The following is a 72089-nucleotide window of genomic DNA, read 5'->3' on the forward strand; positions in this document are numbered from 1 at the left end:
ATTCTCACTGATCAATTTTTCGGATGAAAATTGCAAAGGCAGCCGATGACGGAAAGCTCAACGGATTTATAGAAACTAAATAGTTAAAGAATAGTTTATGGCTTGTATAGTAAAATTATTCGCCTTTTTTTTCAACACTAGCATATTGCTGTATGTGAGTCCACGCTCTATTACAGAGAAGTGAGGTGTAAGTAAGATGTAAATGTCCGAGCCGGACATTTGTATCTCACTTGCAAATGTTACAATGACATATCTGCATCTTACAATCAGATGCCGTTGTTAACACCAAAGGCATCTCATTGTTAGTTGTCTAGGAGAGATATTTCTGTAGTTAACTAAAAAGTATGTACATTTTCTTTTTCAGGAAATCAGAAGAAACTGTGTCGTCTGATGTAGGAGTCCTCACCTGACGCAAGAATTCTCGCCCCGGAGATGAGAGAATTTTGTTAACACAGAAAGGAGGAAATCTTATCGAGACAAAACATGATGAATTCTACTGAAATTGGAAAATGCACCACAATTCAAGAGCTCTGTTGCTTGGCAAGCCTTAAGGAGCCACATCGAACGATTACTTCAGCATTAAATATTCTCCTTTCCACCATTGCTTTAATGGGGAATGTTCTGATTTTTGTTGCCCTTCAAAAGGTCTCTTCCCTTCATCCGCCATCAAAACTTCTGTTAGGTTGCCTGGCGACCACTGATCTCTGCGTGGGCCTAATTTCACAGCCTCTCTTTGTAACCTTTATTTTGGCACCAGAACATTCCAAACTTTGCTACTATACTAGCATATCTTCAAATACATTAGGGTACATTTTCTGTGGGGTGTCATTTCTAATAATAACGGCAATAAGTGTAGATAGGCTTCTCGCCCTGATGTTGGGGTTAAGATACAGGCAAGTGGTAACTTTGAGGCGAGTATGGGTCCTAGTATTCTTATTTTGGATTTTTACCACTGTCTTTTCAGTCACAGTGCTCTACGAGCGTCGCATGGCTGAAATGATTCTTTCCGTAATAATGCCATCATGTCTATTAACCTCCATATTTTGCTACTCGAAGATTTATCTTACCCTTCACCGTCGCCAAGCTCAGGTCAAGATTAGTACGTCCCAAGGACAACCAAATGAAGCACGAATTCCACTGAATATAGTACGATACAGAAAGACCGTCTCCAGTGCTTTGTGGATACAAATGACTCTACTTGCCTGTTATCTGCCTCTTGGTATTGTAACAGGTTTACGTGGCGTGCTTGGATCACACTCGCCATCTTTTCACCAAGCTCATGCTGTAGCGATTACCCTTCTTTTGTTGAACTCCACTTTGAATCCATTCCTGTACTGTTGGAAAATAAGAGACGTGAGGCGAGGAGTGAAGGACACCATCAAGAAGTTGAACTGTTTCACGGGTTAGCTTTCTTGATCGCTGATTACCATCAAGACTCATTTATCTGTCAAGCAAACACTTCTTACGGGTCGGAACAAGCATTTTTCTGACTGACACCAAAAATGCTCTAAATACAGCTATCAGTTACAGGTTAACCCTGGAGGTAGAAATCGAGACAAAAGAGAAAAGTCAATAAACACTTTCAGAATAGCATAACTTAACCAGAAAAGGGTGGGAGGGGGGTAATCTAACCCGTCTAACTGCGGTCCGGGTGTAGGGTATGAGTTAGCATGTACCTACGAGAGTAAACCCCTTGCCTGCGCTTATTTTAAACTTTTCTGACTCAAAGAACATTCAAGATATAGTGGTTAAGCTTTTCTTACTCTTTTTAAAAAGTAGCGAAAAACGTTCTACGAGATCTTGGAATTGCCCAGAAATTGTACCATGTAAATGTTAAGTTTATTATATGCAACTAAAATACAGTTATCATCGGTGCTTTTTCTCCAAACATTTATTTAGAATTCCGGCTTTATATATTTATACATGAACAAGCACTTATCCTTGAAAATTGTTCTCTTTCGCTATTAATTAAAACGTGGGTTAATTTCTTTTTTGCATCGATGTTTTGAATATATTCCATTATTCAGCCACTTTAAAATGAGGACTCTATAATCTATAAATGACTGTTGTAAGCTTTGTTTTCCATTTTAATCTCATTTTTTATCCCACAAACAGTGCATTGTGCCTGATCACGGGTGTTTCTTCTGTGGGTCTCTTGTTTCTTCTGATTGAACAAATAGAGCATATTTTATATGACTTTACCGAACCCATAGGGCTACAATGGTCAACCGATAGATAAGCAAAAGCACCCACATAATTACTTTAATCTGCCAATTATTATAATTTTTCTATTGTTTCTAAAGAAAATGTAAACATTTTACGATGCACTACGTTTAAATGATTATAAATTCGTTCACTCGAAACGATTATACGAAAGTTCTTTTCCATTGGTCAACTCATCCTCTCTGTAAAGGGAGAATTAACAGGAGATTTGATGAGCGAACTCAATGTTAGCTAATGTTTCTTATGCAGTCACAATGGCGGTACGAGAATGGAAACAATAATCTCCCCAAAGATGCAAAACATCCAATAACCTTCATATTTTAATTTTGAAGAGCTTTTTTTTTTTATTTCGCGGTTGACCATAAGATCTCGCAATAGTTGTTTGTTCATCTTGGCAAAAGTTACCCACTCATTCATACATGTCCGTGATAAACAGAGAATTTTCCATGGCAACTTCACGTCCCGATATGGGATAATAAACAAAAGTAGTATAGGGGGAGTCACACAAAAACCGTTTCGCAGAGGGAGCTTTATTTAACCTTATCGCAGCCCCCACCGTCAAGTCCGGCCCTCACATGCTCGGGCCGGTTGAACCTGAGGGCTGCGAAACGGTGAAATTCAGCTCCCTCTTTGAAACAGTATTTGTGTGACTCCCCCTATACTACTTACAACAAAGGAGGGCCCCATATTGTGAAAAGGACTCCTTTGTGAAAAGGTCGGGGATGCTCATTACCTCCCTTAGGAATGTAAATTACGGATTTTGCTCTCACCTTATAAGATGTTCAAGTCGAACCCCAACTATTTTTAGCCGTCAAGGTTATCTTTTAAGGTTGCACTCGAAGATATGATAAAATAAAAACGCTGTCTGCCCACAGAGATAATATGAATTATCTAACTCCTTGCCTTGAAGGAGAGCATTAGTCCAAAAGTAACGCATGGTTTTTCTTTTGCATCCATTCCGCTGAACAAAATAAGCATGTTTTGGTACTTCGTAGATTGAATAGTGTTTGTCAGTCGATGGTGTTATAAGTCTGGTCAGTTGAAAGTGATTGGTTAGTTTAGCCGCGATGGTATTGACTGAAAGACTCGCATAAAGTTTATTAACAGTATTGGTCGGTTTTTTTGAGTTTCGATCCGTCTTTTGTTTAGTCAATCAAGTCGGGTTTTTTTTTGGCCTTTCCCGAACCCATTCCGCTACAGAAGTCTACAAAGGCAAGTCAAAGCATACACAGATATAATTACTTTTTGTTGTCAATTCTATTTGTTTTTCATTCTTTCTAAGGGAATTTGAAACTTTTTTTTTTCATTTACTGATTTCAATTAACTTGTTATACGAAAAGATTATACGAAAGCTCTTTCTCATTGGTGAACTCTTCGGTAGTTCTTCTTTTGTACGGCTCGTTTAAGTGTGTTAATATTCTTGTCACTTATCTGATTCTTTGAGCATTCCTCTGCGTCGCATTATGATGACATTTAGTAAGTGACAGGATAGAGTTTTCATTCAGACAGCTTGATCGCAGGATTTTACATCTACATCTACATCTACATTTATTAAGTTGATAAAATCTTGGAAGATATCACATCACATTTACCACCGATATGACGCCGAGATCTTCCAAGCTCCGTGGTGTTTCTCTGTAATTCAGTTTTGCGATGAATGGATTTCCCTCCTGAGGCATTTTCAATCTAAACTGTTACAATTTAATTGTAACAGTTCAGATTGAAAACGCCCCAGGAGAATTAGTTGGTTGTGCTGTTGTGTGAATATCTTGTCACTTGGTACCTTCGATGGAGCTGACAAGGGTCTTTCCTTCATTGTCTCAATCCGCCTCTGCCTAAAAGTGTCTAAACAAATCATAGCGCCGAGAGATTCTGATCTAAATAGTTGTGCGCTTCGTTGCTTGTTTTGAAGTTTTTCGACATCTAGCGATGCCAAGGAATAGCGACGTTGCCTAATGTGACGCGCACTGCGAGCTGCTGGCCTATTTCTGCACTTTAACAGCTCCATTGTAGCTTTCCTTAAGCGGCGGTTTCTATACCAGTACAATAATGGGTTGAACAGAGAGTTCAACTGAAGTACTGTTTCCGGCTATCGTATAATGGAAATCTGGCGGAGAAATGGTAAAGCTCCTTGAAAGATAAGGACGTCGACGGTAGGATCACTCGAGACACCAACGAGAACTATTAACCAAAAAGTCGTGTAAGCAACCTTGCTTTCAAGCTCCCTTTTGACCAGAACTTTTACTGAGCGGATTCCCGTTCGGTTCCATTTTCGCAAAGCGAAATTAAATAACCCTTGGCATAAAAAATATGCTATAAACGAAACAGACAACGCAGAAAATGCTCAAAATGACATTTACGACTGTTATAATTTCATAACGAACGCTCATAGCAACCATGATGACCAATGGAACAACCAATGTTACTGCCGACAGCCATGCAACTCTCGAGCTCGTGTTTTTGGTTACACGACCTCCTCAGTAACAAAAGCCTTGTACTACATCCACTTCGCTACTGCCACATATCTCTCCCAAGCAATTAGAAGCAGATGACAAAATGACGAACTGCAAACAGTGTACAGTACAGAGACACTTCTGGAAAACATCATACAGATCCCATCGTTAAGAAAACCTCTCTGGATAACTAACGCGTCTAATGTGATACACAGCGGTATAGATACAGCGCCCACCAAAAGATCAGTTAAGGCCACGCTAGACAGCAGAATGTTTGAAATATTTTTCAGTTCTCTTCTCTTCCTCGTCGCTATTATAACCAAGAGGTTTAACAGAATGGTAAAGGTACAAGCAATGGTCGTGATGGCAGCAATAATCTTAAAGAAGTTGTGTGATGTAAATCCCAGATGAATTGTTGCGACTCCGGGCCCAAACACTGGAGGAATTGCAGAGTGATTCTGTATTCTTCACTGTCATGATAAATAAACCTCCTTAAAATGGATGATTGCAGAGAATATGTTTCCTGACTGCTCGGTCCTCTTTTGATTCTGTGTTTCTGTCTTCTTGTCAAAACTCCACTGGTCTTGAGAATTGCTCGACCGAGTGGAAAATAAGGTCGCTTATGGCGTAATGTTGTTTTCAATCTGCATGTCGAGTGTTACAACTGGAGTGACGCTAGAGGATTCATTCACTGAGGGCTTCCTTTAAATGGTGAATATAGCTTTTAGCACTTTTTTTGTTCAAATTTTATAGTTTGTATTGAGTGAAACAGTAGCTTATTCGCCTGGCTTACTCTTTTTATTTGTATATAATGACGCCAGCTGATAATATTCTTACTGGAATCGGTTAAGTTCCCTCGTTAAATTTCTCTTTCAGTGACGTAAGTGTCACAAAGTGTCACAAGAAATTTATTTGATTGTTAAGAGAAGAGCAGATTTAATTCATAGCCTGAATGTCAGAGACTCCACCAATTTCTATTTTCTTTGCTTTTTGCTCACCGTCGCAGAGCTCTTCGCGTTTCTCTTCGAATGTTTATTGACCGTCAAGCTAATTCACAAATTTAACATAACAATATGTAAAACCCGAAAAAGGTATCAGCAGTAAAGTATCGTATACAGAGAGTCATTTGCTAACATCAAACTTGAATATCAATTGTTTTCACAACAATGACACACGGCATTAAATTGTACCTACTTTTTCTTTTGCCGTTTTCAAGAACAGTCTAAAGTTAAATACCTTTTGACATTTTTTACATGAATTTCCGAAAAAAATGATTAGAAAGTCTTTTTACAGCTATCTAGTACACGAAGAATTAGCCAAAATTACTTTTATTTGTGGCTTCAGTTTCCTCATGTGATCATATTCCCACGCTTTTGAAGCGAGATTTTCAAGTGAAGTGGCCAATTTTCTTTCTTCAATAAAATAACCTGCTCCTCACATTTTAAATTACCAAGCACAAACCGAAGCAATTAACCGCAGTATATCGTATAGAGAAAATTGACCGGAAATTTGTCGAGAGAACTTATTGCCTCAAAATGGAGGTAAATCTCCTCATTAGTTAAAGGAAAAGAAAAGAAAAGAAAAGACATATATTTACCTTCATATTTCAATATGTCAGTTTTTATTTTGCAGATAATCATGCGATCGATGCTATTTAAACAGTGGTTCGATCAGTTCGTCTTATTAGTAAACGTTACCCGCTCATATATATAAACAATAACCTCCATTTGGCGCGAAAATATGCTAGGATATTTGACCGCGGACATTATCTGTTCCGAGAAGCCAACAGCTTTCCGACAGCGTAGCTCGAGGAAAACTGTGAGCTTTGAGGAACAGATAATGTCCAGGGACAAATATCAGAGCATATTTTCGCGCCAAATGGAGGCTATTGAGTTTATTATCCTTTAACTCTTTTTCGCAACACACGTAGTTTTGAAAATTGGGGAATGTTCTAGGATATTTAGCGGTTATGTGCGTCTCGCAGTCTCGACTTTTCGCAAGGCTAAAGGGTTTCAAAGTCCCGATTCGTTCGTTTATCTCAGTTTTTATAAATGACGTCTTCTCTTCACTTGACATTGAATTTCAATAAAACAACTTACAAATTTCAGAGAAAAAGTTAATCTTAACTTCTCCTAAATTGTCTGAATTCCACAAAAAGCTACAAAACCTGCCGCAACGTCCGTTTTGGCTCCAGCAAAACAGTTATTTTGTTCTACGATATCATAACGTTAGTGTGTTATAATCGAATTTCCGGTTCCAGCCAGTTTGAAGAAGCTGGCTAAAAGGCTGCACAAGCTCGATCTAGTTCTCAACTAAATCTGGGGCCCGAATTTAAGAGTCTGAACGTCTTGTGCTCGCACGTCAAACCCTTTGAAGTCTCGGTCTCGCAATTTAAAATGTCAAAATGTCTCGGGCTCGCAGAGGAAAACGCTTGCCTCGCCGTCTCGCGCAGTCTCGCATTTACCATTCGCCACCCCTAAAGATCTTGGAGGTTCGGTGACCTCTACTTTTCTTTCCAGAAACAGATTTTATTTACAATTATCTCCACATTGTCTAAAAATGAACAAAAAATCATCGCGGGAAGAAAAAAAAAATGAAGATTTCTGTCCACGGGACATCGAATCCTGCCACCTTGCGGCTGCCGGGCGCGTGAATCTGTGTTTGCTAAATGCGAACTTGTTCTTTAAGGAGCCCCACCAGTTGACTAAATTCACTTAATAGGTCAACTTAGTTAAATGTTCCACAGAGAACATTTCAGTTCAAATATCTAATTGCAGTGTTTTCGCGTTTACAGACATTGTGGCCTTATTCGCTAACGAAGCCCGATTTTTTTCAGATTCAGGGTGATCTTCCGAGCATGTTCTCTCCAAAACGAAGTCGGTGACCCCCTCCCCCTTCCCCCCATTTTGCATTTCTGACAAAACTAACTTATCATCTTAGAGTGGTAAAAGTCTCAGAAAAAAATCAATGTTGTAAAATTTTCGCGCGAACGTCCTTGAGCCGAAAGACGCGTACTTTTTTCCCTTAAGCCTGGGAGAGAGCTCTCTGCTCACAGCTGTTTGGCGGAAAATAACGGCATTTAAAAATATCCGCCAATTATATTTTATTTTAGTTTATTCCATATGTAACAACTATTCCTCTTTTTATATTTATAATGCTAACTAATGTAAACACTGTAAATAGTGCACAATAAAGAAGTTGAGTTGGGTTCCGCTAGCGGCCGCTCTTCCATGTCTAAGGCTATTATATTACACTCTACTAATTGCCACCAGAGGCAGCATGAAAAGCTGACTTGGAATGTAATGCCGCCTTCGCGGTCTTTCACACCTCGGTTAGCCGGGTAATACGGTATGAACCGTTTATAAGGAAAAAAGGAAAAGTCGCCTAAAAGGGTGCCTTGGGCAAGTAGACAGGGTGCCCAGGGAATATGGGCTACCCTGTCTAGCAAGTTAACGGTCCAATGCCTGGGAAAGCTCGCTCATTTCACAGCTGTTTGACGGATAATAGCGGGAATTAAGTAAATATGCTTATTATATTTGATTTGAGTTTATTCCATTTTCATCCTATTTTATCTAGAGCTTGCAACTTTTGCAAGGAAAAAAACTAATTAGAAGACAACCTACCGATACAGTTTTAACATTGCACCATTGTTAACTCAAAACTGCAGAGAGAACAGACGAGGGAATTTCCGTGTAACTGTTGGCAAAATTAGTCACAAAACACACAAAACGTCTCTTCAGTAATGCTTTTAAAACTGCAATTTGAATATGTATATGTTATTAAATTTTCTTTCGGTTTAAACTATTGTTTGAATTTTATCACTGGAATCATTTTTTCTTGACCAAACGTAGCAACTAAAAATGGCTGGAAATTGACCCTGTTTTCTGACTGACTGCGTCTCGGCCGCCTAAGCCATACACGCAAAAATATACAGGACAAATCAATTCTGAAACTAACGGCAAAAAATAGCGGAACTATGTTCTAGAAAATAAAATTTACAACCAATTCATTGCAAGCTGTTAAGATGACTGCAACAGAAACAACAATCATCTCTCGCGAAAATAAGCAACTTTACTGAACACATACAGTAGCATCAAACAAGTTCTGTATATCATGATCAGATGAACGCAAAGGTAAAACAGATTCTTAACATTACAAGAAAATGATAGGAAACAACAAGAATATTTTCTATTTGGAAAACAACGACACTTGTGGCGGCGAGACGTCAGATGGAATTTTAATTACAAACTCTTGCACTTTAAACGCATGAATATTTCAGATATTTTATTGCCAAACTTAAACTCTTAGTACAGAAACCGGGGTATCAATAATGCTTAACGTGTTAAGAACAACAAGGGTACCACCAAATATTGCAAATCACCGCTTGCTCAATGCACTTAGCGGTTCAAAATTCTCCAGTGTTATATATCTACTGAATACTTTCTGTTAAAGATCTTTTTTTCCCAGTGCATCATAAATTTTGCTTACGTGTACTGAATATTAAAAATTACCCAACACTTAACTGTAGTTTGCTAATAAAATGATGCAAATTAGTTCATTAAAATGTAAACAGGTGATTAAAGTAATTTTTTTAAAACTAAGGGAAATGATACAATCAAAAGCAATTCCACTTTTATGAGAATAATCAAGGAAACTAGCAAGCAAAGTGCAAAACTCAAGCAAACTATCTCAACAACGCAAAGCGGTGAAGAAGCCTTGACGAGTCAGGATCGAGCAAAGATGAATCACATTACGATCAACAATACTTTCTCGAGTTCTACTTTCTGCCTTTATCTTCGAAATCTCGTAAACATTTCTCCTGATGTACGCGCTGTATTCGTTGCCAGAATGGTCGTGAATGCTCTCACCTTTCCTCTCACCACTGTGCTCAACATCCTGGTAATGGTTGCGTTGAAAACCAAACCACAGCTTCGCACCAAATCTAACATAGCACTCGCCTGCTTATCAACAACTGACCTTGCAGTTGGACTCGTTGTTCAACCTCTACATATTGCAAGCGAAAGTTTACTTCTCAGAGGTGACATCATGTTTTGTACTATAAAAGAGCTATCAAACACTGTCACATATACATGTTTACTGGCTTCATTTAACCACTTAATTTTGATGAGTGCCGAGCGTTATGTTGCGATAAAACACCCCTTCACACACGAGACCCAGGTCACTGAAGTTCGCATCATCATTGTCTCTGCACTGGCGTGGGCTGCAGCCATCATCCTTGTCAGCACAGACCTTTCGCGCACAGCAACTCTAATAGTTTCTGTAACGCTACTCATCATTCTCCCCATTTACTTCAATGTTTCTGCATACAAAGAAGTCCGTCGCAATAGAAATCAAATTGTTGTTAACCAAGTTTCTTTAGAAGCCAGGGAGAAGTTACTCAAGAAAAGGAAAGCTTTTTACACGACTGTTGTTGTACTACTTGTTATTTCCCTGTGTTATATTCCAACAAATATCTCTGCTTTTATTCTGACCTGTTTCAATGAAAGAATCCCTCCCAATATAAAAGTTATTGCGTCTTATTTGATTACTTTATTGCCAGTTTTGAATTCGTTGTTTAATCCGTTGATTTATGCTATTAGATTAAGAAACTTTCGCGTAGCCGTGATTCAGTTGGTTTCACGAAAAACTATTGCAAAAGCTGAGGAGCTTAAAAGCAAAGTCGGACCAAGGCAGATTGGAGTCAGCGGTAATGTTAATGCAGGACATAGAACCCAGCCATTGAGCGATGAGCACGAGCCGAAATGGCAGGCAGAGCCGCATGGTGGATGTCAAGAAACACCTCTATGATAAAAACAGAACATATACGAAAAAATGGATTAGACCATGCAGACACCCATATATATGTGAAAAATAAATGAAACTTGCCTTCCCAATGTTTGAAAATTTAATATTGAACTTTGAATGTTTTAAATTTGTTGTCCTTGTTTAGTTCTGATGAGGTGGGACCTTTTGTTTTTTTTCTTTTTTTTTTTTTTTGATTTCTACGGGGAAGAAAAAAAAATAGAAAAATATTATACAAAAGCAAACTGTAAGAAGAATTAAATAGCCAGATATCCCACTTTAGGAGGATGTGAATAGTGTCAGTTTAATCCCATAATTTACTATTCCTCTATCGTGGACAACACGATTATCATTTTACTGAACAAAAAGTAATTATTTCAAATCAAATAGATGTGAATTTATCATCACGGAGCAACATGGGAGAAGGCGTGAATCTATTCTTTACATCCAAAAAAATTAAATAAGAATACTTTCAAAAATAATTTTGTAAGTTTACCCCGTTTTCTCAAACTGCAGGATTTTGTTGGAAAGTTCAGAATTTCTCTGTTTTGTTTTCTTTTTCTCTATTTGTTACACCACAACAATTGCATTTCTCAGTACAAAAGTATAATTATTTCAAAATCAAAATAGGGAAATCCCATACTCGAACGGCATAGGGAAAAGAAAAAAAAAAACAATATTAAGCAGTGATTACGACAAACTTCGTTAGCTGTTTATTTTCTGCGCTAAAAGGTGTAAGAAATAAATATATTTTTTCTCAACAGCTGGTGTACACAGTCTCACAACTGGATAACGTTAACGGAAAATAGCCGGAATAAAAAAAGATACCCACATATTTACTTTATAGCTTGCAATTTTCTTTGCCAAAAAAGCAAATTACTAACACTATTAAATTAAAACTACAGAACGAGTAAACTAGAGTAAACAAATAATACATCGTGTAACTGCTGATGTAAATAGTATTCTGTCAAAACTCACCAGAAACTCAGAAAGTCATTTCAGTAAAGCTTTTAAAATTGCTACTTGAATATTTATTTACCATTAACTTTTCGTTCCGTGGAACCGCTTTCTTGAATCTTATTACCTTGACACAATCTCACAGCTGTTTAACGGAAACAAGCGAATTAAAAAAGATAATCTCGTTATATTTTATGTGAGCTGATTCCATTTTCGTGTATCTGTAGCTTGTAATTTTTTCCTCCAAAAGAAAAAAATTACTAAAACTGCAGACAGAGCATACGAGGGCTAAGAAATATTATTTCGTGTAAGTGCCGATGTAATTAGTATTCCGTAAAAGCTCAGTCGGCACTCAAAAAGTATTTTAAGTAAAGCTTTTTATTGACCAAGCCTAGCCGCTACAGATCGCTGGAAATTGATCTCGTTCACTTCGAAGAAAATGGCGGACACTTTAATTCTAAAACTAAAGGCAGAAGGAACCAAGTCCTGGAGAAGAACATTTTTCTCAGCCAGTTTCTCTCAAGCTGTCTGGATGGCGGCAACAGAAACGGCAATCATCTCTCGCCAACAAAAGCAACATGAATCAGTGAACATAGCATTAAATCAACTAGGTTTTTTTTTTTTTCAGTTATATCGGATGGACCCAAAACTTCACGGTATCACGGATTTTTAAATGCAACAAAATAAAAGAAAGCATCGTTGTTTCCTATTTGGAAAACAACGATACCTGTTGTGGGTAGATGTCACACAGAAATTCAAATCACTAAATTTTGGTAAATGCACCGAATGCACGCTTTTCCGTTTGTTTTATTCAGACAACAAAGAAACCGCACCGCTTGATCTATGATGCCAAATTTAGCAATTATGTGAAGTTTTATTACAGTGTAGAATCCGTTGCAAACTCGTAAAAAAAAGTGAGACCCCTAACTTACCAATTTTTACAAAAAAATGTATGCCAGGGGGGAAAACGCGCTTGCACCCTGGAATACATTTGTTTGTAAATCAACCAACGCCCGAAGAACACCTTATGTTAGCCCCCTTTCCATCCGATCCATAGGAATGGATTGCAACCGATCTGTTGGAGTTGTAAGGAAAAGACTACCTCGTTGTCTTAGACTATTACTCCAGGTGGTTTGAAATAAAGGAACTTCGCCATGAAACATCCAGAGTTGTTTTTCAAGCACTCAAAGAACTCTTTGCCATCCACAGAATTCCAGACCTGATAATATTTGACAGTTGGCACCAGTAAATTAAAGGGCAGATTCCTTTCGCGAGTTTGCAACCAAATAAACTAATGGAACGTCGCCTGCGAACACAACTGCCTACCCACCCAAACAATTTGTACCCTAATAACATAGAGGGCAAAATTACTGAATGCTGGTTGGTCAATGAAGAGGGTAGTTCGAGCAATAGTCAATGTTACAATTGTGTGCTTAGTTTAGTTACCTAGGCTATAAATGCAAGCGAAGCTGGAGGTAACCGTGCAGATCTCTCTGCTCTTCTCATTTAAATGCCAACCAGTTAACATAAAAAACAGCTTGATTTACACAACAAAAGCATGGAGGTTTTTGTCAAAACAAGATCATCTGCAGCCTCGCAGTCATTTAAAGGCCAGGTCACTGAGCAGACATCTGTAAAATGGTCTATTTAGCAAATTGACGTCAGTTCTTTATGCGTCTGACCTGTTATTGATCATGAACTTCGTCATAACATTGTCAAAGTAGCTGTGGATGTGCTGTACATGAAGAGTGAGTTATTACAAGAGACTGTCATCCTTATGATTGTAGTTGGCCGCCATGTTTTCTGTTAGTAGGAGATTAGGTGATTAAAGCATAACAGGCAGATATCGTCTATTATCCACAACAATTTAATCACCAAATTTCTAAACCAACAGAAATCAATGTAACTTGCACGCAATCTCTTTATAGCGCTTAGGCCGTAAAATTCCCTCAACTTTTGTTAAACTCCATCTTGAATCCATTTCTTGTTGCTGGAACATACGGGAAAAACAAGCTAAAAAGCAGTTAAGGACACCATCACTCACTCGTGGTCTTTTTGGAATTAACAGCTTGTCAATTGCAGAGTACTGCAGTTTTAATCCAGCCATTTATTACGTAACCAAGCAACCAAGAAAATACAGTCTGGATGGGGTTTCAGTGATAGCAGAGAATTGTTGAACATTGCAATTGTGAATATTTGTCAGCAGAAAAATGACATATTTTGAAAAAAAAAAATATCCTGATAGCTGAGAAATAGGATGAAACTTTATCTGATAATAATTTGAATAATGGTATTCAATGCCGGTTTCCGTAACTACTGGGTCTGACAGAACACAATAAGAAATTATATGCATACGTCGAGGTAAAAGCATTTCATTTCGCTGTGGTTTTCCGAGTACAGTTTGTTTGGCTAAAAAATATTAATGCAAGGTTCATTTCCCCCCACGGCGGCAGGTGCGTTACTGCTGTTATAAAGGATTATAGTTTGTGTATCGGTTTCGCCTTGATAAAAGAAGATCAAGTTGGTGAGTAAAATTGAATCTGAATTTCCCTCTAAATAATGAAATAAATACTAAAAAAGTGCTTAGGGGAAGAATTAAAAAAAAATTCAATGAAAACTGCCATTTTCTCCTTTCGAATTCTGAATTTCCAAAAAAAAGGTAAAGATTGTTTTCGATCTTTACCGGAAGCTAATATCATCTAATTGAGTAAAAATTTACACGAAAATAGAAACGTGACATGGAGGCTAAACCGCGTTGGCATAACAGCAGGGTATCGCTTATAGCATGTTCAATTAAAAGAACGAACTTGGTGTGAATAAATAATGCACAGTAGTTTGGGCGTTCAATGTCTTAAAGCTGATATTGCCAAGTTTAAAATCGATTTCTTACATTAATGACACTGGAGGTCATCGCTAAACCGGGAGTTTCAACCCAAGCCTGGGAAGAACAGTTTACGCTTGATAGCTTGGACTATTTTAAAGGAAACTACACTTGCCAAAATGAGTTCATTCAAGCCAAAGTGGTTTTAAATGGCGCAGCTGACTTGTTATTTTCTGTGCGGTATAGCTAAAGCTATAATTTCCGTCATTGGATTACTGCCAGACAAATACAATGTCTTGGCCTTGCTTGAGAGGTATCATTGCCGTCCCGTTACTAAATTCCGACTGTGAATAAGCGAAACGTTTGATATTTCGTACTCATCGATGCACGCCTTTAATTTGTCAACCACAACTTGCCAATGATCGCACAAAAAAACTTATTAAGGTTTACGCTAGGCACATAAATATCCGAGTAGTAATTAAAAGTTTCATAAAGCCTCGAGAAAAACATCACTATCAGGCTTTCTGCAGTTTACTTTTCATTCGTATCATCATAAAAAGCATCTAACCAACTCAGTATAACAATAGATCAAGGGTGGAAACATGTGCTCAAAGATAAAAGGTCACTAATTCTTGCGAAAGCTACCTAGAAGCAACTTTTAAGGACGAAAATAGCGAAATTAATAGAAGATGGGAAAAATATGCTGCAGCTTATTATTATTATTTTTTTTTTTTTTCAGCGAAAAACAAAACCCTAAAATGGTGTCACGAGACTTATACGACTAAGGAGTATCAATATCAAGAATATCAAGAAGCAAAAGTTATATTTGGACGGAGGATTTTCACTACACTTTTGGTTAAACCAACAAAAGGACACTATAACAATCGTTGTCAAGAATAAAACGTCAAACTTAACTGAAATTATTAACCAAACTACAATTGAAGAGTTTTATTGCTTCACGTCTCTTACCGAACCAAAGCAAAAGATCATTTTTTCAGCAGTTAATATTCTTCTTTCCATCACCGCGTTTTTGGGAAATGTTCTGATCATCGCTGTTCTGCTAGAAGTGTCATCTCTTCATCCGCCATCAAAACTGCTGTTAGCTTGCCTTGCGATCACCGATCTCTGGGTGGGTCTGGTTGTACAGCCTCTTTACGTTAACGATTTATTGTCCGCTGAGTATTCCAAACATTGTTATTATTCTACACTCCTTTTCAATACGACAAGTCTTTTTTTCTGTGGAGTATCCTTAATGACTCTGACTGCAATAAGTGTGGACAGATTTCTCGCCCTTAAGTTGGGGATTCGGTACAGACAGGTGGTTACTTTGAGGAAAGTATGGGTCCTTGCGGTTATAATTTTGCTTTCAAACACTGCAACTGCTGTAATAGCTCTTTACATCTCTTATAGTTCTGCCATCTTTTCTATAGACGTAATCCTGTGTATAATAGTCTCACGCAGCTGTTACATGAAAATCTACCGAATACTTCGCCATCAACAAGCTCAAGTACAACAGCATGTTCATCAAGGATAACAGAATGGAGGAGAAACTCCATTGAATATTGTACGATACAGAAAAACAGTATCCAGTGCATTGCGAGTGCAAATAACACTAGTGGCTTGTTATCTTCCATTTGGTGTAGTGATGGCGATATTAGTTATTTACAAACCTCTTATTCTTGCACAGCATGCCACATTAACTCTTCTTTTACTAAACTCCACTTTTAATCCATTCCTGTACTGTTGGAAGATGAAAGAAGTGAAACAGGCAGTGATGAACACGATCAGGCAGTTGAATTGTTTCTCCTGTTAACTCTTTCATGGATACGAAGCCCTAGCTCTTCTTGACATCAACTCAATGATCATCCGTCAAAATAAACCTACAAAGCATGTGGCTCTCCACTTTAGAGTGTGTCCATGAGAAAACCACGCAGGAAGTGATACAGCTCAAATCACCGAATTCGCTCAAACTTGGCCCAAATGTTGACCTTGGTTATTAAATGATTGTGGCAAAAAATAGATCAAAATGTTTCATTTTGTTCAAGTAAGGGAGAGCCCCGGCAAAATTGGCCGTGTGATACTAATTTATGCATATATGATTAGCCATCTTTGGTTTAGTATTTCTACAACTAAAAAAGCCATGTAAAAATGAAATTTACAGGATAACGTTCTACAACTATCAGTCTAAACGCACAGATGTTTATTTGAACTAGGCAATTTGATTTCTCTCGGTGGCCTCATCTTAAGTAAGGTGCATACTTCGTGATGTTGTGAATAGCCTTTAAGTAATGGCAAATATCTGCAATGGGCAAAACCAAATACACATTATTCTGACATGGGTAGTGTGAGCATCAACAAAGTTCTCAAAAAAGCTGGGGACTTCAGTATGTTTTTCTGTGCTGGGGCAGAGGCGGATCCAGACCTTGAGCTAAGGAAGGGGAAGGGGGCGGGGAGGGGAGGGAATCCTTACCCTGCCGGCGTTTCTTCCTTCTGCTATTTTTTTTTTTTTTTTTTTTTTTTTTTTTACCGAAAATAAGGGGGAGGGGTGGAGGGCCCCAGGGCCCTTCCCCTAGATCCGCCAGTGTGGGGTACTGTTTACATACAACTTTACGATTAAGGGCCATTTCATGAACATTCACTAAAACACAAAAGCTGGTTTTTTGTCTTACGTAACTCCAAATCAAGAAGAAATACCTAGCTAAGCATTTTCCTATCGATTACGAGTACAACTTCGGCGAAAAGAAGCACTAGAGAAACTTCTTCCAAATATTTTCGGAGCTATATCTTGAGGCATTCTCACTTTGTCGATATAAATACTGCAGCAGAAGATTCAACTTACAAGCTCGCTCAGCTTATTTTTTTTTAGGCGTAAAATAGAATGGAAGCACGGAATAACTACTACATACATGTCACTTACACGCAATTTTGCGCCCCTGCCTGGTCCTGCCTGGTCCTGCCTGGTTTTCTCATGGACACGCTCTTAAGTAATATAATGGCAAGATTACCAAGATTTAATAATTCAAAATTCTTTCTAATATCTTGGCACTACATGTGTCATTGCTTTGCAAACAGGAGAAAATCATATTGTTTTGATGCATTTGCTTTTCTTTTTTTTTTTTCTTTTTTTTTTTTAAAATCTGTGCCACCTTTGAAGTTTTATGTTCATCCGACGAACAAAATTTGTCTAATATTATATTCAATAATGTTGCTTACATTTGCGCGAAACTGTTGGTCGTTTCTGTTCAGCTTGAAGGAAACTGGTGGTAAAATTTTCTTTTCTTTCAATAAGTTCCAACAGTAGCAATTTTCCTGTCTTTAGTTTAAGAATTAAAGTGTCCGCTAATCCTACTTTGTCGGCGCCAAAACCAACACGTAGTCTTCAAAGAGAACAAGATCAATTTCCGGCTATCTTCAGCGGCTACGCTTAGTCAATAAAAAGCTTTACTGAAAATAGTCTTTGAGCGTCGGCTGAGTTTTTATGGAATACTAATTACATCGGCAGTTACACGAAATATTATTTCTTTGCCCTCGTCTGCTCTGTCTGCAGTTTTAGTAGTTTGCTTCTTTTGGAAAAAACAAAAAAAAATTGCAAGCTATAGATAAAATGAAAATGGAATCAGCTCAAATAAAATCTAATGAGAGTATCTTCTATATTCTGATTTTTCCGTTAAACAGCTGTGAGTGTGTCAATTAGCTAAAGGATGGTTTAAGTAAATATATGTTATATACCTTTTAGTGAAGAAAATAAACACGATTTTAGTTTATTCCATATGTAAAAACTACTCCTCTTCTTATATTTATAATACTGACTAATGTAAACACTGTAAATAGAGAACAATGAAGAAGTTGAGTTGGGTTCCGCTAGCGGCCGCTCTTCAATGTCTAAGGCTATTATTTCGCACTCCGCTAATTGCCACCAAAACTGCCTCGGAATATAACGCTGCTTTCACGGTCTTTTAAACCTCGGTTAGCCTGGCAATACGGCACGAACCGTTTATAAGGAGAAAAGGAAAGGTCGCCTAGAGGGATGCCTCGGGCAAGTAGACAGGGTGCCCAGGGAAGATGCATTACCCTCTCTAGCATGTAAAAGCTCCAATGCCTGGGAGAGAGTGCTCATCTCACAGCTGCTTGACGGATAATAACACTAATTAAAAAATAAGTAAATATGCTGATTATATTTGATTTGAGTTGGTTCCACTTTCATTCTACTTTATCTACAGCTTGTAACTTTTTCAAGAAAAACAACTAATAAAAAAACAACCTACCAATACAGTTTTGGCATTGCACTACTGTTAGCTGAGAACTGCAGAGAGAACAGACGAGAAAATTTCCGTGTAACTTTTGGCAAAATTAGTGTTCAGTTAAAAGTCACCGGACACTTAAAAAAGTCTCTTCAGTAAAGCTTTAAAACTGCACCTTGAATATGTATAAGCCACTAAATTTCTTTTTGGTTTAAACTTTTGTTTGAATTTTATCACTAGAATCATTCTTTATTTACCAAACGTAGCCACTAAACATGGCTGGAAATTAACCCTGTTTTCTTACCGACTGCGTCCCGGCCTAAACGATACACGCGTATGGAGGACACATTAATTCTAAAACTAACGCCCAAAAAAATAGCTAACGCTAGAACTAAGTTCTGGAAAATAAAATTTTATAAACAGTTTCTTGCACCCTGTTAGGATGACTCCAACAGATACGACAATCACCTCTCGATACGACCATCACCTCTCGCGAAAAGAAGCAACATGATTGAACGTAACATATAGTAATATTAAACAAGTTCTGTGTATCGTAGGAACTGCAAAGGTAACACAGATTTTTAACATTACAAGAAAATGAAACAAAACAAGAAGAATATTTTCTATTTGGAAAGCAGCGACACTTGTGGCGGCGAGATGTCAGACAATTTTAAATCACAAAATTTTGCATGGTAAACGCATGAATATTTCAGATATTTTATTGCCATTACTTAAACTCTTAGTACAGAAACCGAGGTAGGAAAAATGCTTAACGTGTTAAGACCAACAAGGGAACGACCAAACATTGCAAATCACCGCTTGCTCAATGCACGTAGCGGTTCAAAATTCTGCAATGTTATATATCTACTGATTACTTTTTATTGAAGATCTTTTTAACAGTGCCTCATAAATTTAGCTTACGTGTACTGAAGATTAAAAATTGCCAAGCACTTAACTATGGTTTGCTAATGAAATGATGCAAATTAGTTCATTAAATTGTAGACAGGTGATTAAAGTAATTTGTTTTCAAACTAAGGGAAATGATACAATCAAAAGCGTGCAATTCCACTTTTATACGAATCTTCAAGGAAACTAGCGAACAAAGCGCAAAACGCAAGAAAACCATCTCAGCAACGCAAAGTGAAGAAGCCTTGACGAGTCAGGATCGGAGCAAAGATGAATAGCACTACGAGCAACACTGCTTTCTCTAGTTCTACTTTCTGCCTTTATCTTCGAAATCTCGCAAACATTTCTCCTGATGTACGCGCTGTATTCATCACCAGAATGGTCGCCAACGCTCTCACTTGTCCTTTCATAATTTTGCTCAACATCCTGGTGATAGTTGCAGTGAAAACCAACCCACAGCTTCGCACCAAATCTAACATAGCACTCGCCTGCTTATCAACAACTGACCTCGGAGTTGGACTAGTTCTTCAACCGCTGTCTATTGCAAACGAATTAAGTTTACTTCTCAGAGGTGACATCATGTTTTGTACCATAAACGGGTTATCAAACAGCGTCACATTAATATGTTTACGGTCTTCATTTAACCACTTAATTTTGATGAGCGCCGAGCGTTATGTTGCGATAAAACACCCCTTCACACACGAGACCCAGGTCACTGAAGTTCGCATCATCATGGCGTCTGCTCTGGCGTGGGCTGCAGCAATCATCCTTTTCAGCCCAGACCTTTTGCAAACAGCAATTCCAATGGTTTCTGAAACGCTACTAATCATTCTTCACATTTACTTCAATGTCTCTGTATACAAAGAAGTCCGTCGCAACAAAAAACAAATTGTTGCTAACCAAGTTTCTTTAGAAGCCAGGGAAAAGTTACTCAAGAAAAGGAAAGCTTTTTACACGACTGTGATTGTACTTCTTGTTATTTCCCTGTGCTATATTCCATCACATGTCTCTGCTGTTATTCTGGTCTCTTTCAAGGAAAGAATCCCTTCCAATATAAAGGTTACTGCCTCTTATGTTATTACTTTATTGCCAGTTTTGAATTCGTTGTTTAATACTTTAATTTACGCTGTTAGATTAAGAGATTTTCGCGTAGCCTTGATTCAGTTGTTGTCACGAAAAACTGTTGCAGAAGCTGAGGAACTTGAAAGCAAAATCGTTGGACCAAGGCAGATTGGAGTCAACGGTAATGTTAATGCAGAACAAAGAACTCAGCCGTTCAACGATGAGCACGAGCCGAGAAGGCAGGCAGAGCCGCATGGTGGATGTAAAGAAATACCTCTATGATAAAAACAAAACATTTACGCAAAGTGGATTAGAAAATGCAGACACCCCTTTATTTGTGCAAAACAAACAGCAGCCTGCTATTCCAGTGTTTGAAAATTTATTGAACTTTGAATGTTTTAAATTTGTTGTCCTTGTTTAATTCTGATGAGGCAGTTTTGTTTTTCGCAATTTGTTACACTACAACAGTTACATTTCTCAGTACAAAGGTATAATTATTTCAAAATCGAAATCGGGAAATCCCACACCCGAAAGGCATAGGAAAAAGCAGCAGAACAAAAAGAAAAACGAATATTATTCAGTGATCACGACAAACTTCGTTCGCTGTTTATTTTCTGCGCTAAAGGGCGTAAGTAATGTTCATATTTTTTCGCAACAGCTCATGTACACAGTCTCACAGCTGGTTAACGGAAAATAACCGGAATAAAAAAGATACCCTCATATTTAGCTTGCAATTATCTTCGCTAAAAAAAAGAGGATTACTAACACTATTAAAGAAAAACTGCAGAAAGAGCAAATTAGAGTGGTTAAGAAATAATTTCTCGTGTAACTGCCGATGTAAATAGTATTTCGTCAAAACTCACCGGACACTCAGAAAGTCTTTTCAGTAAAGCTTTCCAAATTGCAACTTGAATATTTATTTACCATTAACTTTTCGTTCCGTGGAACCTCTTGTTTGAATCTTATTATCTGAACCATCCTTTAGCTAATTGACACAATCTCACTGCTGTTTAGCGGAAACAACCGAAATAAAAAAGATAATCTCGTATTTTACTTGAGCTGATTCCATTTTCGTGTTATCTTCAGCTTGGAATTTTTTTTCCAAAAGAAGAAAATTACTAAAACTGCAGACAGAGCAGACGAGGGCTAAGAAGTAATATTTCGTGTAAGTGTCGATGTAATTAGCATTCCGTAAAAATTCAATCGGCACTCAAAAAGCATTTTTAGTTAAGCTTTTTACTGAAGAAGCGTAGGCGCTAAAGTTGGCTGGAAGTTGATCTCGTTCACCTTGAAGAAAATGGCCGACACTTTAATTTTAAAACTAAAGGCAGAAGGAACCAAGTCCTGGAGAAGAACATTTTTCAACCAGTTTCCTGCAAGCTGTCTGGATGGCGGCAACAGAAACGGCAATCATTTCTTACCAACGTAAGCGACATGATCAGTGAACATAGCATTAAATTTAAACAAGACGCATGGCTGCGTGAACTCCTGCTTTCAATGTCGCACATCTGGAGTTATCTTTATGGGACTGCCATATTGCGATTGTCACTGTTGTCACGCAATTTCGTTATTGCTAGTCATGAATAATTCTACTTGTGTTTAATTTTGTCTGCTGAGTGTAATGAATGTTGTTATGGTACTAGAAAACAATCAAAATAATATATTACCATACAGGAGTACGTTCCTACAAATGCCAAAGGTTGAAATTCAAGGACTTTGCAATTACTTTGAAGGCCAAGTTTTAGATAATTGAAGGACCGCTTTTGGAATGGTTTGCATAAGCAATTTTATAATTATTTAATATTATTTCTCAGCTTTTCCATGAAAGTACTGTAATTTTCAACTTGAAAATTGCTTAAGGAAAAGCATTGCTAAAATCAAGCCCTAGTCCTCAAATTGAAGTACTTTCAAGGCCTTGAATTTTTTTATTTTCAAATTCAAGCATCTTCAAGGACTTTCAAGGTTTTTACAAACCCTGAGTAGGTAATGTATTTGCCTTAAATTGCAAGGAGAAGGCAATTTTTTATCTATTATTGGTTTTGAGTCATAGTTTGTTGCTAAATGTTGACCCAAGAGGAGTTGTCAGAAATCAGTAGATTAAAACAATAGTACTGTTCAATAGGTCATAAACAATGTAATTCATGATGTTTTACTGTTATATGTGAATACATGCGTGGGGAATGACAATTGAAGTTCGTTTATAGCCTCTTTGTAAAGTTACCTCACAAAATTGCCACACATGCGTTTTCGCGTCGATCCTGATCTTACCTGAAATTTCCTTTCCTAATCATCTGAGTTTATGCCCCACTGACCTATGTCGTATAGTTACAAGTAAAATTTATTTTGTAGCTGTGAAAGATTGAGAAAAATTCATGCAGCTGTCAAAAACATCTGTCGTGTGTAAAACAAAAGTAAACATCATGCTCGAGATCAATAAATGTAAACATGGTGAAATCAAAATTAAAAAAATGCAAACAGTTTGTCTCAAAACTGAGCATTGTCTAGCAGTCCTGTATGTTGATTCAAATAACATAAAAGAAGATTAAATGCCTTGACTGTGAGTAAAAGGTTTGAATAAAGCGTCAAACATGCAGTTATTCATTCGATGCTAAAATTCGATTAACCCTATATTTTGTTCAATAAGTCTTTGAAATCAACTGTGACAGATCCAAGTCTTTTTGAATTCTGAACTTAGATTTTAATTAAATTTGATTGTTCTGGAAATTGACGTTCAATAAAAAAACTAGTTTTGCTATACAATTTCAACGTAATATGAAATATGAATTTGTCAAACGATATTTTGGTGGTGACAACATGAGTGAACGACGATAACATTGATATCAAGCATCTTCTGTATTTTCCGTCTGTCTCCTGAGAATACTATGACAAAATTTATGACTCATGCGTTAAGTAGAACACACGAACTGAAATGAACACGAACACTCTGTTTTGTTTGATTTTTCCCTCACTCCCGAGAATAACAACCTCTTGAAATTTTCACTGGGTTCGTGCAATAATTCAGATAAAATTCTGGAAGGAGAATTTCCGTAATATCGACTCCGAATCCAGGAAAGTCCGCTAAAAGTCCGCGATCTGCTCTGTTGATAAGTAATAAGAGTCCACCAGAAAGATTTAAACTGAATGAAAATCATCACTCTACAGTTCATTCGAAATCTTGGTCTACTTATGTAATATCAATTTTGAAAACAAATGTAAAATTTTGCTAGAGTAAAATTCCTATTTGACTAATGTCGATAATGAAATGAGTGTAGCAGAAGTTGGTTAAAACCGAGACCTTATTTCAATACCAGCATCTCTAAAACAAGTTTTAAAAAAATCGAAAACCTTGTTCTACCTTGGTCTTTCCCTGCTCGTTCTTTCATGTCCTAGTAGAATGAAATGGATTTGACCAATTTTAGTTACTGTAGTTTCGGTGCGTTATTAATATTTGAAAGCAAGAACCTCAAGCATCAATCGCTCTTCGTTGTCTCGCGCTTCTATCGCTTCTCTGAAGCGGACCTATTTCCGAGATGGCGACAAACTGATCTTCCATTTTGCAGATGGAAGAGGATCACTAACCTGGTCACGAAGCAAGAGACTACTACACAGCTACCGCAGTTAACGTTTTTGAACTGGAAGAAGAACGCCCAACACATGAGATGTCACGCTAAAATCGCTTTAATCAAACCGACAGAAATCGCCGCCAAAGTGTACCGCCAGCTTGTGATTGTGTTTTTTTCTCCTGGACAGTATTCAATTGCCAAGAGCTAAAGCAAAGAAATTTCAATAGAAGCTTGTTACGTCAAGTCTCTTCTTTGTTACGTATTACGTTCAAAGAAGTCTTTCCGTTTGAGAAAACAAACTATAGGCCGTTGTGTGGGCATTGCAGTTAATACTTATTTAGGGCAGCCTTTTGGAAAACACGTAAAGCTCATTACGATGTGCATAGGGAGTGTTGGAAAATCAAAGAGGAAGCTGAGCATCTGAAACATGAGACAAAGACACTTACAGTGTGATCTATGGTCTCAGGCGTGCGGTTTGTAGTGAGGTTTGTAGCCGGCGCGAAGAACGAATGGATAAAAAGGCGAGGCGATTTCGTTCGACCCCACAAACCGAGAGCTAAGACCAGGCTAGATCATAAGATGGGAAAAAAAAATCATTAAAATTAAGCGTACTTTTCTGTCGCAGTTAAGCGGCTGAGAGGTCATTGCAAGGGATTTGGTTCATTTTAATTGCCCATTAGAGCAGTTGATTTATCGAATTGTCAACATTTAAGACTCTTTGAAAAGTATTCTATAAAATAAGAACCTGTGTCAAATGTTAGACTTAAAAGGGGGGTCTGAATGGAAATCGTAGACTGACAGGTCCTTAAAAACGAGGGGTTGTAACATGCGAGTTTTACTGTATCAGGAAAGAATTACAAGTCCGCACCACTTGAAAAAAAAACTGGGAATAAACTACACCAAATAACTTAACATGATCACCCACAGTAAACCAAGCTTAAGTTACACAAAATGACTGCTTTCGATTGCAATATTTGGTAATTTCCAAGATCTAATTACTTGGGAAGCACCAACACTTCCTCGTCAAGTTTTTCACTGATTGTCTCACTTCCCGCATCTTCCAGCAGTACAAAAGTGGTTAAACACACTCCAGTGAAAAGAGATTGACTGTTTATATACCATATGGAAGATAACAAACGAATAACCTCGGTTGCACCCACAATGCATTGGACACTGTCTTTCTGTAGCGTGCTACATTGATTGGAATTCCTTCCCTGGCTAATTGCTTCTGCTGATTCTGTACATGTCCAGCAGTGCGGTGATTGCGAAGCTTGAGGTAAATTTTCGTGTAACAGACTGTCGAGGTAATCACACAGTTAAGTTAAAGTACAGCTGAAAGAAATAGTAACACGTAACCTGTAGAAGTATGATGACAATCCAGTGGCTTTAGCGAAAAGCCAAGAGGTACCAATAAAAACGCGTACGCGTACCAATAAAAACGCAAAGTCACGACATTTGTGAATCTTATTCCCACAGTCAGAGCAAGTAACCTGTCTACACTTATTGCAGTTTGCAGAGACCGGCACTTAGCAAAAACCTGCACCTGTTACACGAAGCAGGAACCCTGAATTACTAAGGGTGTAATAACGTACAATGTAAAGAGTCTGCTGGCCATGGAGGCATTAAGGTGGAATAAATGTAGAGAGGTCTCACACATAGGTCGGTGTTCCTGAGAGATTGAATCAGACGTTTTGACGGCGAATGAAGAGACGACACCTTTTGAAGAGCAACAATCACAACACAATCGAAACATTTCCCAGAAATACAGTTATTGATGTAAGAATATTAAATGCTAAACGAGATATCTGTCGATGAAATTCATTTATTCCCTGTCTGCAGAGTGACTCTTCAATCCTGGTGTGGGTTTCGTCTTCACCTATCATATGTTGGTCATTTTCGTCGTAAGAATTGTCCGCTTGTCGAGATCTATCAGAAAGGTAAAATCTGTCTAGAATCTAATTGGTTTAATTATGAGGGCTACAGTATTTAAATTAGCTGAGAATAGCCTTCAAATTCGCATAACATTGCATTGCAATGTAAGCCAGCATAGATGCGAGGCAATTTTGGGTAATTTTGTTGTTTCTGCTCAAAATTGCCTCGCATCCACAAGCACGTTGGATTACATTGCATCGCAAATGAGAAAGCAGAAAGTTGATCATGAAAAGGGCTATTTTACAGAGTAATTACTTCAATTAAGTTTTTCCAGTTAAGATTAAGGCGTGTTTAAGCACATCACTCTACTCCAAAAAAAGTAAAAGGTAAAGTCTGCATACAAGCCAAGTGGCCCATCACGCCGGCGCCTATTTCCTGTTTCCATCATAGCATGAAACGACCAAAAGTATTTCGTTATATAGGCTGCAAAAGACAAGATCCTTCGTGTACCAGCAACATTTTCGTTTGCGGTCTCTTGCATCATTATATTTTATATAACAATACCTTTTCTTTCGCATATCATGTTGTAAAACGTTCCATCTCCTTGAAAAATGAACTTTGCTTTAAAGCATGCTGCCCACGTCAAGGTGTCAGGTGCGGGAAAATTAGTACAAAACAATTTGTGGAACTAATGGCTTTAGGCTGTACTTATCGGAAGAAAATTCATATTGTTTAAACGGTATGGTCTTTGAACATTCCTTCTTTTAGCTGGGTTTAATTCGATTCATTCAAGTCAATAAAGTTTGAAATTAGAAGCAGATATATCTATTTACAATTTTCGTTTATTCTTTTTTTGCGTTCTAGTTATGGTCATTAAGAGCAGAATTCCAATTTCCATCAAATTTAAGGCACACTATACTTTCTGCCTTGATAGGTTTTCCTCCCTATTTTCCTGTCCACTAGGCATTCGGCACTTCATGTTATATTTACTAGACCACTAATGTATACATCTCTTATACTCATCTCAATCTTCTTTGAAATGGGTGGAACTGATTCATTTGAAACAAAACCTTTGCCAATTTTCTTCATATTGGGACCATTTTAACAAATTCAAGAAAGGCAATTACAAACAAACGATAACGGACCTCTTAGAATCTATCACTATTATGGCCTGTTTAGTCATGCAGAGTCATGATTATAGACTGAACAGTAAACGACGATACCGACAACCAGTTCCTTTTTCAACAAAATAATGCACTGGGGGGAATATATTTAAACAGAAGATAAACGACCACTTAGTGTCTATTTACGCTGAAGAGACAAACAGCTGAAGCGTATCGTTTTATCATCGGGATCTCAATATTTGCTATTGAGTCTCTGTTGAGTCTTCTCCCGGGATTCTTATTTTTGAGATCGGCACAAATGATTCCCCGAGGTAGTTGCTGGGAAGGTGCAACACTTCATGGATTACCTGCAGTCTTTTGAACCTTCGATAGCTGTGGGTGTTTGCAAAGTCATTCCATGGCATGCCTTACGGGTGTACCATAGCAAAAAATTAAAGCGAGGGCTGGCACTTTTAATAAGATGACTGATGGTCTCATTTGTTTGACACTGTAATATATATGCATCATATTTAAAACTCTAACAATACCTTCACATGAATTCAATTCTTATTTCACCCCTGATTGTAATGTGTTAATAGAATATAACTTAAAAATAAAAATAAAACATGTTTTGGCAATTGAAATTATATCACTAACTATAAACGGTCATTGCAACCTTAAGCTTGCCAAAAATTAAACAAGGAATATAACATGACATTTGTAAGAAGTTGCTTTCATCTGAAGTTGAAACACCTTTTCGATACAACACGATATTGCTTATGTACTTCTCTCGTACAGCTTTTTTTGTTAGGTTCACGGTAAGTTTTATTTCGCCTAAAAATTCTCGAACACGCATTTTATGTCGATTACAAGGGCACGGTATTCAAAGAGTATTTAGTTTACTGGAAAAGCTAAAAAGTGACACGGAAATGCCAGAGAATAGGAGGCAACGTATTCCTCTGATCGCATCTTTTGATCATAGGAATCGAACCCCAAAGACGATGAGTCGGAATGTCACCGAAAGCGTGGATTAATTTTACTTCTCTTTTCTTTTATTCCCACGCGTACGGAAATGGCTTCCCGTTCAAATGGCCTTGGCTTGTTATATCCAAATACATTGGGTTCTTAGCCACAGATTATCTCTAGATCTAGAGCTCGACCTGTTGATTTCGCTTTGTCTCCAGCATGTTTTTGCTTTTTGTTAAATCAAATTTTGAAATCACTGGTTATCCTTGCAATCTGATTGGCTCTCGGCGGTGCGATTTATTCGCGAATCACTATTTTTCTGCAAATCGCATCTTTTTCTCAGCCAATGACAAAGGGACAGATTTCAAGGTTAGTTTAAGTTTAAAGTAACCAATAAAATTTCTGGAAAACGAAAGACAAAAAGCCATTGTGTGGCGAATTTTTCAACTATTATTGCCAAAACTTTAAACTTAATGTTGTTGTTGTGGTTTTCAAATTTACAGTTTCTGAATGACGATTATGAGCTGGTTCAGGCTGCCGACGTACTTGAAGGGAAGTTCCCAACTTTCAGTGTCCATTTTGATGATTTTTTCCGAGTCAACACCTTCTCAAAATCCGTATGATACCGAGTCCAACAAGATATAAACAAGTGAAAACCACACAGCAACAAATGCAGAGCCATCTCAAGAAGATAGATGTTTCCAGGTCTTCGGTAGGTTCAACCGAAATAATACAAGCGCTCAAATCTGTCGCTGTGAATAAACATGTATAGTCAAAATACGCTTTGCTCCACAAAACAGTGAATGAACGAACGTCTTCCGAAGCTGGTGCCAGTCCCGCAATCTTGAAAATATCTTGAAACAAATGGCACCGCAAGAGCTTGACAAGGTGGTGAGTATTAAGTTCTATGCTGAGGTCACAAAAAGAAACGGAGATTTTAACGAGCTCGAATCCCTTAAAATCATGCAGAGTGCCACTGAACAGTATTTAAAAGAGAAGAACTTTCCACTGGGAACCGTGCACTCGAGGGAGTTTCACAACTCAAAAGAAATCCATCGCAGAACTACACAGGTTGCAAAGTCAACGAGAAGCCTCAGCCTCAACCACAGAAGGAAGGGAGGCCTTCCATCATTGATTCAGGCGACGAGAATTGAATTTTATGAATTAAGTAGACTGTTTTCGTCCTGAGAACTGCTTGTTCCCTTGTTATGCTCGAATCAGTTTTCAGTCACATGACATCGTTTTGCATAATAAATGAGATGTAAAGGCGTTTCCGGCTCCGCTATTTTTAACAAACCGGTTACTGGAACAATACACCAAAAATCTAAAACTTAAGGCAATAGCATTTTGCGATTTCAACTGAAATGGATCTAATAAAGTGGCAATTGAACTGAGTGGAGTGCAATTTTGGTCTGAAATCGTACTTGTGATTTCAAATCGAACTCGCGCTGCGCGCTCGTTCGATTTTGAAATCAAGCGTATGATTTTAGATCAAATTGCACTCAATCCACTCAGCTCAATTACCATTATTTATCAAACTTATCGCTGACCACGATTATTTACTGCTGTAGTATCAATTAAGAATGTAAGAAAAACAGTGTACGATACGATCAGGCAGCTTGGGTGTTTGACGAGTAACATGTGTCTTGGAAAGTAAAACACTTTGTTAACAACATGTAATTAATTCTGAAGAGCGGCATTATTCGATAGAATAGGGAATAACCTTGGTACACGTCTAACAACATAGTGACTACAAGTAAAGTATATAGAGTTCTGCTAAAGAAAAGATATGAAGCTACTTTCCCGCAATATAGTACATTACTGTCTTTTTTTGTAATAAGTATTTCTTTACACTTCTTCTAAGAACAATTTTTGTAATGTCGTATTGAACTGTGGGATTCAAAAGAAAGATAACAATTAAGGAACACGCTACTAACCTGTACTTTACTTTACTGAATAGACACATCGCTTCCTAGCCTGATAATTTAACCTGGGATCCCATTTAGCATACGTCGAAAAGAGAAAACAACCTATGCTTTGTTTCAGAAACAAAGAGCAACTTAGTTGAGCTGGGTTTACTGTTTCTAGTTTGGATCTCCACTCTCGGTCTACAATCGCACAGTCACAAAGTTTTGCTTTACTCTGCCTCTGAACACCTGCTGTGTCACTTGATCATAAGTGTACCGCCAGTTTTGGGTGAATTATGGGTTTGTGCGTCACACCAACGCAAATAAACCTTTATCTTCAGCTTGTTACGTACAATAAGTTGTGAATTTTCTAAGAAAAGCCCAGCTGAGATGTGTATTGTTCATATTTCAGTCTACGATGATTAGTCATTTAATCAGATATAATGATGGATGATAATGTGTCTCTAAGTGGCCCATTATCTTCTGTTGGAATATATTCCTCTTACATGAACAAGGTATCTATATCGTCGATTACTGGTCAGTGTGTGATCATGACTCTGCATGGCTTTGCATGAATAATCGATATCAGTAGTCACGATAGATTCTCAGAGGTCCATCAGAGTCGTTCTTGTGCTATCGCTTTTCTTGAATTTGTTAAAACGACCAAAAGGATTCGTTAAGGATATTGAGATGAGCAAGTGAATTATGCATTTGTGGTCCTGCAATTAAGTGTGGAATGCACTAGGGCCGAAACATGTCAAAGCAGAAGGTACTAGGTGCCTTGATTTTGATGCAAATTGCAATTCTGCTCTTAATGGCCTTAGCTAGAAGACAAATGAGGGGAAAAAATGAAAAAAAATTCAATTTAGCTAAAGCTTGTAATTGAACTTAACTTTGGAGGGCTTATCAAACAAAGAAAGTTTTCTTTTTATCACCACATCTTGAGTTATGAAATTATAATGAATTATTTTTCCTCAGCTTTGCTGCAAAACAAAGTACAACGACAACAAAACGCATTTATACTTGAGGTAGCTTGATCAAGGAGGAAAAAGTTTGTAGTGCCTGAAGTTTGAGCTTGAATGAAATTATGTATCCGAATGGAAGTAGCGTTCTTCATATGTTTTTCTGATTCAATTAAATTTGAAATGTCTATTGACTTGAATGAATGACTGAGGTAAAAGAGGAAAAAAAGTTTATAAAGAATAGTTCGGACGCCAATGACCGACTGGAAATAACTGTTGATGTTTATTTTTTTAATCCTTTTTTTCTTTCTTTCTTTTTTTTTTTTCTTTTCATGTTATTAAATTCGAAATATCTATTCACTTAAATGAATGGGGTAAAAGTGGAAAGATCTCAAACGAAAATACCAATGACAAATAAACATAGAAAGAACTAATTAGTCTCCTCACAACAACACATTAAAAGAACAAAACAAAGGATTATAGTTAAATAACACTGCTTTGAAGCAAATTCTGTAAAGTCATATCACCATTTACTGCATGATAAATAGAAAAAAGGATGCATTGACGCTTCTTAACAGAAATGAATTATCAACCTGACAATGATGATATTGATCTAAAATCGCACCAGATAGATCCACGGAAATGTCGAACATTTCAACCTAAAGTAATCAGGTCCAGCAAGGGCCGGGAGTTGGATTTCCTGTTTTGGAAGCTTAAACGCTCTTTGTTCGTAGCTTTTATCAGAAACTCGGGACCTTGACACTGAAGACATCTTTTAAGTAATCAAAATAGACATAGGGGAAATGTTTTCCGTTCTTAAGAAATGCCGAGGAAAACTGGACTGCCTTATTCAAGAAATGCTATTTATTCGTGAACGGAAACCGAAGTAAAAAACGTAGTCAGACTCAATACGTGCAAGAGCATTTATTTAAACATATACCGCACGCACTGTCACGTCAAACATCATTGACAACGAAACACTTATTGTTGTAATGTACTCTATCCATTCACCTTTATTTGTATTTAATCTCGAAACTACAGCTTACACCTGTACTTGATAATGGAGTCACGGAAAGATGACTTCGAAACGACGTAGTTTTAGTCCTTTAATATTCATTATCAAATGTATTTCGAAATGTTCTGTTATCAAAATAGAGATATTGGTCAACATATTTGTTCAATTTTTTTGTTCACGGAAATAGAATTTCAAATTTGGCAATTAATCACACTTTAAGGTGACCGGAATCAACGTGTATAAATTGCAAGGCTTTCACGAACTGAAGCGTAGTCATAAGCAGCAGTTGTGAAGAGTTCATCAAAGTTGAGAAGACTGCATTTGCAGTGCTGAAAGCGGCCTCCAGAAGATCAGATAACTTTATCTAATTCGATCGCTTACATGTAGGTATGTAATTGAAAGAAAAGCAAATGAAAATGTAGGAAATTATAGACTGTTATTGTGGCCTACATCCTGAATCTGTTGGTAAGACTTATATATCAATGTTTCAGTTCTTCTACATGATTTTTTTTTTGAAAAACATATTTAGTATGCTTTATTCTTCCTATTCTTAAAATTATTCCACAGCAGCTTGCAAGCTCAGTTAAAAAGCTTTGTTACATAACTGGATCAAGAAGAAAAGGTAAATACAGCTCATGAATAATGCATGGCAACTCACTAAAAGATTACATCTTCTGATATAATATAATACTGGACGACCTAGAGTCACTGAAAACGTGTAGCAGAAGCAAAATTATTTAGGCAAACATGAAGTTTGGGAAGAGAATGTTTTGCATCTTAATCCTAAGGTTACCGTAGACCTTCAGGAGAGTCTCTGACGAAATCTTTCGTACTCGCGTCGCTTTTGAAAAGAAGTGTGAAAAGAATATATCACTGTAAAGCCAATCAGATGTAGAATGACAAAAAAAAGAAAAAAAGATTTTTGAAGATTTCATTTATTGATTAGCGCACGCAAGAGTTACCTGGATACGATGTACAAGCTGCGTCATGCCAATCTGCGGATGACCGACTACAAAAAGTGCGTGAGGCTTTTTCGATTTTCCTTTTGGTTAATGAAAAATATCTATATTGGATTAGATGAATATAATATTAGTTAACCGATCTTCGTGACATGAGAAGGCCTTAGAGAGGCCTGAAAAATCAAAAAACCCACACACTTTGGTGCATTGATAATCGAAGAACATTTTGGCCAACCTTGTTAAAAATCTACCCGAGTCTACATAAACCTAATTGAAAGGATGACCGGACGGCTGAAAAGGGTAAATTTAATGCCCAATATTTCGGTTAGACAGGACTAACCTTCTTCAGGGCCGGGGCTACACTGAAGCTAAGTAGATATGGATAAAACAGTTACAAAAGTTGAGATGATACTACAGGAAATATGTGACATGGTTCGTTGACAAAAAATAGGGAAAAAGGAAACGTGCACTAAAGCGAATGCATAAAAAATAAATAGATTAAATTTCGTCCGACCTGTTTAACCCAGAAGGTTTAAGGGTCTTGCTCTTGGAGATAAAAATACTTCTCTTGCCTCGCGAATAGCGTCAGTTTCATTTTTTTTTTTTTAGTCCCTATTTGAGTTGATGATTTCGAAAGGAACGAATTCTATGTTGTGCATACAGTGGGCAGGAAGGGTAAAGTGATCTGTAACGGCGGTGGGTTGGTCAATGTGTCGTTGTGTGATGGCTTTTTCGAGTGCGCGTCTGTGCTCACCAAATCTGTCGCTGAAACGACGTTTAGTCTCGCCTACCCTTACCAAACCAAACACTATTTTAAATGTATTTAAATACTATTTTTAAGAACTGTTTTTAACCTATTTTATGAAATAGATTAAAAACAGGGCGAAAAGTGTATTTTTAACGTAGTTTTCGACTGCTTTTAATGGTGTTTAAACCTGTTTAAAACACTATTGAAACAAAATTTGAAATGTATTTTGTAAAGCTTTTAAAAATATAGTTAAAATTCCAAAACTCGAAATCCTTTGCTAAGTTTAAAAATATAATTAAAATAGTCTGTAACTACTTTAAAAATCTCTCGAGGAACACAGCATTCGGAATAAAAACAGGACACAAATCGTTTTAAAAACAGCTTTTAATCTGCGAGACTATTTTAAAACTAGTTTAAATGACAATTTTAAAAGTATTCTATACAAAATAGGTTTAAAATAGGTGCAAAATTATATTTTTAACATATTTTTCGACTGATTTTAAAGGCGTTGAAACCTGTTTAAAACACTATTGAAATCCACTGTCTCAAAATATATTTCAATCGTACTGTACTTTAAACAGTTTAAAAATTAAAGTGGATCATATATGAAAAAAATATGTCAAATACAATATAACTATATGAAAATAGCTTTAAAATAGTCTTGAAATGGCATACAGTAATATAGTATAAAACAGCGTAAAAATAGCACAAAATAGCATAAAAACAGTATGAAAATACAGTAAAAATAGTATAAAAATAGTACTAAAATAGCATCAACTAATGTGAAAATAGTTTAAAAATAGTGTCAAAACAGCATAACAATAGTGCTAAATAATCTTGAACTTACATGTAACTTTGCTCTAGCTGTGAACAACACATGACATGTTAGAAGTCAGTGTAGGGCAAACTCAAGCTTGATGGGGGTGCTTGGCTCTACTTCTTTCTTTACTTGTATAATAAATGCAGCTCTACGCTTACTGTATCTGTATATGAAAAGCTGTAATAACAGTTGAGGCTGCAATAATATATATTTTTTGTCTATAAAAGGCTAAAAGTTACTAAAATTTTAAAAACCAAAACATTTTTGAGTGCACGGTCATCATCAGTGCTACATATTTTCTTTGTTAAGAAGAATTGCAAACAATGTAAAGGAGTCAAAGGAACATGCATGTATCAATGCCAATTGAGAACTTGACGCTAAGGGTCAATTACTTAGTATAAAACATCTTCTATATCACTCATTTTAAGGCTAAATACAGGCTATTGACTTGTACCGGTATGCTATGTCTGCAGGGCTGTCATTAAGGGCTGTTAACCATAACACCTGTTACGGCTGAGTATGCTTGATTTTCCCTTGATGCTATGGGTGAAATTCCCTGCTGTTTAGAGAATTCACCCACAAAGTAACAAATTTGCTATGGGTGTGGAGAATAAGGCTACAGGTGACTAACAAATTAATGACAACCCTGGTCTGTACATGGGAAATATATACATTGTAATTAAACGTACATGCAGGACATGAAGTACATGCATCAATCACTTCTAATCAAGGGAACCCTTTGGCCAATTTAGAGGGTACAACTCATTATGTGTGACTTTTGTACATTTAGTAGGTGATGATCACGTCGTGCAAAGGTTTTGTTCATCTTTCGTCATTGAGCAATGTCTGAGGCTACAATTAAACCCTGCATCATTTATGTGGTCCATGTTACAGTTGCAAGCAAGTTGTAGGTTTGATTTTGAGTCATGGACTTGTCTTATGTACATGTACATGTACATGTACATGTGCATATAGCAATTAAAACTGTACTATCTTTTTGGGCCTACAGATATTCAGACTATGAGTAGTCCCGGCCTCTTTCGCGTAGTCTATTGTGTGTGATGCAAATGAAAACCGCAAGAAAAAATGTTGATTTTCTTTTGCATCATGCATGATGCATGGACTAAGGGCCTCTTCATATGAGCCCGGTAACTGGACACTGTGTTGCAAAAGCAAAGCTATTTTGCCTAAAAAGTTTCAGCCTGGTTACCCGGGCTGGAGTGTTCATATGGGAAAATTCTCATCCTGGTTACCGAGATCTTGGACGCAAAAATCGAGATCTCAGTTACCCGGCCAGCCTGGCTTCTCATACATATATGAACACATCAAAATTTTTATGAAAGAAAGAGTGGCGAGGCGAGATCTCAGAAACCGAGCTAGGCCGGTTGACCGGGCTCATATGAAGAGGCCCTAAGCCAAAGAGGGAATACTCGTAGTCTTAGCAAGCAGGGCAGGGAAAAACAAACATCCCATTGCCTGGGGCAAGTAAATTTTGCTCTTGGGCAAGTGAAAACAGAAGTTTGGAGGTCTGGTAAGGTGGGCAAGTGAAATTAGCCTCAGTACATGTAATCTTGTGAATAATAATTTCCAATCAAAACCTATTTCAAAACTTAAGACTACAAGATGAGCAAAACAGTGAGTTGAAAGCATGGATTAATTTAAAATCCAAGCATACTTTGTATCTGACACAACAATATTATTGTGCCACTGTTAGTAGTAGTTTCTTTCACCTAGTTTCATAGTACCAGTAAACTCATCTTGTTATAGTCTATCACTTACTATAGACAGCAACTAGTAAATGATGCAGTTGATAAGGCATGAACCTTGCGTGCCCATTGGGCATTAGTAATATTTTAGTGGAGCCAACTGAAAACTGAAATAGACTGGCCCACTGTGCAACTAGATTTCATTTTTTTTTTCCCTGCCCTGGCAAGATGAAGCTTAAAAAACCAAAACCACTTGCAGTAAGTTATAGGGAACCCAAGCTGTCACAAGTCAAGGTCTTGTGCAATTTGAGGTAAAGTTTTACAAAAACTACAGTATTCCAACATGAAAGAATTAATTAATGCATACCATGTTCCTCTTAAAATAAACTTTGTAGCCGCAGTGTATGTAATATATAATCAATAATATTATTATTTACAAGTTAACAAAAATTATCTCATCAAGTTGTAAGGTTCATTCATTTCCAACAAGAAACAACTGTACTTTCACTGATGTGGCATGACTGTAGTAGCTACGTATAGCTTCCTTTCTAACCCTAACTTTAGTTATTTCCTCCTTTAAAAATTTACCAACGATTGCAGAATTGCAGCAATAACTTCGTAACCAGAAGGCAGTTGAAAGACCCCATCAGACTTGCAGAGACTTTGGCCCTAACAGGGCAGCACCACTCTCCATCTCCTGTTTCTCAAAGCTGAAAATAAAAACAAAATTATTTATTGCATTGTTTAATTATTGCAGGATTTAATATTTTTGCCTCCATGTATGTTTTGTTATCATGTTAAGTCTATAAAGTTGCCTTTCCACTTGAACAAAAACAAACTGTTTGATTCAACTTCCACAGTTCGCACTTTAATTTCCCTACGAAGAGATCGATCAGTTTATGCCATGTCAAGATAGTAAAATGATCACAATGGATGAGTAATTTACGGCTGCACAAAAATGGCATACACAGTTGTACATTGTAAACATGTAACTGCCATATAACTGATCATACATGTATATAAAACAGTACCTATAATTATGTAGCCTGGACGAAGAACAATTCAAAATTCAGATCTATGTTTCATAGGCAATCATCTAATTCGATAAAACAGCTGATGTGGTTACAAATATGTTACATGTACTTATATGAACATGCATCTCTTCGAATGAAAGACACACCAAGACAGAAGATGGTCGGCTTACCTCCACGGCATTTCCTTGAGACATTACCAAGTTGAAGTCCATCGCAAAGGCAAATCATGGTCGCTGCACCCACGAGTCATATGATTCGGTTCGGTCCCTTAACTTTTCGTCCAGTAAAAGGTAAAAAACAACAACAAATGAACTGTTGCACTGGTTTTAAACGGCTGGAACGAAACCTTCGTTTTACACAACAATTTTGAAATGGAAACAAGTCACGTGGTCACTCGCATGATCTTTCACGCAATCACAGCTGACCAAAATGCTCGCATCAGAGTATTGCACCGGCGGGTCAGCGGAAAATCGACCGGAAAATCCGTTTGCGCCAAAAGTTACGACCGCCAACACGAAGCAAGAGGAGTGCTACATTGGATATAGTTATTAGCCCAGGATTTTTAACGGTACGTTATCTGTTTATTTTATCTGCTTAAACTCCATTTTTTTTGTTTACAACCCTCGAAACGTTTTCAAGCGTATTTTCAGGTATTTTACATTGAGACATACGCCAGTTAAGTTTCGCGGGTAATTCTTGGCGATTTCTTGTTTGAAAGATGCGCCAAATGTTCATTCATAAAAGAAGCTTTCTCTTAGATGTATGGCTTTGCTCCAGACGTCACTAATCGCGTACCAAATCGAAGGCTTGATTAAAGGAACTTTATCGAAATCAATCGAACTTAATCGAACGATTGGGTTCGAACTCTCGAAGAACAAAATTGGGGCATTCGAATGAATCGAATCGCACTTTGTTGTCGTGCGAGAATGTGTTGTATACATGTTCATGTATTAACTAATTGCATGCTATAACACATGAAATCCAAGCTTGAATCAAGCCTACCATGAACAGAATCCTTGCATTTTGGCTGCGACGTTAGGTGTCACTCAACCTGTATTCGCCCTATTGTTTCTATCGTTAATTTTACTTTAATTATTTTCATTCTTCTATATTATGGTTCCTGTAATTACATTGTAGATTTCTTGACAAAAATGATATTCACACAAAGGGGCTCTGAAAATGGTTGAAGGGACTAGTGATAGGGACTTCTCCCCATGCACATGTTAGTTTTGACCTTCAGTGGGGGATAGACAAGCATTCAGTGTAGTTCAAATTCACCAAATTTTTGATTAGATGAATGCACTATATTTATGTGGCAGGTTGATATATATCCAAAAAATATGGCTAAGCACAACAAAGGTTCAGGAAGAAGAAATTACCTGGCAAGAAGAAGAAAAAATAATGAAAGACAAGAGGATGAAGTAATAAGAGAAGGATAAAAACACAGAAAACTAGCTGAAGTACTTCGTTCTTTGCAAGAAACTGAGGCAGATGAAACAAGTTGGGAAAGATTTGCGAAATCAGCGTGATTTACCACGAAGGCGTTTTTATGTGGTCCAATGAGGGTTCTTAATATTCTCTTTTGCTTGTAACATTTTCAAGAACAAGAGAAAATTTAACCATTTACAGAATAACCCACTAGGACATGAATGGATGGGTAAGTGGATAATGCAATTGATACATGTACATAATTAATCATGAAATGTTCCAAGTCCTGGTTCAGTAGTTGTTGTTCACAAGATCTTGAAGCTTGGGCTCTAATTTGCAAGATGGCACACAAGCAAATGCGCAAAGGCCTCTGGGTGCTCTGAAATGTTGTTGTTGACAACTGAAAAATAAATCTTTTTATCATTCGATGCATTTTTTTCTTCCTTTTCACTGGCCGAGAGCCCACCAAGTGACCTGTAAATAACTGCCTACAAATAATGGTCTGCTCATGCGTAGTACCGTCTAAATGTGTTTGCTGCAAATAATATTCTGCTCATGCATAATTGGAACCAAGCTCTCAGGTGAAATAATTTAAATGGCAGATCACTTCCCTGAGCTGTGATTGGGTGGTCACAGATCAATTATTTGTGTCAGCATTCAGCTTTGGCAAATAATCGATCTGCTTGCCACTGACAAATCATGATATTTTGCTCAACCTCATTCAATAATAATTATTATTCACAGTTATTGTGAATTTGATACATATATTTGTTTGGTTTTGAAACCAAACGAACTGGCGCTTTTTGCCAGCTTGCTGTGATGTTAGTAGTGAATGCCTCTTGTTAACAGATCAGAGCACAGACTCTTATAATATTAGCCTGGTCACAGCATCTGTCATTGAAACCAAGCAGTAAATTCAACGTAAGTCTGCTCATAACAGACTGGAACAACAACTTTTATCATTAAAAACTATTTAGACAAAAAAAGAAAATGGATTTCCTACATTGTTAACAATAATGACTAAACTGTTGTACAAATACTGTATTAGTTCAAACCACTTTTGACCTCAAAATTAAATGACTGTAAAATCTGGAAAACTGTAACTGCTCATATGGGAAACAAGAAAAAAAGAATTGTTTGAAAGAACAAAAAAAAAAAGGAATTTGGTTGTGAGATCTTGATTTTGGTGTACTTTGTGAGTGACAGCACTTTTGCAAGATCTTGAAGCATGTATGCCATGATGAGTGACCACAATAGGTAACTGGCTGATTACTACAAGCAATTTTCTTTTTCATATTCAGTGGTTATCATTTCTTGTGATTTGTTTTGAGACCTTCCACATGCACACTGTGAGTGGGACACTCTTTGTCAAAATTATGTAAATTATGTAATCTTGAAGCATGTACATGATGACTGACCACAATCAATAATTGGCCAATTACTGCAAGCAAGTTACATGTACATGTACCTTGAAATTTTCATTTTAATATTGAGTAGATGTGATTTTTTTGTGATTTGATTGTGAGATCTTAATTCTGGTCTACTTTGTGAGTGATGGCATGTTTTGCCATTAGGGGTGGCCCCAACCAATAATAAGTAATGTCAACCAATTACTTGGATCAATTTTCCTTGAGTTATTAGTTGTTGCTTTCAGAAATTTGATTGCTTCTGGTAAATTTTTACAGTGATGACACTTTTGCCAAGACTTGTATATTGTACATGTCCATGCAGACATCGAAGAGCTTGAATTGCTTTCAAAATTACTTCTCCCGCCACCCTTTTGAAACATTGCGTGGTTATTTTTCTTGTATTCCTGCTGTACAGTTCAGGTTGATAACAGTAGGCGAAAAAGTTCCACTCAATAGCTTGTGCTAGCCCAGTGTGGTACATATAATATAGAACTCACCTGCTGTTTTCTAGATAAAATGTAAACTAAACCTACTACAGTTGAGAACCATTGTGTTTAAAGGTTTTGTATGTAAAGCTTGAGTGAAAAGAAACTACAAGCAGTTTTCAAAAAGGGGATGCAAATTATGTTGATTGCATTATAAATTTCCAGTGGGCTAGATTTAGAAATAGTGCAAAAATGGTGTATTTAAAATCTGTTGTTAAGGTAGACATTGCTGTCATTATTTAAAACTACTATTTAAATAGTGTACTCACCTGATTAAAACTTAAAATATGTTTAAAACAGACTGTTTTGGTTGTATTTTAAAGCTTAATATGAATTGCTATCTCAAATAGGTTTTTAACTTCCTATTTAAAACATATTTTATGCTCTTGACATGTCAACTACATTTTAAATACCCTATTTAAAGAGTATTTTAACACTGAAAATTTGTAAAATACTTTTTAAACCTACAACCATTGCCAATATAACTTTCAAAACAGGGTTTAACTAGAATTTTTAAACTGTTTGAACGAAACTTTTGTAGCCATAGTATTAAAATAGATTTTAAATCCCCTATTTAAACCCTGTTTTGAGCTCAAACTACGTTAAAAACAGAGTGAAAATCATTCCCAGGTCATGAAATAGGTTCTAACTATACTTGAAATACATTACAAACAAGAAGCAAAATTTTGAATTTTGTACAAAATACCACAAAAATACCCTATAGTGACTTCAAAATACTCTTTAAATCATCAAAATACATTCAAAACAGTTTAAAATCAGTTTAAAAATACAGCTGGTTTGGTAAGGGTATGTACTGAGCATTGCATTTGTTGCCCTGTATCATATAGACGAGATTAGAAGAAGAGCAGGAGATGTGATTTTGTATACGTCTTTGTTCGTTGGTAGAGAAAAAAGTATGAGACGTAGTTCCCTCTGTAAAATCTGTATACCCTATTAATTCGCTTGAGGCAAAAAAGTGGAGGATCCGACTACGAAACTAGCAACCAAAATCGATCAACCACCCATCCGAAACAAAACTTGGAAACTGCTATAAACTTACTAAGGTGAGTTTTTACTGGAGTACCATACTTACAACCTTTTTGGAGGCCACAGGTTGGTCGAAGAATGAGCCTTTGAATTGTTGCTGGTGGTGAGTTCCTTCTTAAGTTGTTGCTTTCATGGAACGATCCTTCGTCTTTCCTCGTTTTCTTCGGCACGAGTTTCTTACCAGCTGTTATCCAAATTGTCTTCTGTCTTAATAATGAACTCAGAGCAATCTCTTTTTGCAGACATCTTCTCCATAATTAACTGATCTTTCTTTTAAACGAAAAAGCAGTTGTAATTCTTTCAATGTGAACAATGTAATTGAAATTCCAATGTGTATTTATTGACGGAAAATCCACAGGGGGTCTCATATTTTTAAATTTGGATTATAACACCATGAGCTAATTATTAAATCTTCTCCAAAATTGATTTCTTTTTTCTAGATTTCTCGCGATCATTTAACAATTTAAAGTAATCTTTTACCAGACTTTAAATCAATCTTTTAGCTATGCAATGAGCGAAGGAAAAAAAAATACAACATTTGTCCCTTGAATGTCGACGTCTACAGTAATCTTTACCGGGAAACAACTGTAGTAATTTCTCAGTAAACTTCTTCTCCAACGAAAATGACTCAGACAAGCAAACTACTTAAAATCAGATTCTGCCGTTCTGAGAGATTCTCACTGATCAATTTTTCGGATGAAAATTGCAAAGGCAGCCGATGACGGAAAGCTCAGCGGATTTATAGAAACTAAATAGTTAAAGAATAGTTTATGGCTTGTATAGTAAAATTATTCGCCTTTTTTTCAACACTAGCATATTGCTGTATGTGAGTCCACGCTCTATCACACAGAAGTGAGGTGTAAGTAAGATGCAAATGTCCGAGCCGGACATTTGTATCTCACTTGCAAATGTTACAATGACATATCTGCATCTTACAATCAGATGCCGTTGTTAACACCAAAGGCATCTCATTGTTAGTTGTCTAGGAGAGATATTTCTGTAGTTAACTAAAAAGTATGTACGTTCTCTTTTTCAGGAAATCAGAAGAAACTGTGTCGTCTGATGTAGGAGTCCTCACCTGACGCAAGAATTCTCGCCCCGGAAATGAGAGAATTTTGTTAACACAGAGAGGAGGAAATCTTATGGAGACAAAACATGATGAATTCTACTGAAATTGGAAAATGCACCACAATTCAAGAGCTCTGTTGCTTGGCAAGCCTTAAGGAGCCACATCGAACAATTACTTCAGCATTAAATATTCTCCTTTCCACCATTGCTTTAATGGGGAATGTTCTGATTTTTGTTGCCCTTCAAAAGGTTTCTTCCCTTCATCCGCCATCAAAACTTCTGTTAGGTTGCCTGGCGACCACTGATCTCTGCGTGGGCCTAATTTCACAGCCTCTCTTTGTAACCTTTATTTTGGCACCAGAACATTCCAAACTTTGCTACTATACTAGCATATCTTCAAATACATTAGGGTACATTTTCTGTGGGGTGTCATTTCTAATAATAACGGCAATAAGTGTAGATAGGCTTCTCGCCCTGATGTTGGGGTTAAGATACAGGCAAGTGGTAACTTTGAGGCGAGTATGGGTCCTAGTATTCTTATTTTGGATTTTTACCACTGTCTTTTCAGTCACAGTGCTCTACGAGCGTCGCATGGCTGAAATGATTCTTTCCGTAATAATGCCATCATGTCTATTAACCTCCATATTTTGCTACTCGAAGATTTATCTTACCCTTCACCGTCGCCAAGCTCAGGTCAAGATTAGTACGTCCCAAGGACAACCAAATGAAGCACGAATTCCACTGAATATAGTACGATACAGAAAGACCGTGTCCAGTGCTTTGTGGATACAAATGACTCTACTTGCCTGTTATCTGCCTCTTGGTATTGTAACAGGTTTACGTGGCGTGCTTGGATCACACTCGCCATCTTTTCACCAAGCTCATGCTGTAGCGATTACCCTTCTTTTGTTGAACTCCACTTTGAATCCATTCCTGTACTGTTGGAAAATAAGAGACGTGAGGCGAGGAGTGAAGGACACCATCAAGAAGTTGAACTGTTTCACGGGTTAGCTTTCTTGATCGCTGATTACCATCAAGACTCATTTATCTGTCAAGCAAACACTTCATACGGGTCGGAACAAGCATTTTTCTGACTGACACCAAAAATGCTCTAAATACAGCTATCAGTTACAGGTTAACCCTGGAGGTAGAAATCGAGACAAAAGAGAAAAGTCAATAAGCACTTTTCAGAATAGCATAACTTAACCAGAAAAGGGTGGGAGGGAGGTAATCTAACCCCTCTAACTGCGGTCCGGGTGAGGGTATGAGTTAGCATGTACCTACGAGAGTAAACCCCTTGCCTGTGCTTATTTTAAACTTTTCTGACTCAAAGAACATTCAAAATATAGTGGTTAAGCTTTTCTTACTCTTTTTAAAAAGTAGCGAAAAACGTTCTACGAGATCTTGGAATTGCCCAGAAATTGTACCATGTAAATGTTAAGTTTATTATATGCAACTAAAATACAGTTATCATCGGTGCTTTTTCTCCAAACATTTATTTAGAATTCCGGCTTTATATATTTATACATGAACAAGCACTTATCCTTGAAAATTGTTCTCTTTCGCTATTAATTAAAACGTGGGTTAATTTCTTTTTTGCATCGATGTTTTGAATATATTCCATTATTCAGCCACTTTAAAATGAGGGCTCTATAATCTATAAATGACTGTTGTAAGCTTTGTTTTCCATTTTAATCTCATTTTTTATCCCACAAACAGTACATTGTGCCTGATCACGGATGTTTCTTCTGTGGGTCTCTTGTTTCTTCTGATTGAACAAATAGAGCATATTTTATATGACTTTACCGAACCCATAACGCTACAATGGTCAACCGATAGATAAGCAAAAGCACCCACATAATTACTTTAATCTGCCAATTATTATAATTTTTCTATTGTTTCTAAAGAAAATTTAAACATTTTACGATGCACTACGTTTAAATGATTATAAATTAGTTCACTCGAAACGATTATACGAAAGTTCTTTTCCATTGGTCAACTCATCCTCTCTGTAAAGGGAGAATTGACAGGAGATTTGACGAGCGAACTCAATGTTAGCTAATGTTTTCTTATGCAGTCACAATGGCGGTACGAGAATGGAAACAATAACCTCCCCAAAGATGCAAAACATCCAATAACCTTCATATTTTAATTTTGAAGAACTTTTTTTTTTATTATTTCGCTGTTGACCATAAGATCTCGCAATAGTTGTTTGTTCATCTTGGCAAAAGTTACCGACTCATTCATACATGTCCGTGATAAACAGAGAATTTTCCATGGCAACTTCACGTCCCGATATGGGATAATAAACAAAAGTAGTATAGGGGGAGTCACACAAATACCGTTTCGCAGAGGGAGCTTTACTTCACCTTATCGCAGCCCCCACCGTCAAGTCCGGCCCTCACATGCTCGGGCCGGTTGAACCTGAGGGCTGCGAAACGGTGAAATTCAGCTCCCTCTTTGAAACAGTATTTGTGTGACTCCCCCTATACTACTTACAACAAAGGAGGACCCCATATTAGAAACAAGCGAGCCCGTTGTTATACCGCCCGAGCCGCGATGTTTCGAGCGACAAACAAGTGCGCGTGGCTGATGCGGGCCCGGAAAGAAAGCTGCGGGAAGAGTTGTGCCAGGGGCTGTACGTATTGCAGGTAGCATAAATACCAGCTAAAGAAAGGAATGAAGATGCCAGAGCCGTGTAGAGGCTGCGGGTTCGGGCTTTTGTGCGATTACCGCCTATGCAGACCATGTGGCGGGAACACGCTAAAACAGCGTCTTGCCCGCAAGCGCAAAAAAGCAAAGGAAACTTTTGAACTTGTTTTGCTTGAGATGAAAGAAACACAACAGTTAGAGAAATGAATACTCTTGTTATACCAAAGGAACTATGGCTTCCAACAACCAAAGGTACGAAGAAAGACTGGAAGAAGAACTCGCAAAAATCGATCCAGCAACGTTGGAGTATTTGGAGCAACTTCTTGCAGAAAATGCGCCAGCTGTAAGAAAGGTTGTCCAGAACGTGCTGGATGAACCAATTTCTCAAGAAACGCAGAAGAGTTTGCAAAACCCCTTACTCCCAAAGCCTTACCAACCAAGACCCCCTTCACGCCAAAGGACTCCTATAGGACTCCTATGTGAAAAGGTCGGGGATGCTCGTCGCCTCCCTTAGGAATGTAAATTACGGATTTTGGTCTCACCTTATAAGATGTTCAAGTCGAACCCCAACTATTTTTAGCCGTCAAGGTTATCTTTTAAGGTTGCACTCGAAGATATGATAAAATAAAAACGCTGTCTGCCCGCAGAGATAATATGAATTATCTAACTCCTTGCCTTGAAGGAGAGCATTAGTCCGAAAGTAACGCATGGTTTTTCTTTTGCATCCATTCCGCTGAACAGAATAAGCATGTTTTGGTACTTCGTAGATTGAATAGTGTTTGTCAGTCGATGGTGTTATAAGTCTGGTCAGTTGAAAGTGATTGGTTAGTTCAGTCGCGATGGTATTGACTGAAAGACTCGCATAAAGTTTATTAACAGTATTGGTCGGTTTTTTTGAGTTTCGATCCGTCTTTTGTTTAGTCAATCAAGTCGGGTTTTTTTTTGGCGTTTCCCGAACCCATTCCGCTACAGAAGTCTACAAAGGCAAGTCAAAGCATACACAGATATAATTACTTTTTGTTGTCAATTCTATTTGTTTTTCATTCTTTCTAAGGGAATTTGAAACTTTTTTTTTTTCATTTACTGATTTCAATTAACTTGTTATACGAAAAGATTATACGAAAGCTCTTTCTCATTGGTGAACTCATCGGCAGTTCTTCTGTTCTACGGCTCGTTTAAGTGTGTTAACATTCTGGTCACTTATCTGATTCTTTGAGCATTCCTCTGCGTCGCATTATGATGACATTTAGTAAGTGACAGGATAGAGTTTTCATTCAGACAGCTTGATCGCACGATTTTACATCTACATCTACATCTACATTTATTAAGTTGATAAAATCTTGGAAGATATCACATCACATTTACCACTGATATGACGCCGAGATCTTCCAAGCTCCGTGGTGTTTCTCTGTAATTCAGTTTTGCGATGAATGGATTTCCCTCCTGAGGCATTGTCAATCTAAACTGTTACAATTTAATTGTAATAGTTCAGATTGAAAACGCCCCAGGAGAATTAGTTGGTTGTGCTGTTGTGTGAATATCTTGTCACTTGGTACCTTCGATGGAGCTGACAAGGGTCTTTCCTTCATTGTCTCAATCCGCCTCTGCCTAAAAGTGTCTAAACAAATCATAGCGCCGAGAGATTCTGATCTAGATAGTTGTGCGCTTCGTTGCTTGTTTTGAAGTTTTTCGACATCTAGCGATGCCAAGGAATAGCGACGTTGCCTAATGTGACGCGCACTGCGAGCTGCTGGCCTATTTCTGCACTTTAACAGCTCCATTGTAGCTTTCCTTAAGCGGCGGTTTCTATACCAGTACAATGATGGGTTGAACAGAGAGTTCAACTGAAGTATTGTTTCCGGCTATCGTATAATGTCTCTGCTGTTATTCTGGTCTCTTTCAAGGGAAGAATCCCTTCCAATATAAAGGTTACTGCCTCTTATGTTATTACTTTATTGCCAGTTTTGAATTCGTTGTTTAATCCTTTAATTTACGCTGTTAGATTAAGAGATTTTCGCGTAGCCTTGATTCAATTGTTGTCACGAAAAACTGTTGCAGAAGCTGAGGAACTTGAAAGCAAAATCGTTGGACCAAGGCAGATTGGAGTCAACGGTAATGTTAATGCAGAACAAAGAACTCAGCCGTTCAACGATGAGCACGAGCCGAGAAGGCAGGCAGAGCCGCATGGTGGATGTAAAGAAATACCTCTATGATAAAAACAAAACATTTACGCAAAATGGTTTAGAAAATGCAGACACCCCTTTATTTGTGCAAAACAAACAGCAGCCTGCTATTCCAGTGTTTGAAAATTTATTGAACTTTGAATGTTTTAAATTTGTTGTCCTTGTTTAATTCTGATGAGGCAGTTTTGTTTTTCTCAATTTGTCACACTACAACAGTTACATTTCTCAGTACAAAGGTATAATTATTTCAAAATCGAAATCGGGAAATCCCACACTTGAAAGGCATAGGAAAAAGCAGTAGAACAAAAAGAAAAACGAATATTATTCAGTGATCACGACAAACTTCGTTCGCTGTTTATTTTCTGCGCTAAAGGGCGTAAGCAATTTTCATATTTTTTCGCAACAGCTCATGTACACAGTCTCACAGCTGGTTAACGGAAAATAACCGGAATAAAAAAGATACCCTCATATTTAGCTTGCAATTATCTTTGCTAAAAAAAAAGAGGATTACTAACACTATTAAATAAAAACTGCAGAAAGAGCAAATTAGAGTGGTTAAGAAATAATTTCTCGTGTAACTGCCGATGTAAATAGTATTTCGTCAAAACTCACCGGACACTCAGAAAGTCTTTTCAGTAAAGCTTTTCAAATTGCAACTTGAATATTTATTTACCATTAACTTTTCGTTCCGTGGAACCTCTTGTTTGAATCTTATTATCTGAACCATCCTTTAGCTAATTGACACAATCTCACTGCTGTTTAGCGGAAACAACCGAAATAAAAAAGATAATCTCGTATTTTATTTGAGCTGATTCCATTTTGGTGTTATCTTCAGCTTGGAATTTTTTTTCCAAAAGAAGAAAATTACTAAAACTGCAGACAGAGCAGACGAGGGCTAAGAAGTAATATTTCGTGTAAGTGCCGATGTAATTAGTATTCCGTAAAAATTCAATCGGCACTCAAAAAGCATTTTTAGTTAAGCTTTTTACTGACGAAGCGTAGGCGCTAAAGTTGGCTGGAAGTTGATCTCGTTCAGCTTGAAGAAAATGGCGGACACTTTAATTTTAAAACTAAAGGCAGAAGGAACCAAGTCCTGGAGAAGAACATTTTTCAACCAGTTTCCTGCAAGCTGTCTGGATGGCGGCAACAGAAACGGCAATCATTTCTTACCAACGTAAGCAACATGATCAGTGAACATAGCATTAAATTTAAACAAGACGCATGGCTGCGTGAACTCGGGCTTTCAATGTCGCACATCTGGAGTTATCTTTAGGGGACTGTCATATTGCGATTGTCACTGTTGTCACGCAATTTCGTTATTGCTAGTCATGAATAATTCTACTTGTGTTTAATTTTGTCTGCTGAGTGTAATGAATGTTGTTATGGTACTAGAAAACTGAATCAAAATAATATATTACCATACAGGAGTACGTTCCTACAAATGCCAAAGGTTGAAATTCAAGGACTTTGCAATTACTTTGAAGGCCAAGTTTTAGATAATTGAAGGACCGCTTTTGGAATGGTTTGCATAAGCAATTTTATAATTATTTAATATTATTTCTCAGCTTTTCCATGAAAGTACTGTAATTTTCAATTTGAAAATTGCTTAAGGAAAAGCATTGTTAAAATCAAGCCCTAGTCCTCAAATTGAAGTACTTTCAAGGCCTTGAATTTTTTTATTTTCAAATTCAAGCATCTTCAAGGACTTTCAAGGTTTTTACAAACCCTGAGTAGGTAATGTATTTGCCTTAAATTGCAAGGAGAAGGCAATTTTTTATCTATTATTGGTTTTGAGTCATAGTTTGTTGCTAAATGTTGACCCAAGAGGAGTTGTCAGAAATCAGTAGATTAAAACAATAGTACTGTTCAATAGGTCATAATTATTGTTTTTAATGGAAAAATCCCTGAAACCACTGCAACATTATATAGCTAGAGTGAGTGCTCTTGGCAGAGCATAAATTTTGGGAATTATGTATAACAAAACTGTGCCAAAACGATGGAAATGTCTCAATATTTGCTATCAATGCTGTGTTGTTTTCCTGTGTATTGACCGGAAACAACGACAAATAAGTGTGACGGAGGAACAATTCACAAGTTATAACATGAGGTTCAATGTTCTTTGTTCAGTTGCTTGGATGGTCTGTTCTTGTTTATATTTTGATTAAGATTTTTGCAGTTACAGAATGTAACCCACATAAAACAAAAGTACATCATACTGGTATATATTATCATTGTCGCCAAGGGAAATGTTCATGTTGGCGGTGATTTGTCTCTTCATTCGATCTTGTTCTTTTGTAGGATGACCGTATAGTACTGTGAAATTGTCGTCATATTCGATCGCAAAGTTGTCAATGAAGAGTAATTTCTCGGCTAGAGCACTCTCGTCAAAATGAAGAACATCTTCGTTTATCAGTTCTTTAAGAACTTCATCGTTCATTTTTAATGTCAGTGAATCTTGCTTACCATTTAAAACTTCAATGGTAGTCGATAGACCAAGCACAACTCACATTGAACTTTCTGGTTTCACTGGCATGACTCTTAAAAGGGGTATTATTTTGAACTTTATCAATTTTAACCCCATTTCAACTCAAATATATCATTGTTATGTATACTCTGAAAATAATGTACTAAGCTATTCAGTGATGATACTTCAAGCAGCACACATGTACCTTGAGGATGGCTTCTACCATAAATATCCCTTGCATGAGAAACAAATATTTTCAAGCCCATATTGCCATTACAATAGATAGCCACTGCAGTACAGCCTATTGTCAAGACAAAATTGTTGAAATTTTCGGATATAAGTGATTGAAAGGCTCTATCTAAGGAGGTACAGTACTGATATCCTTCTATTGTAGCTTCTTGATGAATAGTACCAGTGTAGGTTTCACTGTATTGAAGTTCATAGTCAGTCTCGAACACATTTAAAAGTGTGGGTAATTCGGTCTGCATTAAAAATGATTGTCTGCTTAACTGAGACAAACTTGAATACAACTGATTTCCAATATTCATTATTGACACCAGATCATTAGCAGAATTGATTCCTTGTTTGTTATTGTAAATCAAAGAGCATAAACTCATTGCAACGCATTGTTGTCCTGAACTTTGTCCAAATACGAACTCATTAGCTTGGCTATATGGTGCCGTTATTGTTTTACTAGGGTCAATGTACATTAGAGTAGGACCAGGGTTTTTCTCTATACCTGAACTCAGTTGAAATTTACAATAGTTTGATACATGTGTCTGACTCTTATAAAGACACATGGGTCTATTACAAGAAAACATTGATAAATACCGACTTGCTCTATACTTCAATTTAATTATCCTTTGATATACCCTCACAGAACAATTCAACAAATACTTCTTCTCATGCTGTGCAACTTTATTTAATCTTACCCTCTTCGTATGAAGCTTACAAACATTCTTTGTAACTCTTCTAACCTTCACATAACGACGTAACCAAGAGGACTTCGGTATCCTTAGACGAATACGCTCATGAACAAATTCATTCAGTCTCCTGCCCTTTCTTCTGAGACGTTTCAGAGTAGCTTCTGGTATTCTACTGGGTTCTCGATCACGTCTAAATACACGGTTGTGTTTATATGTAAACATAATATGAGATAGCTCGTTTGATATATCTGGTTTCGCTTGATATTTCTCGATAGAAGGTTCACTCGTAAAGGATCGCTCGTAAATTGATCTCTCGTAAAGTTCGCGGACCGACCCGTTCTCAAAACGCTCCACAAGTTTTAGTGTGGGTCTACCGCGAACGGTGTGTGACTTTGCATGTACATTGAGCGTTATAACCGTCGAATTTCTTTCGCTTTCATCAAGCGAGGAATTTTCCACGAAGGCGGCCGTTGCTTTAAACCATGCTCTCTAGGGTTCATTCTACGCATGTGCGTACACTTCACGCATGCGCTGTAGTTGAACTGCGTTTTGTGACTGAACGCTAAAAAAAAAAAAAAAGAAAAAAAAAATGGAGCCGAATTTATACCTCGGGCGTTTCCTTCGGAAAGCCAGAGTAACAAGGTTGTTTTTATGTCTGATGGATTCAAAACTTCAAAGGTAACACAGTTTGCTAAATACTACAAAATAAAAGAATGCATAATTGTTTCCTATTAGAAAACAATGACCCTTTTGTTCTATTCAAACAACAACAATAAAAAACCGACTGCTCCATTTATGATGCCAAATTATGTGAAGTTTTGTTCTTTGTTTTTGTTTTTTTGTATTAGAATCCGTTGCAAACTCATAAACTGATGAGGGACCCTAACTTGCCAATTTTTATAAAGAAATGTATGCCAGGGGGGAAAACGCGCTTGCACCCTGGAATACATTTGTTTGTAAATCAACCAACGCCCAAAGAACCTCTTATGTCACCCTCTATTCCATTTCGTCCATGGGAAACTATTGCAACCGATTTGTTCGAGTTGATAGGGAAAGTCTACCTCGTTGTCATAGACTATTACTTCAGGTGGTTTAAAATTAAGGAACTTCGCGATGAAACATCCAGAGTTGTTATTCAAGCACTCAAAGAACTCTTTGCCATCCACTGGATTCCAGACCTTATAATATCTGCCAATTGGCCCCATGTAAAGTGCAGATTCCTTTCGCGAGTTTGTAACCAAATAAACTAATGGGGCGTCGCCTGCGAACACAGCTGCCTACCCACCCAGACAATTTATACCCTAATAACATAGAGGGCAAAATTACTGAATGCTGATTGGTCAATGAAGAGGGTAGCTCGAGCAATAGGCCATGTTACAGTTGTGCTTAGTTACCTGGACTATGAATGCAAGCGAGGCTGGAGGTGACTGTGCTTTGATACATACCTCCCTGCTTTTCTCATTTAAATGCCAACTAGTTAGCATAAAAACAGCTTGATTTCACAACAAAAGTGTAAAATGGCCTATTTAGCAAATTGACGTCCGTTTTTCATGCGTCTGCCCTGTTATTGTTCATGAATTTCGTCATAACATTGTCAAAGTAGCTGTAGGTGTGCTGTGCGTGAAGTGTGATTTGATTTATTATAGGAGCCTGCAATCCTTATGGTTGTAGTTGGCCGCTATGTTTCCTGTTAGTAAGAGATTTGGTGATTAAAGCCTACTAGTATAATCAAAATTACGATAAAAACGTTCTCTGGCTAAAAAAGTTCAAAAAGAACGTGAGCTTTCGGCTGTCCATCTACATCCTTCGACGGAAAAAAATGGAATGCAGAAAAATAAAACATGTTCAAAAAAAGGCGAAATAAAAATAAGAAGAAGAACAAAAGCAAAGTAAAAATTTGTAAATTAGCCGTCATTAAATATGCAGAAATCCACGGTGCAAAAATACTGTTAACTTTAAAAACCTAAAATTCCCAAAGAAAGATAACCAAATGAAAGAAACATGACAGTAAGTTCAATAACAATAAAGTTTCATTCAAGATGAGGCAAAAAAAAAAAAAAAAACTATCTAAAAGCAAAGAAAAATGTTCAAAATTTCGCAGCCGTGCTTCGCTGCGTGACAGCATGTTCAAATTAATTCTTTACGCTAAAGCGAAAGCTTGAGTTTTCATCGGCCGTGGCTTAAGTAGTCGTTCAAGAATTAGAATTAATCTTCGAAGTAATACTGCGCATTAGCACTTTTGTTTTCTAAAGTCCAGGAAGCTGCTTTAAATCCGCGATCTGTATTCAAAACCCACTTGAAAGCGCAACGACTTTATAAATACAAGGTTGTATTTACCTTCAAAAGCATCCTTAATTTCCGTGTCAGAACTTTCTGACCCCAAAACTATAGCTTTGACTCCTTTCTCGTTTAGGCTGGACACCTGGTCTTCCATCAAGGAAATCATAGGAAAAATAACAAGACAAACTGTCTCAACAACTTCTCTTTTACCATGTTCAAAAAACTCCAACACAAACGGCCTAATGTGGAATGTTAAAGTCTCTTCAGATCCAGTCAGTGATCGCGACGACTAATGTATCCGTCAGCTACTACGTTGATTCACTCCGATTTCTTCGAAACCAAGCTTCTCGAACAAAACATCTTGTTTCAGCTTACCGGTGTTGTGTGTAGCTTGCGAAGAGCTCCGGTGCAGAACGTGTCACGAAGACCTTCCCTGAAAACAAACGTTGCGACTCTATTTGCCGACGAATGAACACATGTGAAAAGGCACTGTCGAGCGTCAGAAAAATCCACGAATGCCAAATGTACTCACTGACAGTTGCTCGGTGAAGGACAAATTAACCTCTAGATCAGCGGTTTAATTAATTCTCATGTTTGTTTTCTCCTTAAATCTCGGGTAATGTTCACGTAGCACAGAGGGTAGTGGACAAGATTGCGGTTGGAAAGGTTCCGCGATGGACTCTGGGTGGAAGGTGACTCGTTATTTTTTTTTCCTTTTTTTTTTTTTTTTTTTTGTTGTTGTTTTTAGCCATACAATAAATAAATGTTCTGTGTTTATATCATTTCGCTCGCTATATGCGCAGTTACCATACCGTAACCGTACTTCAAGGACTTCCGTTTCTGTAAAATCCATACGAAGTCCGCATCCAGTGAAAACTTGTGCTGCTCATCGATTTTACGATCCTCGATGTTCTCATTTTCGGTGGCCGAATCTTCTTTGAGTTATACCTTTTAATTTAGACCTTTAAAACAGCTTATTTCAATTAAAGATGAACAGCAATTTAAAAGTAAGCCGCGAGCGTACCTCATTTGCAAAATGTTTACAGCCCATCGAGCGAGCGACACATTTTCCCATAGATCACGATAACTCGTGTTGCGCATGCGCAATTCACGAGTTAAAAAGGCTTTTCTGTAGTAGTTTGTTTCTTTATTATATAAAAGAAATAGATTCCATGTTGCCGTGCGTCTGTTCAGTAATAGATCACAGAAGACGTCAAAATGTGGTAACAACATCAGTGACACACTCGGCTATCGCCTCGTGTGCCACTTTTTTGTTCTTACCACATTTTGATGTCATCTGTGATCTATTAAGCAATTAGATTAGGAGCACGAGATTTCTATCACGCATAGAAATCGAGAGGGAATAGTCTAATTGTTTAAATATAAATCTACTAGTCGTTCAAAACTCCATCTAAATCCTCTTCACAGACAATTCGAAAATGCCAAGAAGCGGCCGTCATTTTTTTAACAAGCGCACGCTGCTACGCGAAGCCAATCACAGAGCAGTATTCGTGATAGAACCCTAGTAGATTTACACTAATACTGGTCAGAAGCATGGCAACATGGAATCTATTTGTGAAATATTCACCTCCGACTATAATTTTCAAAATGGTCGCCTCGCGCTCTGAAGAAGAAATAAATATAATGAAAGAAAACGCCACTCAAAGAAACACCAAACATGCTTCGTACAAAGTTCGGAGTGACACTTTTCAAAGGTAAAGATGTGAAAATTGTGCTAAATATTACAAATAAACCTTTTAAATTCCCATTAAAAATGTCGCATATGTCGATATGCATGAGTAAATTAAAACAGCTATTAAATTTTCGCAACACGTCATTTATTTACTTAATTTCTCTACATGTACCAGTATGTTTTACAGCTTGTCTCGTGCAGAGTACGTGCTGCAGTTTTAATCCAGCATTTATTATATAACCAAGCAACCAAAAAACATGACAGTCTGGATGGGGTTTTAGCGGCAGCTGAAAATTGGTGAACATGTAAGTAATTGTCAGCAGAAAAATGACCTATTTTGATAGCTGAGAAATGGGATGAAATTTCATGGGATGAAATTTTATCTGATAATAATTTGTATAATGGTATCCAATGCCGGTTTCCTTAATCATTGGGTCTAGCAGAACACAATAAGAAATTGTATGCCTAAGTGAAGAGGTAAAAACATTTCATTTCGCTGTGGTTTTCCGAGTACATTTTGTTTGGCTTAAAGTATCAATGCAAGTTTCATTTCCCCCCACATCGCGGCAGGTGCGTTACTGCTGTTATAAAAGATTATAGTTTGTGTATCGGTTTCGCCATGATAAAAGAAGATCAAGCAGATGACTGAAATCGAATCTGAATTTCCATCTTAATAATGACATGAGCACTACCGAAGCGCTTAGATAAAGTATTTAAGAAATTCAATCAAAACTATCATTTTCTCCTTTCGAATTCTGAATTTCAGTAAAAAAAAAAAAAAGATAAAGATTCGTTTCGATCTTTACTGGAAGCTAATATCATCTAATTTGACTGAAAATTTACATGAAAATAGAAACGTTACATGGAAGCCTAAACCTCGTTGGCATAACAGCCGGGTATCGCTTATAGCATTTTCGATTGAAAGAACGAAATTGGTCTGAATAAATCATGCACAGTAGTTTGGGCGTTCAGATTCAAGATTTCCTTACTGTTTGAAGGTTTTAAAGTTTAAAATTGATTTCTAACATCAAGGACACAGGATGTCATTGCTGAACCGGGAGATTCAACCCAGGCCTGGGAAGAATAGTTTACGCTAAACAGCTTGGACTGTTTTAAAGGTAATTACACATGCAAATTCGTTCAAGCCAAAGTGGTTTTAAATGGCGCAGCTGACTTGTTATTTTCTGCGCGGTATAGCTAAAACTATAATTTCCGTCATTGGATTACTGCCGGACAAATACAATGTCTTGGCCTTGCTTGAGATGTATCATTACTTTCCTGTTACTAAATTCAACTCTGAATAAGCGAAACGTTTCAATGAATTGATATTTGTGCTGATCCATGCACGCCAACTTTAATTTGTCACCCACGACTCGCCAGTGATCGCACAAAAAAACTTATTAAGATTTAGGCTAGGCATATAAATATCCGAGTAGTAATTAAACGTCTCAGAAAGCCTCGAGAAAAACATCACTAACAGGCTTTCCGCAATTTACTTTTGATTCGTATCATCATGAAAAGCATCTAACCAACTCAATGTAAGGCGGAAACATCTGCTCAAAGATAAAAGGTCACTAATTCTCGCCAAAGCTACCTAGAAGCAACTTTTAAAGACGAAAATGGCCAAATTAATAGAAGATGGGAAAACTTTGCTGCAGCTTATTATATATATTTTTTTTCTTTCAGGGAAAAACAAAACCCTAAAATGGTCTCACGAGACTTACACGACTAAGGAATATTAAAGAGGCAAAGGAATCTCAAGAAGTAAAAGTTATATTTGGACAGAGGATTTTCACTACACTTTTGGTTAAACCAACAAAAAGACACTGTAACAATCGTTGTCAAGAATAAAATGTTAAACTTAACTGAAATTATTAACCAAACTACAATTGAAGAGTTTTATTGCTTGACGTCTCTTACCGAACCAAAGCAAAAGATCATTTTTTCAGCAATTAATATTTTTCTTTCCATCACCGCGTTTTTGGGAAATGTTCTGATCATCGCTGTTCTTCCAAAAGTGTCATCACTTCATCCGCCATCAAAGCTGTTGGTGGCTTGCCTTGCGAGCACCGATCTCTGTGTGGGTCTCGTTGTACAGCCTCTTTACGTTAACGTTTTGTTGTCCACTGAGCATTCCAAACATTGTTTATATTCAGTAAATGGTTTGAACCCACGAGTATCAGTAGTTCGTATAGTGTGATCGTCCGGGTGAGTGTAGTTCTCAAAAGAACTGTTGTTGGTGACTGACGTTTCGACAATCTGAGCGGAAGTCATCTTCAGAGTCAAGTGAATAGTGTTTGTCAGTCGATGATGTTATAAGTCTGGTCCGTTGAACGTGATTGGTCAGTATAGCCATGATGGTATTGGCTGAAAGACTCGTGTAAAGTTTGTCATCAGTCATTGGTGGGTTTCGATCCGTCTATTGTTAGTCAAGTAGGTCGGTTTTGGTCCGTGTATTGTTAAGTCGGTCTGTTAGAAGTCCGTTTGTCGGTTTCGTTTCTGTCGTGGATAAGTCGTTTGTAAGGCGCCGGTAGTTGTTGACATCTGTTAAGAGGCGTTTGTTCTAGGTTAGTGTACCAGCTTTCCAGAGTCAGTCGTTGAAAATAGTTTGTACTGTAGGTTAAGCACTGAGCAGAGTCCCAGTCAATGTTGTGGTTTGTCAGTTGATGATGTACAGCAATGTGATTGTTGGCATCACCATTTCTCGTGGCTCGTTTGTGTTCAGTCAGTCTCGTGTTAAGGTTTCTGCCAGTCTCACCAATGTAGGAAGCCTGGCAGTCGGAGCATTTGATCTTGTAAACTGCTCCCTGTCTGTCGTTAGGTTCGTCTCTGTCTTTCACGTTGGTCAGTAAGTGTCGTAACGTAGTTGTAGGTTTGTGGGCTACACGAATGTTGTAGGGCTGTAGGATCCGCGAGATGGTCTCAGAAGTGCCCTTAATGTAAGGTATAGTCACTGTAGTAACAGGCGTAGGGTTCCTGTTCGTAGCGTCAGCTTCAGTAGGTTGGTAAATGTTTCGTCTAATAAAGTCAGCGTTGTAGTTGTTTTTGTGAAAAACACGTTCAAGGTATCTGTTTTCGTCACGTAAACTGTCCGGTGTGTCACAAACTAGTTGCGCTCGTCTCGTCAAAGTCTTTATAGTCGTGGCTTTGTGTGAAGTCGGGTTGTAGGATGATTCGTCAAGTAATCTGTCGGTATGCGTCGGTTTTCTGTAGACTGTCGTTCGTAGTTCGTTGTTGTCGCGGCTTACCAAACAGTCTAGAAAAGGAAGTTTTCCATTTTCTTCGATCTCTTTAGTAAACTGGATGTCGGCGTTCTGTTCGTTTAGGTGGTCGTGAAAATCGTCAATTTCGTCTTTGTGAACGGCGGTAAAGGTGTCGTCAACGTAGCGTAACCAAAGCGGTATCGTTTGTCGGCAAGTTGCAAGGGCGCGTTCCTCCACGTGTTGCATCACAATTTCTGCGACAACAACAGAAACACCGGACAGCTTACGTGACGAAAACAGATACCTTGAACGTGTTTTTCACAAAAACAACTACAACGCTGACTTTATTAGACGAAACATTTACCAACCTACTGAAGCTGACGCTACGAACAGGAACCCTACGCCTGTTACTACAGTGACTATACCTTACATTAAGGGCACTTCTGAGACCATCTCGCGGATCCTACAGCCCTACAACATTCGTGTAGCCCACAAACCTACAACTACGTTACGACACTTACTGACCAACGTGAAAGACAGAGACGAACCTAACGACAGACAGGGAGCAGTTTACAAGATCAAATGCTCCGACTGCCAGGCTTCCTACATTGGTGAGACTGGCAGAAACCTTAACACGAGACTGACTGAACACAAACGAGCCACGAGAAATGGTGATGCCAACAATCACATTGCTGTACATCATCAACTGACAAACCACAACATTGACTGGGACTCTGCTCAGTGCTTAACCTACAGTACAAACTATTTTCAACGACTGACTCTGGAAAGCTGGTACACTAACCTAGAACAAACGCCTCTTAACAGATGTCAACAACTACCGGCGCCTTACAAACGACTTATCCACGACAGAAACGAAACCGACAAACGGACTTCTAACAGACCGACTTAACAATACACGGACCAAAACCGACCTACTTGACTAACAATAGACGGATCGAAACCCACCAATGACTGATGACAAACTTTACACGAGTCTTTCAGCCAATACCATCATGGCTATACTGACCAATCACGTTCAACGGACCAGACTTATAACATCATCGACTGACAAACACTATTCACTTGACTCTGAAGATGACTTCCGCTCAGGTTGTCGAAACGTCAGTCACCAACAACAGTTCTTTTGAGAACTACACTCACCCGGACGATCACACTATACAAACTATTGTTTATATTCTGTACTACTTTTCAGTACAACAAGTGCATTTTTCTGTGGAGTATCCTTGATGACAATGACTGCAATAAGTGTGGACAGACTTTTCGCCCTGAAGTTGGGGATTCGGTACAGACAGGTGATTACTTTGAGGAGAGTATGGGTCCTTGTGGTTATAATTTGGCTTTCAAACACTGCGAAGGCCGTAATAATTCTTTACATCCCTCTTTATGGCTCTGGCATCTTTGCTACAGAAGTAATCCTGTGTATAATAGCGTCAAGCAGCTGTTATACGAAAATCTACAGGATACTTCGCCATCACCAAGCTCAAGTACAACAGCATGTTCATCAAGGACAACAGAATGGAGGAGAAACTCCAGTGAATATTGCACGATACAGAAAGACAGTGTCTAGTGCATTGTGGGTGCAAATAACATTACTGACTTGTTATCTTCCATTTGTTGTAGCGATGGCCATATTAGTTATTTATAAGCCTCTAGTTTTCGCACTGCATCCACTGCATGGGGATTGCTTGCCCTGCCGGCTTTTCTTCCTTCTGCGATTTTTTTTACTGAAAATAAAAGGGGGCCCCTGATTCCCGGGACCGTCACCTAGATCCGCCACTGTGGGGTACTGTTTACATAAAGCTTTAAGATTTATGGCCATTTCATGAACATTCACTGAAGTACAAAAGCCGTTTTCCTGTCTTAATCTGACTCGAAATCAACAAGAAATACCTAACTAAGCATTCTCATATCGATTACGAATAAACATTTGGCGAGAAGAAACACTTGAGACACTACTTTCAATATTTTCGCAGCAATATCTTGAGGCATTCTCACTTTTTTGATATAAATATTGCAGCAGAAGATTTAACTCAAATCCTCCCTTAATTTAAGTTTTCAGTTGTAAAATAGAATGGAAGCAGGTAATTTCTACTGCATACATGTCAATTAGACGCAATTTTGCGCTCTGTCTGATTCCGCCCGGTTTTTTCATGGACACGCTCTTAAGTAATATAATGGCAACGAAATGTCTAATATATTCATGTTTTTACCAAGATTAATTTAATTAATGATTCAAAGTTCTTTCTAATTACATCTTGGCACCATATGTACGTGTCATTGTTTTGCAAACAGGAAATAATCATGTTGTTTTGTTGCATTTTGTTTTTTGAAAAACCTGTGTTACCTTTGAAGTTTTACGTTCATCCGACGAACAAAACTTGCTCAATATTATATTCAATAATGTTGCATACTTTTGCGCGAAACGTTGGTCGTTTCTGTTCAAGGCGTCCTAACAGCTTGAAAGAAACTGGTGGTAAAATTTTCTTTGCTTTTAATAAGTTCTAACAGTAGCAATTTTCCTGTCTTTAGTTTAAGAATTAAAGTGTCCGCTATTTCTAGTTTGTCGCCCCCCAAACCAACAAGCAGTCTTCAAAGAGATCAATTTCCGGCTATCTTAAGCGGCTATGCTTGGTCAACAAAAAGCTCTGCTGAAAATAGTTTTTGAGCTCTGGCTGAGTTTTTATGGAATACTAATTACATCGGCAGTTACACGAAATATTATTTCTTTGCCCTCGTCTGCCCTGTCTGCACCTTTAGTAATTTGCTTCTTTTGGAGAAGAAAATTGCAAGCTATAGATAAATGAGAATGGAGCTCAAATAAAATCTAATGAGAGTATGTTCTATATTTCGGTTTTTTCCGTTAAACAGCTGTGAGACAGTGTGTCAATTAGCAGTTGAGGAAAAAAAATATTTTATATACCTTTTAGTGAAGAAAATAAACACAATTTTAACTGCAATCACGTAACATTCAGTAGCTTTGTCGACAAGGTTCCGTTGAGGTGCGACAGATAACAAAGTTTTCCATTATCTCCATATAATATTTTCCCCATTGTTTTCAATTCCCTCCTGCTTCTCTTCTTGCGCATGCAGTTCAAGCGATAAAAAGAAAATAACAGTGGAATCCTGAATTTTCGAACCTCCAAGGGGGACGAAATAGGTTTACAAAATTTAGAACTTTGTGAAATCGGGGTAAAACTACAAACTTTTTTTTTTTACGAAAATATTCTAAACTTGTTTTGTCTAATATGTAGAATAGATTCGCTTCCTCTCTGTTGTTGCTCCATAATGAAACATTTACGTCTATTCAACTTTGAAAATCATTGCTTTTGTGCAGTAAAATAGTAATCTTGTTGTCCGCGATAGAGAAAAAGAAAATTATGGGGTTAAAAACCGACACTTCCCACATCCTGCTCAAGTCGCAATAAAGTAAAAACATACAAAGCAGTAACATTTATAGCGAAAGGGATTCTTTCCTTGAAAGAGATCAGAATAACAGCACAGATATTAAAAGGAAATAAATAGCAGTACAACGGTTATCGTGTAACTTCAGTGACCAGGGCCTCGTATGCAAAGGGGTGATAAATCGCAAGACAACGTTCGGCGCCCATCAAATCCAATTGATGAAGTGAAGCTACATACAAAATGTGGCGCGTTTTGTTACTGAGTTCTCTTATAGTACAAAACATGGGTTCACTTTTGAGAAGTAAACTTGCCGCAGCAATAAGTAGAGGTTGAAGAACTATACTAACTAAAAGGTCAGTCGTGGCTAAACCGGCGAGTGCTATGTTAGATTTGGTGCGAAGGTGTCGTTTGGTTATCACTGCCACCATCACCATGGCCATTATGTTGAGCACAGTGGTAAGAGGACAGGTGAGAGCGTTCACGAGGATTCTGGCGATGAACATAGTGCGAAGGTCAGGTAAGTGTTTTGGGGATTTATAGGAGAAAGGGAAAAACCACAATCAGACGATGTGGTATTGAATAAGGTGATATTCATCTTTTCTCGATTCTGACTCGTCAAGGCTCTTTCACTTTGATTTGCTGATATCGCTTGCTCGCGTGTTCCACTTTGCCACTTAGATGAGTTTAATCGCAATAGACAAATTTCGATATATTTGAATTCAGCCTAAAACAACAGACCTCGGCAAGAGGCTCCTGGGAATAGACCCCACAAACGCTGTGGTTATTCTTCGGAGCCTCCTGCTGACGTCTGTTATTTTAAGCTGAACTTTAATATATCGAAGTTGGGCTTTTTCCTTGGTGGTTTGTTCACAGTGCCCCTTTTCACGGTTATAGCTTCTCTCATTTGCATTAAATTGTAGTCGGACGCGGATGCCTGGCAATTTCGGGCAGAACCTAAGGCGCCGTCCACACTACGGCAGAGAGGATATTGAAAACGGAGGTTTCATTGTGAAAACGCATTTGAATCATCCCCGCCAACTCTACGAAGGAGGAATTAAAGATACCAGTCATTTTGGATTTGTGTTGGCAGAAGACTCGATAACCGAGATCACGTAATTATTGCGACGCCATCGTTTTCGAGAAGCACTGCGTATGAAAAGTTGTCTCTTCCGAGGTAGCTCGTTTTTACTGGGCACCCTCCCTCCAAGTAAACAGGGCCTCCGAGATGCATGCATCGATACATGTTATACATGTCAAGAAGAAGAAACAGAAGGAAGCGGAAAATCTACAGATAAATATTTCTTTGAATTCATAAACTCTGTAAATTCATGTTTTAACTTTGTCGACATTTGTTAATTTTGGGGGGGTGAATTTTTTTTAAAGCGGAACTCTGACGGCCCGAAGGCTCCGCCAAGCGGAGCCCCATACTCATATGGAAAGAAGAGGAAACCTATGAATGGATTTTTTCATGGTTATTATGGCTAGCGGTATTGCTCGTGGGCGCGTACGCACGACGACGGCGGCGACGACGGAGTCGCGCAACATGACGGCCATTCTCCAAATAATAGGTTGCCAGAGACATGCAGCATTGGTTTACCGTGTACTTCTTTGATATTGGACATCCATGTTATGACCAATTGACACCTTTCAAAACAAGGTATCCGCTCACCAGTATCACGTAACCATATCGCGGGCTCAAATTTACAGCTCATCGAGGTCAAGTGGTGTTTTTAAGCTGACTGCTGACCAAGTGCTGGTTTCCGATGGGATCCCGGGCTCATGTCAGGTTAACTTGATGAAAACAAGGCAGGATTGTTTGAAAGCCGGTGAATGCTAACCCAGGATTGAAAGTTAACCGGATTATATTTTTTTCTTCTATACAAATGTTTTTTGCTGCTTTGTTTTGTGTATATGGTGATTATTAAAACTCAACAATATACAGAAAGCCTCGCCGCAAAGTTACAAAACTCCAATCAAAATTCTACCTACCTCTTCCTGGGTTAGCTTAATTGGGCTCTGAACAACCCGGCCCAGGAGCTACGCATTTAGGCTGGTCTAAATCTATATATTAGAGTCGGTTCAGACAACAATGTAGCACAATTTTAAAAAAAGAAAGTTCTAGGAAACAAAAGGAAAAAACAGCCTCACGTTATTTAAGGCTTTACATAGTAATTTCAGATCACTTTTCAACCTGATAATTTTCTTTCTTTTTTTTCTCTACGTGAATCCCAAAAATTTCATTTTTCCGCAGAAAGGTAATTATTTCAAAATCCAGAAGGTTAGAAATTCTCATAATCGGCAGGAGAAAAAGGCGTGCGAATAAAATAAAAAAAAAATACAAATAACTATAATTATAAAAATTATACAACGATACTGCAAAACTTTGTTATTTGTCCTGCTGTTATCTTCTTGTAGGAACAGCGTTACATTGGTGCAGTTACATTTAGTTATTTGTTTATTTTTATTCATTTTATTTTATGAGTTTTATGAGACGAGTTGTTCTTTCCCCTTAAGCCTGGGAGAAAGCTCTCTGCTTACAGCTGTTTGACGGAAAATAACAGGATTTAAAAATTCCGCTAATTATATTTGATTTTAGTTTATTCCATATGTAAAAACTACTCCTGTTTTTATATTTATAATACTGACTAATGTAAACACTGTAAATGGAGAACAATGAAGAAGTTGAGGTGGGATCCGCTGGCGGCTGCTCTTCAATGTCTAAGGCTATTATTTTGCACTCTACTAATTGCCACCAGAGGCAGTATGAAAAGTTGACTTGGAATATAACGCCGCTTTCGTGGTTTTTCACACCTCGTTTAGCGGGGTAATCCGGCAGGAACCGTTTATAAGGAAATCAAAGGAGACCTATGGCCAAACTCGTGTATTAGGTAATCTAGAGATGAAACATATTGGTGAACTTGCAATTACTGGTGTATTATTAAATGCTGTTAAAAGAAGCGGGGTTGTACCATGCAAGGTCGCACTTAACTCACAAAGTGTAGGCTTTTTTCGTTGGCTTCTTTTTTTTTTTTTGCACACATATTACAAAGACATACGTCCAGAATAGCTAGGGTGGCAAACTTGCAGCAGAACATGGAGTGGCAAAGGCTAAGGGTTCTTGGGTCACATAGGACACTCCTGCACAATAAATCATAGACTACTTTCCCCCCTCCCCCCCCCCCCCCTCCCTCACACCCAGATCTTGATGTTGATCTGCCTACTGGAAAAATTTGCATGTATTCAAGTCATACAAGCTCTCAAACGTTTTTCATTGCATTTCATTCAACTTGAAAAGTAAAACGATAATACGTCACTACTGCAAGGCTGAGACAACGTCGCAGAGTTAAAACAATATTTCGGCTGGCCTCAGGTTTAGATGTTACTAAATTATAAAAATGAAATTACAATATTATACAATGGTGCCGATGTTTGTCTTATATTCAATAGCTGTTTCGTTCATTAAAAGTTGTTTGTTTCGCTCATATAAGCTCATTAAGGTCGAGGAATAAGACACATTCTCATCAAAGCTTACCACATCAGCTTTTCAGGTCACTTTCCAGCAAACAAATGCACATCTCCTGGTCATTTTGAACGCCTGGACGACTCAAAAATTCCTGAAATTCACCCTTTAAGTTGGCCATAGTACTAATTCGAACATTCGAAGTCAACTCCACTTCAATTCAGCGAAACACGTAATATTAATGGTCGTGTAAAGGCTACAAAATCATCAATATTCGGGCTAGCACGATGGACGCATTGAGTAGTAGGCTCGCACTGACTTTACGGTTACTATTCCAATATGGCGTCCGGCTCGGTTACTATCCAATATGGCGTCGGGCGCGGTTACTATTCCAACCTGGCGTCGGACTCGGGCGCTCTCGTTCGGGCCGACTAATTACGAGCAGTGTCTACACCTGAGTGAGTGAGTGAGTGAGTGAGTGAGTGAGTGAGTGACACATTTGCATATCGGAGTCCCCGCATCAAACACGTTTCTACGCTTCGCGTATCCACGAGTTTAAAAAGGAAAGGTTTCCTAGAAGGATGCCTCGGGCAAGTAGACAGGGTGCCCAGGGAAGATGGACTACCCCGTCTAGCATGTAAGCGCTCCAATGCCTGGGAGAGAGTGCTCATCTCACAGCTATTTGACGGATAATAACAGGAACTAAAAAATAAGTAAATATACTGATTATATTTGATTTGAGTTGATTCCATTTTCATCCTATTTCATCTAGAGCTTTCAACTTTTGCAAGGAAAAAAACTAATTAGAAGACAACCTACCAATGCAGTTTTAACATTGCACTACTGTTAACTGAGAACCGCAAAGAGAACAGACGAGGGAATTTCCGTGTAACTGTTGGCAAAATAGGTATTCAGTCCAAAGTCACCGGAAACTTAAAAAGTCTCTTCAGTAAAGCTTGACAAATTGCACCTTGAATATGTATAAGCCATTAAATTTCTTTTTGGTCTAAACGTTTGTTTGAATTTTATAACTGGAATCATTCTTTATTGACCAAACGTAGCCACTAAACATGGCTGGAAATTGACCCTGTTTGCTGGCTAACTGATTCCCGGCCTAAGAGATACACGCGTATGGAGGACACATTAGTTCTAAGACTAACGGCAAAAAAATAGATAAAGATAGAGTTAAGTTCTTAAAAATAGCATTTAATAAACAGTTTCTTGCACGCTGTTAGGATGACTCCAACAGAAACGACAATCACCTCTCGATACGACCATCATCTCTCGCGAAAATAAGCAGCATTATTGAACGTAACATATAGTAGTATTAAACAAGTTCTGTGTATCGTAGGAACGCAAAGATAACACAGATTTTTAACACTACAAGAAAATGAAACAATACAAGAAGAATATTTCCTATTTGGAAAACAGCGACCCTTGTGGCGGCGAGGTGTCAGACAGAATTGTAAATCACAAAATTTTGCATGGTAAACGCATGAATATTTCAGATATTTTAATGCCATTACTTAAACTCTTAGTACAGAAACCGAGGTACGAAAAATGCTTAACGTGTTAAGAGCAACAAGGGAACGACCAAACATTGCAAATCACCGCTTGCTCGATGCACTTAGCGGTTCAAAATTCTCCTATGATATATATCTATTGATTACTTTCTATTGAAGATCTTTTTCCCAGTGCATAATAAATTTAGCTCACGTGTACTGAAGATTAAAAATTGCCAGACACTTAACCATAGTTTGCTAATGAAATGATGCAGATTAGTTCATTAAATTGTAGACAGGTGATTAAAATAATTTGTTTTCAAACTAAGGGAAATGATACAATCAAAAGTGTGCAATTCTACTTTTATACAAATCATCATGGAAACTAGCAAGCAAAGCGCAAAACGCAAGAAAACCATCTCAGCAACGCAAAGTGAAGAGGCCTTGACGAGTCAGGATCGGAGCAAAGATGAATAACACTACGAGCAACACTGCTTTCTCTAGTTCTACTTTCTGCCTTTATCTTAGAAATCTCGCGAACATTTCTCCTGATGTACGCGCTGTATTCATCACCAGAATGGTCGCCAACGCTCTCGCCTGTCCTTTCATAATTTTGCTCAACATGCTGGTGATAGTTGCAGTGAAAACCAAACCACAGCTTCGCACCAAATCTAACATAGCACTCGCCTGCTTATCAACAACTGACCTTGGAGTTGGACTAGCTCTTCAACCGCTATCTATTGCAGACGAATTAAGTTTACTTCTCAGAGGTGACATCATGTTTTGTACCATAAACGAGCTATCAAACAGCGTCACATTAATATGTTTACGGGCTTCATTTAACCACTTAATTTTGATGAGCGCCGAGCGTTATGTTGCGACAAAACACCTCTTCACACACGAGACCCAGGTCACTGAAGTTCGCATCATCATGGCGTCTGCTCTGGCGTGGGCTGCAGCCATCATCCTTTTCAGCGCAGACCTTTCGCAAACAGTAATTCTAATAGTTTTTGAAACGCTACTAATCATTCTCCACATTTACTTCAATGTCTCTGTATACAAAGAAGTCTGTCGCAACAAAAAACAAATTGTTGCTAACCAAGTTTCTTTAGAAGCCCGGCAAGGAAAAGTTACTCAAGAAAAGGAAAGCTTTTTACACGACTGTTAATGTATTGCTTGTTATTTCCCTGTGCTATATTCCATCACATATCTCTGCTGTTATTCTGGTCTCTTTCAAGGAAAGAATCCCTTCCAATATAAAGGTTACTGCGTCTTATATAATTACTTTATTGCCTGTTTTGAATTCGTTGTTTAATCCTTTAATTTACGCTGTTAGATTAAGAGATTTTCGCGTAGCCTTGATTCAGTTGTTGTCACGAGAAACTACTGCAGAAGCTAAGGAACTTGAAAGCAAAATTGTTGGACCAAGACAAATTGGAGTCAACATCGACGAACTGCCCAAACAGATTCTGTATTCAGAAACCTACAACAGAAGAGAGAAATTTAAATTTGTAGGCATCCCAGAAAAGATTACTTCAAATGACAACATCTCTGATGCCCGTGAAGGATCAAGCGAGGACACAGCGGCGGTTATTTACAAGTTTATGGCAGACGAGCTATCGATGACGGAACCACAGAAGAGAATTGAGTTTTAACCCATTCATCGTCTTGAAAAACCTAACAGAAAGAGCCCACGTCCAATTTTGGCCAGATTTCTTCGCTCCTCTGACCGTCAGGAAGTTTTGGAGCTGGCGCGAAGTAAGTTAAAGGGTACTAACTATGCTGTGTATGAAGACATTCGTAAGGAGTTGTACAATTTGCGTAAGGCCCAAATGTCTAAATTTAAGGAGGCAAAGCGAAGAGTTTTAAAAGCGATTTTTAGCAAAGCTCAACCCGACCGTCTATATCTTAGTGGCAAATATATCCCAGCAAACGATTCATTTTTCTGACTCAGTTTTCACTTTGTTGTTGTCTTTATTCGAATAGCTATTCCTGTAAAGTGCTTTCCATAATTATGCAAGAGCTGTTTTTTATTTTTAATTAACAATGATATAGGCAGGTATTTTTCAATAGCTGTTGTACTGCTGGGCGTACATGACGCCTGGAGAGGATGACGCCCTTACAACTTGTCTTGGGGCAGTGGGTATGTATATCGCTGTACGTTGTTGTGTGTTTTGTTTCGTGTGTTCATAAAGGTTTTAGAATTTCAGAATTTCAATAGGCGTGTCAAGTATTGTTCGCTAGGCTCCACTTTCAATTGTTGTAAGATCTTATTTACAACACTTTCACTTGAAAATGGCTAATTTTAATTTTAAGCTGTTGTCCTTAATGCTCGAGGGATTCGTGACTTTCATAAACGTAAAATAATTTCAACATGGATTAAGAAACAAAAGGTTGACATCGCTTTTCTGCAAGAAACCTACAGTTCCCAAGAGACTGAAAATCAATTTTAGCTGCAATGGTGAGGTAAAATGTTGTTTGCGCACGGCACAAATCATAGTAAAGGTGTTCTCATTCTCAGTTTCCATGAAAACCTCCAAATTGATATCAAGCACGTGCTGGGGGATAGCGAGGGCCGATATATCTTTGTGGAAGCTCTCGTTCAAGATGCACCTTTCATTCTCGTAAATTTATATACACCGACGAGCAATCAGGAGCAATGTGTTTTCTTTGATGGTGTTGCTAATACTCTATAAAATTTGGATCTGGACCATAACTGCCAAATCATTTTTGGTGGCGACTTTAACTGCCATCTCGACCCCAGTCTTGATAATTTAGGAGGAAGAATCGAGTCCAAGCCATCTGTCAAAAAAATCAATAAGATAATGACAGGAAATGACCTCATCGACATTTGGAGAATTCATAAACCTGAAAAAAAGCAGTTTACTTGGACGCAGAAAAAACCCTTAGTAAGACGACGCTTGAATTACTGGCTCGTTAGCACGGAAATTCAAGATGATTTAACCGAAACAAACATAATTCCTGCCATTAAGTCGGATCACTCGGCAATTACTCTAACGCTTAATAGTTTAGATAAGCAAAAATTTGGTCCTTCTTATTGCATGGAAATTCAACTCTAGCCTTTTAGAGGACGCTTCTTATATTCAACTCATCTCTTCGAATTATCCTGAATGGCTTGACGAATTCAAAGATGTTAATGACAAACGGGTCTTATGGGACTTAATTAAATACAGAATTAGACAAGCATCAATTAAATACAGCAAGCAAAAAGCTAGAGAGCGCAGAGCCCGTCTTGCGACAGCTGAACAGAAAGTTAAGCAATGCGATTTGTCGTGTAATAGTGATCCTTCAGAAAAAAATATGTACGACCTTGATGCTGCGAAATATGAATATGAACTATTATTCGACTATATTGTGCGCGGCAACATAGTGAGATCTAGAATCAATTGGTATGAAAAATGCGAAAAAAATTCGAAATATTTCCTTAATCTAGAAAACTCAAGATCCGGTCAAGCTACCATTCGCGGGCTTTTTGATTCTAAAGGAAGAATAACGGTTAATCCACAATCCATAATGAATGAACTAAGGGACTATTACCAGAACTTATACAGCAAGCAAGATCCTGACTTAAATGAAGAACTGTGTTCAACTTTTTTAGACAACAACATTCCGATTCTAAGTGAAGAATCAATGATGGCTTGTGAAGGCAAGCTTTCGCTCGTGGCATGTTATGAAGCTCTGCAAATGTTTTCAAATGGTAAGACTCCCGGTAATGATGGTCTTACGGCCGAGTTTTACAAAGGTTTCTGGAACTTACTAGGTCATCAACTCACTGATGCCTTAAATTATCCCTACGAGCATGGTGAATTATCTAATTCACAAAAACAAGCTATTATTGGATTGATCGGCAAGAAAGATAGAGACAGGAGACACATTAAGAATTGGCGACCAATCTCCCTTTTAAATGTCGATGTTAAGATCGCCTCGAAGGCCATTGCTATACGCATAGCAAACGTTTTACCAGCGATTATACAAGTTGACCAATACGCTTATGTCAAAGGCAGAACGATATTTGATGCGGTTCGCACAATTGACGATATCATGGAATACACCAAAATTAACCAAATACCTGGACTTGTGGTTGCATTTGATTTCGAAAAAGCCTTTGACTCACTAAGTTGGTCTTTTCTATTCGAAGCATTAAATTCGTTCATTTTGGTAAATCGTTCATTTCATGGGTTTCCGTTTTATACTGCAATATATCAAGCTGCATTCTAAACAATGGTTTTTCAACCCAAATGTTGGAAGTATGCAGAGGCGTAAGACAGGGCGATCCGCTGTCAGCGTACCTTTTCATTATTGCCCTTGAACTTTTGCTAATTAATATTCGGCACGACAAGAACATAAGAGGAATTATGGTGAAAAACAGGTATATCAAATTAACAGCCTTTGCCGATGACCTGACGACATTTTTACAAGGTATTAAGTCCTTTGAACGCCTTTCCATCACGCTAGATAGATTTGGTATCTGATCTGGTTTGAAGTTGAATACTGAGGAAACTGAAGCCCTGTGGCTTGGGGGAAACCATTACAACCCCTCACACATCAACATTGAGAAAATTAACAAACCTATGAAAATTCTAGGCGTCCATTTCACCTATGATTTGCGCAAAAGACAGGAACTAAATTTCGAAAATATATTGAAAAAACTTTGAAAAGATGGAAATGGAGACACCTCACTTTATATGGGAAAATTCAAATTGTGAGGACATTTGTCATGCCCAAGTTTATGTTTCGTGCATCTCTCATTTCCCTTACAAAAAAATATTATTAAGCTAATCGATTGTACTATTTATAGCTTCATTTGGAAAGGTAAGGATAAGATAAAGCGCCTTGCTTTCATAAGCGACTATAAAAACGGCGGATTGAGAATGCCTCACATTCAGACAATGATCGTTACGCAACGTATTGTGTCTTGAAAAATATACTGAAGATTATATTAGCCCTTCGAGGCAAATACTCTCCTCTTTTCTGAAAGATTATGGTGGTAAGTTTCTCTTGCATTGCAATTTCAGTGTTGCTGACTTGCCTAAGCTGTCTTCCAAATTTCTATAGGGAATGTTTTGAAGTCTGGTGCAATCTATCCGTAAAACCCATTTTGTCCCGTGAACAAGCCTTAAATCAACTATTATGGAATAACCAATTCCTCTGCATCGGTGGTAAACCTATTTTCAACAAGACGCTCTTCTCAAAAGGTCTCATATCTCTTGCTAATATCTTAAAAAATACTGGTAGCCTTAAACCTTGGACCTTTTTCAAGGCGGAAAGGCTAAATTTTAATGATTATTTGTTACTGTTTGGTCTCTTCAATTCCATTCCTCTCACATGGAAAAAGCTCATCAACTCCAAAGACGACACTTCAGCTGACACTTCAGCTGACACTTCAGCTGAAACTTCAGCTAACACTTCAGTTGACTCTCGGAATATCATGCTCAGGTACACTCTTTCCTTAAAAGATAGTACTCTTCCTCTTGATTCAATCACCTCCTCGAAATTGTATTGGAACCTTATAGAAATTATTCAGGTCTATCCTTCAGCACGGCATAAATTTGGTACCTTGTTTCAGAATAGTGCTTATCTTAATTGAGAAGTGATCTATCAAATTCTTCATGTTGTCACGCTTGACACTAAAACAAGAGTTTTTCGGTATAAATTACTAAATCGAATAATTTTTACCAACAAATCCTTATACAAAATGAAAATGGTTGATTCACCCCTCTGCACT

The 72089-nt window shown here is 37.8% G+C and overlaps 4 protein-coding genes, 1 long non-coding RNA gene and 2 pseudogenes across 9 annotated transcripts in view; 6 read left to right on the plus strand and 1 right to left on the minus strand.

Moving 5' to 3' along the window:
* Positions 1-1988, plus strand: part of LOC149101090 (melanocyte-stimulating hormone receptor-like) — a 4396-nt gene extending 2408 nt beyond the window's left edge. For all 3 annotated transcript variants that reach the window (XM_089276199.1, XM_089276200.1, XM_089276201.1), the window contains one exon: positions 365-1988. In XM_089276199.1, coding sequence (XP_089132325.1) covers positions 484-1407 — 924 coding nt within the window. In that variant the 5' untranslated portion in view covers positions 365-483 and the 3' untranslated portion in view covers positions 1408-1988. The remainder of the gene's footprint in view (positions 1-364) is intronic.
* Positions 1989-9416: 7428 nt separating this feature from the next.
* LOC149101091 (adenosine receptor A3-like) lies at positions 9417-11155 on the plus strand. The gene has a single exon (XM_089276181.1). It carries the CDS (start codon positions 9417-9419, stop codon positions 10482-10484), a length of 1068 nt encoding a protein of 355 aa, XP_089132307.1. The 3' UTR covers positions 10485-11155.
* A 3858-nt stretch (positions 11156-15013) lies between these two features.
* Positions 15014-16920, plus strand: LOC149101092 (adenosine receptor A3-like; annotated as a pseudogene).
* Positions 16921-17025: 105 nt separating this feature from the next.
* Positions 17026-21506, plus strand: LOC149101093 (beta-1 adrenergic receptor-like). The gene has a single exon (XM_089276180.1). It carries the CDS (start codon positions 19674-19676, stop codon positions 20745-20747), a length of 1074 nt encoding a protein of 357 aa, XP_089132306.1. The 5' UTR covers positions 17026-19673; the 3' UTR covers positions 20748-21506.
* Positions 21507-32039: 10533 nt separating this feature from the next.
* LOC149101094 (melanocyte-stimulating hormone receptor-like) lies at positions 32040-44486 on the plus strand. Of its 3 annotated transcripts, none has more exons than XM_089276194.1 (3): positions 32040-32240; positions 32421-32475; positions 42526-44486. In XM_089276194.1, the coding sequence occupies exon 3, from the start codon at positions 42645-42647 to the stop codon at positions 43566-43568; it is 924 nt and encodes a 307-aa protein (XP_089132320.1). In that variant the 5' UTR covers positions 32040-32240; positions 32421-32475; positions 42526-42644; the 3' UTR covers positions 43569-44486. The 3 variants fall into 3 exon arrangements, with proteins under 3 accessions (XP_089132320.1, XP_089132321.1, XP_089132319.1); XM_089276195.1 differs by having other exon boundaries at positions 32424-32475; XM_089276193.1 differs by lacking the exons at positions 32040-32240; positions 32421-32475 and adding exons at positions 37569-37688; positions 38440-38777.
* LOC149101095 (uncharacterized) lies at positions 33402-37424 on the minus strand. Its single transcript, XR_016203089.1, has 2 exons — positions 37291-37424; positions 33402-36796 (listed from the first exon to the last, which is right to left on the minus strand). It is a non-coding gene; the product is annotated as an uncharacterized LOC149101095 (long non-coding RNA).
* Positions 44487-66812: 22326 nt separating the features above from the next.
* LOC149101096 (beta-2 adrenergic receptor-like) lies at positions 66813-68292 on the plus strand (annotated as a pseudogene).
* Positions 68293-72089: the final 3797 nt, after the last annotated feature.

This window comes from Orbicella faveolata, unplaced genomic scaffold, assembly GCF_042242905.1.
Source record: "Orbicella faveolata isolate gen_17 unplaced genomic scaffold, um_ofav_v1 contig_4, whole genome shotgun sequence".
In the NCBI taxonomy this organism is placed as follows: domain Eukaryota; kingdom Metazoa; phylum Cnidaria; class Anthozoa; order Scleractinia; family Merulinidae; genus Orbicella; species Orbicella faveolata.

Bases quoted from the DNA above. Each gene is read 5' to 3' on its own strand.
- LOC149101091 (XM_089276181.1), top strand. From the start codon at position 9,417: ATGAATCACATTACGATCAACAATACTTTCTCGAGTTCTACTTTCTGC.
- LOC149101093 (XM_089276180.1), top strand. From the start codon at position 19,674: ATGAATAGCACTACGAGCAACACTGCTTTCTCTAGTTCTACTTTCTGC.
- LOC149101094 (XM_089276194.1), top strand. From the start codon at position 42,645: ATGATGAATTCTACTGAAATTGGAAAATGCACCACAATTCAAGAGCTC.